Source organism: Pezoporus wallicus, unplaced genomic scaffold (genome assembly GCF_028554395.1).
Source record: "Pezoporus wallicus isolate ANWC-B61680 ecotype Strahan unplaced genomic scaffold, APGP_CSIRO_Pwel_v1 contig_3817, whole genome shotgun sequence".
Taxonomy (NCBI): Eukaryota; Metazoa; Chordata; class Aves; order Psittaciformes; family Psittacidae; genus Pezoporus; species Pezoporus wallicus.
In genome coordinates, this window is record NW_026635157.1 from 9,122,328 (window position 1) to 9,194,416 (window position 72,089).

The 72,089-nt window shown below is 41.0% G+C and overlaps 1 long non-coding RNA gene across 2 annotated transcripts; it reads left to right on the plus strand.

The window, feature by feature from the left end:
* Positions 1-8,507: 8,507 nt before the first annotated feature.
* LOC130597142 (uncharacterized) lies at positions 8,508-42,223 on the plus strand. 2 transcript variants are annotated; one of them, XR_008971684.1, is made up of 4 exons: positions 8,508-8,576; positions 23,400-23,525; positions 41,518-41,648; positions 41,977-42,223. It is a non-coding gene; the product is annotated as an uncharacterized LOC130597142 (long non-coding RNA). The 2 variants fall into 2 exon arrangements; XR_008971683.1 differs by lacking the exon at positions 41,518-41,648.
* Positions 42,224-72,089: the final 29,866 nt, after the last annotated feature.

The following is a 72,089-nucleotide window of genomic DNA, read 5'->3' on the forward strand; positions in this document are numbered from 1 at the left end:
GAGTGCTAAAACTCACTGGAAATATCACAGGCACCCTCAAGTTCTGTGGGGAAACTCTGTGGGATTACTTTAAACACGGCGTTTTGCAGGATCAGGGCCCAATGTGGCCATCCAGTACCTTTGGTATAAAGAGGTCACTCTCTTGACCTGGCTGCAGCCCCCACCTCACTCTGCCAAAATAAGCTTCCCTCCTACTTTTATCTAGCTGTGTGGACAAACCCTGATCCTGTTACATAAATAACACTGGCCCACTGGAAGCCATCCAGCCATTAAACCTCCTGATTCAGAGTTTAAGCCTGAGATCAGGATAAAGTCTAATGCGTGTGGATTGGAGATTATCCCACATCTGCCAACCATGGTATGTCAGCATCTGCTGAGCACCTGGCGGGGGTCGTGGTCATATCCAGCCTACAGATCCGGTACAGCATTTCCTATATTCCCTTCTCTTACTCAAGTGGCAGGGCGTCATCAAATATGTATTTCTAAGACAGATTGACCCCTAATTGTATATCATGCACAGCAGCCCTAGCTGAGGACAATATGTCAGCAAAAGCAACTGTGCCCAGCTCCCACAGCCCACATGCAGGACTGCTGCTGCCGCCAAAGGTATAAAGCCTTGGTTTGAGCTGTGCCACCTGACTATGCATGGCTGGGCAAGTGTGTGTGCATAGAGTATAAACAGCCTTTTGGATTTGCCTGATGTGTAGTCATTACCTCTTGAGAAATGACATGAAAAGTCATCTATAAGAATTGAAACTAGCCAAGGATGTAGGTTAAGATCCAAGGGAAAGACTACGATTGTTTCACCAGATCTCAGACTTTACCTGTACTGCAGCGTTATCTCCATACTGCCTATCTCACTCAAAGATCTGTTAGCCCTTCCTCCTTCAGCTGCACACAGGAGTATGGCAGGAGCCCTATGGCAGAATATTTATTAACACAGAATGGTGTCCTTTGTCTCCCTGTGCACACTGACCATTTCTGTTTCAATTGCACATGCGGTTTTCCAAGGCTTCCTTCTGCAGGTTCAAGCTCACAATAACTAACTCTCCTTCATGTGTACTATAGCAGGCTGCAGCTATTGTAATAAAATAGCTGTGATCTTCAGCAACTGCAATAGAACATTGTCTTGAGATCAATTTCCTTTTACAATAAAGTCTTGGCTTTGCCTCAGCATTTATGAAGTGGTGGGAGGCTGTTATCCATTGAAATTATCTCTTTCATATACTATACCATAAAAATATGGCCCTCTATGTGTAGTGTTATAAAGGTATTTGGCTGACTGACTGACTTTAACCACCCAAGAAGAGTAATAAGTTCAGTAATCCTCCGGAAATGCATAGCCTGGAGTGTGTTATTGCAGCTAGTACACAGTGCACTCTACAAAAGCAAATCACCAAAACAATTAGATTTATGCATTTAAAATCCTTGATTGATACAGCCTTGACATAAATCAGAGTTAGAAAAATACACTGCTGGATTAGCAAACCACATTATAATAGTGTGGCTTGCAATACCATTTTGCTGAGATATTTACAATACAAACAAAATCAATTACAGTCTTTAGCAAATTGCTGTTGTTACAGGGTGCTATGAATAGACTGTGCATCTAAACTTTTAGTGTGCGTAAAACAAATGCAACCATGTTGTATCTTGGGACAGATTGTTGGGCTGTTGTCTGAGAATGGCCAGGCCAGTGAGCTCTTAAACTGCACTTCAAGAAAAAAGCTTCAACAATGTGCATAGGTGAATTCTGGTCCAGTAATGGACAGAGGAGGGACAGGAAAAAACATCATCAAGTGTATAGCCTTGCAGAAATGGTGTAAGATGCAGAGACTGGTGAAAGTTCTACCAGACTTCAGGTATGTAACCAGACTGCTTTGAAGTTTGGCCATGGTCCATATCACTACATGGTCAACTCAGCAACTGGGACACTGTTCACTTCTGGAGGGCATTACTGTTAGTTCTCCCTCCACTGAAGCTCCCATTGCCCATAGTACAGTATCTTTATTGTATCCCTGTATCTCTACAGGAGTGAGCAATCAGCAGGAGTGCAGACTAAAGATTTTTCTGGACCCACAATTAAATATTAAGATGGCAAACTGGAGGGGGGGAATTCTCCTTGAGGCCATGGTTCCTAGAGAACAAACATTAACAAAAATAGACACTGACTGAAAGAGTAGATATCCTCCAAAATAATAATACTACAGTTTATGTCAACCCAAACAGCAGTGTTTCATTTCAGCCATCTCACGGCTGTGAGAAGACAGCAGGAAGAAAGGGCAGCGGATGCACTGTGTGCTGGTTTCAGAGTGCTTTGTAATTACATGAGAACATTTTAAGACACAAGTAGATTAAAAAAATAAACAGTTGACCAAGTCACCAATTATCCAGTAGTCAGAAGGCTAGTGTACCAGGGGGTTGCTACTTTCAACGTCAGCTGTGGGAACAAGGAGGCAAAACCATTGCTGGAAGAAATGACTGGAATAAAAATCACAAGTAGATATTTGGAAGTTGGTGAGTTCATAGAATCATAAATGTTTTGGGTTGGAAGATATCCAGTTCCAACCCCCTGCCTTGGGCAGGGACACCTTCCACTAGACCAGGTTGTTCAAAGCCCCGTCCCACCTGGCCTTGAACACTGCCAGGGGTGGGGCAGCCACAGCTTCTCTGGGTAATGTGTGCCAGAGTGTCACCACCCTCACAGTAAAGAACTTCTTCCTTATATCTAATGTAAATCTATCCTCTTTCAGTTACTTGTGTGAACACTCAGATCACAGTGACAGTCCATCTGAGGCCACATCATCTATTTTACACATAGCCTTAAAAACTGGCAAGATTGTTCCCAATAAGCATCTCCTGAATTTAAGATCAGTCACAGATTTTGATTCCCTGTTCTGAGAGTAAATAAATGGTTGTTTGTGTTGAGAGTGAATCAGACAGGGATTCCGTAAAATGAGATTGGCTGTGTTTCTGCTGTTGTGTACTTGAGCCACAGAAGAAAGGATTATCACTACTAGTACAGCATGGGACTTTGAGCTGGTCAATCATCTGGCACAGCAGAAAATAATCCAAACTCAAAAATGCTAAACAGAGGTAATGTGGCCTGACTTTGACAGTGAGCAGGGATTCGGCTGGAGGTAGCCTTTTCAAGCCTGTTCTCCAATGCTGCTTCTTACAATTTATGTTTCAGCAGCAGGAGAGGAACATTTGAAATTTGACCTGCAGTTTGAGGTAAACAATACGCTTTCCTCCTTTTCTTTTGCTTCTGCCAGAGTGCAGAACCCTGAGGAAGGGGAAAGATTTTACCAGTAATATTTATTACTGAGTCAAATCTCTCTGTATTTGTACACTTTGCGGCCAACCCCACACCCCACATAAATCAACATAGTTCCCTCAGAGTTGCATTGCTTTGCTCCGCTGGTGATGGAGTCCAGAAAGAATAGGAGAGGAATAAAACCAGAGATTCCTGACTGCCAAGAATAGAAGGAAGTTAGAGTAACAAAGGGCTGGGCAAATAGAAAGTGATGCTTACGAAGTCTGTGCATTTTCTCAGTATTTATTTGCTTCTTACAGTAGAAGCCCTGCAGGTCAGGTTTCAATAGCTGAGAAGTTGCAGCATGGGATCAATTAATCTAGTACTGTATTACAAGGAGTAGTTTATCAATGTGTTTCTTTGCAAAACAGCCTGACAACTATTCTATATTCCACCCTTTCCAGTGAATCTGGTAAGAACAGAAATCCTGCAGCTGTCTCTGTTACTTTTAATCCCCTGGCTTCACTACCCTGGTGAGGAAACTGATGTCTGTAATGTGTCAGTGTAATCAAAAGTGAGTACTCAGTTCTTGCTGAAGAAGATATTCTTAATATGATTTGATAGTCTCAACATTGCTGTTTCTGGACAACTTTATTATGTGAAAATAGTCTACCTTGTAATAGGTGTGGTCAGCTGAAGTGCATATGGAGAAGATGCTCTGCATGGCGCTTGAACACCATCACACAGCTGATAGAGAGATGCTCTCTCTCCATCTTCCACACAGAGGTGTGCCTGAGGCTGTTTAAAGAGATCAGTTGAGATAAAGATGGAATACATTCATTTCCCATAATGTCACACAATCATAAAGATCCCTAAAACCAGTTTTTATCTCCCTTTTTTATGGAGGCTTGGCCTGGCTGCTATAGCCAGGTTCCATTTGCGGAGGTCTTTTATCTTAATGACAGTCTCCAGAGTAACTTCAGCTGTCTCAGCAGTATTGCCTCAGGAATGGTGAAACAGCTTCCAACTTCTGTGGAGACTCAGGCCACGAGTCCCTCAGAAACATGGGCTCTAGCAGTTTTCCAAAGAGCTATAAACATAACACATCTCTGGTTGTACAATACATGCTTTTCAGGGCTCTGTGTACAGAGGACTGGATCTCATGATCAGTGACATGATGACCCCTGAGCTGCCCCTGTGTGGGGCAGCAGTGTCTTGGCTGGGGTATTTAGCATCCCATAGACCCAAAGTGTGCTGGAGCATTCTGCATCCTAAAGAGGGTGTGTAAAGGTAAGCAGGAGTGTTTGTGCAGGTTGTGATTGCTGTGATGATCTTCAGAGCCATGGCCCGAGAACTGTGCAAGAAATAAGTTATGAGTGCACATAGTGCTACTAAGTCCTACTTTGTCCATTACTACTATACTGAAATATCTTTTCCTGACCTTTGATGTGCAATATTTCCCATTTTGTTCATCATCTTGAGCCAACTTGAGAATTGTGTTCAGAATGCCTTCAGATGCCTTAGACCAGGTGAGTAAATTCATTTAGTCCTTTCAGAACTTGAAGAGGAACTAATGACAGGCAACTCTACAAATACTTTGCTATGTATATAAATTAATGAGCTACCATTTACCTGTTTCTATAAATGACAGAACTCAGATAATAATGTATTGCAATCAGTTTTTAGGATTTGACTACCAAGAGCTTGTTAAAAAAAAAACAAATATAACAGGAAAAAAAAAGGTAAATAAATGAAACAATTGATCCTGAGGACATAAACTTTCATTGAGGGGCACTACAGTGGCCAGATGTAGGCACTTCACAGGCACTTCACTGCTAGGGGAAGAATAAATTTTAGATAGGCTTTTATTACACATGAGGCAACGGCTTTACTTATTCATTTAACACAAATACGCAAAGCCTGCCTTTGTACCACAATGCTATCACTCTCTTGGCAGCAGAATTAAAGAGGTCCCCTTGTTTTGTTGGATATTAATACCAGGCTGCACTCTGAAATGTGATTTTAAAAATAGAAAGAAAGTTAATTGGTGGTGGGAAATTTTAGTTGAGGCTGATTAAAGGAAGCAACAAAATATATTGACTACTAAACCTCACTTCTTGTTTTAAGTGTGACCTGTAATGGACTCCCCAAAATCATTACGTGATCCCTCTAAGTATTCCAGGTTTTTCATTTGAAATTCATTAAACATTTGTGTGTCTGATTTTTGGGGGGTTTTCTGAAAACTTTTATAGTCACAGCTGCACTAGTTATGGATAGGTTTATAGTGCCTTTGCCCATCAACTTGCCCACATGTCCAGTCCAGTTTGTTTGATACCCTACCTTTCACAAGCATTCAGCAGTTCTGGAGGTGTTCTTATAAAGCTGCCAGTAAATGTACCAGCTGGACTCATTTATGTACATGAGCAGCCTCATTCCGACTGCCTTACAAAGAGCCAGTGGCAGTAAATCTGTGGTCAGTCCATATATGTATTTTAAAGTATTCTTTTACACTTCTGAAAAGAAAATAATAAAACATAGCTAAGCTTTTTAGTAAGTTATATGTGATCTTCAGAAGAACTTGAATACTCCATGGTGAAAAAACAACCTTCTGAGAGTCCCTATTTCTTTGTAGTAAATTCTTTATGCTGTGCAATTAAAGCTGTTAGGAAAGTCTGCTCTCTTAGAAGCACACTGATGGACTGCCTTGTTGTAGAAAATCATGTAAACAAATTGCTCATTATTTCCTTTTGTGACTCTTGCAGGTGCAACAGGAATACAGGACTTCTTGAAGGCTGCAAACACCTTTTTCACATTGCCCAGGGAGATTTGGTGGTAAACAGGGCTGGTTTAAAAGCTTCAAATGGGTGGTAGATTACGAAGGTGCAGACAAGCCACCATGAATGAAACATGCAACAGTAACCTCAACAAAAATTAGCTCAGGTGAAAGGATTTCAGAAGATGGGAGGAAAAAATAAAAAAAAAAAAACAACAAATAAGGAGGAAAAAATTTTTCAGCATCTTCAAATTTATTCTGAGAGAGATTCTCAGCTTAATGAGAGAAGATGTCAAGAAAGGGAACTGCCTGTCCCTGAATGCACGGGCCCACCTGCCAGCACCATGCTGCTCAGAAGAGCCTTCTGGATATACTCACAACTCTCCTTGCTATGTGTGAATGTCTCAGTGCTGACATCAATTAGAGCAAGTTTTTATTAATATTTACCAATAGAGATTGCAGTCAATCCCATCTGAGAGACTTCCTGCTGTGAGGGAATTTGCCTCAGCACTTGCAGTAAGAGCACGGTCCCTGTGATTTCTATTTCTTTCGGTTAACATGAGTATTCAGCTAACCATGTGTGTTATTGCTATAACTCACCAGTGTTTTTTACCAGAGCTAGTTTTCAAATTAATTCCCTGACAGCATGTCTACCGAACATAATTTATAGCTTCAGGGCAACAGTAGACTTTCCTGCCTTGTGTTTTACCACAGGAATACTTATGGCATGTCTTACTATCTCTACTACACCCTACAGACCAGTCTCTGTAGCTTTTCCTATGAGATAAGTAAATGGATTCAAGCTTCAGCAAGGAATATAGCTGACATTTTACCAGGCTGGCTACTGTGGCAATCCTTTTCCAGCCATAGTTCTGTTGCAAGATACTAATACACATTATCGGTATCTGTGCTCTAGTGAAGTCCTAGGACACTTTTCCTCTGTGATGGTGCACCTTGTATTCTTCCTCCCAAGTCTAGAACTTGTTTTCGTTATTACCACCAGCTAAAAATAAAATGGTTACAGCTTCCATATGGTGCACTGCAAAACATAAGCAGTGTTAAGAAATGAAACTCAGCATTTCCTAAAGCAACCTAATACTCACTTTGTTTTGGGGATGTATTTTTTACTTTGTTAAAATGTATTTGCTCCCAGCAGCTATCCCGTGTTCTGGAAGCCCTTTCCAATGCTTCAAATTGCATAGCAATTAACAGTTGCAGGGAGCGGTCAAAATGCAGTGCTGTCAACCAGTACGATCATAAGTCTTTCCTAACCCCACAGCTTGTAAGTCATGGAAATTCATGCTCTAGGAAGCTTGGAGCCAAGCTGACCTGAGGGCATGGAGGCAACTAGCTGTGCTGCCAGTAAAGTGACCTGACTCAGGGGCTATGGCCAAGCCTATGGGCCCTGAAGCATCTGCACTCATGTTCGTGCTTCATGGTTAATCCAGTCATCAGTTGCCTTCTGCTCACCACTTACATGTCCAGGGACAAAGTATTTTTCCACAGCTTTCCAAAAGGAAAGAAATACTTCTCTTTAGCAAATGGGACAATTATTATTCACTTATAACTTTTTAAATAACACCAGTAAATCTGTATCTCTACAAATTCTTGCTATCCGAGAAATTACTTGGCAACTGGTCTTGTCGGGTGGAGAATTCACAGCCTACAGATTGCACTCAGATTGTGCCCTAACAGTTCAAAAACACTTCCAACATTTTTCCTATTGCATGGTTACTTACTACACAAAAAAATCAATAGGTTCTCTTTTTCTCTAAATTTCTTAAAACTTGTTAGTTGATTTTAACACTAACCTCCTTTAATATATTTTTCTGCCAAATTGAAAAGGTTTGACCTCAGGTGTGGAGCTAGACATTTCATATCTTCTTACCAGTGCAATGTTTGGGGATTAATTCTATTACTGCAGAGAAATACAATACAAACTTTATGTGTATGATATTAAGGGGGCAGCGTCTAGACAGAGACTGGGTGCCTCTAGACTTGTGTCTACTACAGGGATTGATAGAAAAATGAAATCTCTTAGTAAAGCTTTCCTAGAAAGCCACATAAGCATTGATGGCTATATTTATGGGGCTAATATTTTAAACATAACATAATTGTGAGTTCAGCCATTTAGAATAGCAAATGAGTCAGGGCCTGATGTATGACTCCAACAAGCAAATGCAATAGATTGTCTTGGTGGTGTTTGGGGGGGTTTGTCTTTTTAAAAGAATACTTCTTAGTCTGCTTATGTCATTAACAGAAAGGTCATCCACTATGTCTAGTACTGATATTTTATCGCTAGTTTAACTGCAAATTTAAAATGCTTATGTGGTGTGCAAATTAGCTGCTGAAGAGCAGCCAGGAATGGCAGGTGACTGTGGCAGGGGATGTCAGAAGAGACTGGATTTTGGAAATGGGATGGCTTTCTTAAAATAGATCAACAACATGAGTCATAAAGAAATTTCAGGCAAACGAACTCCAACTGTTAGACTTGTAGGTAGAAACCTCTCCAGGGTCTCAAAGCTGAATCAAGAAAGCAGCAAAGTTGTGAGTATTGGAAAAAGTCAGTGGAATAAACTGTCAATGGTTTTGTACTTTTCATGTTGCCATGCTTTATTAGAGTATATGAAAATACTCTCATAGATACAGTAGAACATGTTGCATTGATTTACGTGCCTCCTGTTTGGGAGGACAAATTCTGAACAACTGAGGAAACGGTGCTATATTTAAACAGTTTTGGTTTGTGTGGAAGTGTGGACACTGAAGAAAATGGAAATCTGAGAAACCTAAAAATGCCCTTAAGCAGATGTTTATGTTTTCTAAATACCGAAAGAACACAGCAGGGAGCTGCCTGGCCAGAAGCCAGATCTTTTAGAAGAAAACCAAAATCTATTTACAAAAGCCTTATATGGATGACTCCCCAAAAAGCCTAATACAAATAAGATACAAGGGGCAACTTGTTGTGAGGTCATCATGACTTTAACTTAAATGTCAGTGTAGTAAAATATATGGCTTTCCAGAAGGGACGATTGGTTTAGGGTATCTTCAGAGTACTACCTTGGTACCCAAAGTTCAGCATTGAACTTGTGGCATCCCAAACCAGCATCTGCATATGAATCTCATTCTTACTCTTCTTTGACAAAATTCATTGCAATGTAGGGGCTGTTAGACTGCAGTTCTGTTCATCATTATTACTGACTTGTTAACATTTCTCTCATGCAACTTCTGCTGTAGTGGATCTAAGGTTTATTATTATGACATAACCTGGAAAACATTTTAGCTTTTTTAATTCTCTTGGCAAGAAAACACTCCCATTCTGGTATGAAAAGATAACACAAATGAAACCAGACAAGGATCACTACATTTGCTAATCTGAAGTGAGAGATTAACGTTGTACTCTGGACTAGTTCTAAAAATATGCAGGGTTTTACTCCATTTTCAGAACAACACCTGCATCTGCTGAGGTGTGGAGAGAGGGAAGGGATCAACACTGATTTTCCAGTCTCTTTTATGGAATAAAGGTACTGTTGTCATGTTTTACAACTTAGCGACTTAAGGATTTGCATGTCACTACATCTTGTCCACTGTCACTTTGTTAAAATTGGAGTGCAAGAAAGCAAGAGAGGGCTCATTAATTACTTCAGCTTCTTGGTAGTAAGACGTGCTTTTGATTTTAAGTTTTTATTTAAAAATGCAAAGCAAAGTTACTAACTTTCACTAAACTGTAAGGACAAAGGGCTCCTTCTCACTCTGGTGAGCAAGGGAGCAGTGAAATATATTGAGCCAGAGCTCTCTTTTTTTACTTTACTCATTGCTGCTGGGGCTAACTGGTTACTGAGCCCAGTGGCTGGTAAACTGAGTTCAAGGCCAGCCCATGAATGCTTGCTCATGTACTACTTTTCAGCTTTTTCCAGAATATACAATGGGTCTTTCTGATGCAAGGGATTACAATTCAAAGGGACTCTTGGGGGCCAGCATGCTTCCCCACTGTTCTGCTCTTTGTGAAAGATGTGTTGCTTGGTGCTCAGCGTTGTAGATGAGACTCCCAAACCAGAGAATATCTTACGCTTAGAAACAGAGGTACAGAGGTTAAGAGAGAGCAACCCATATTAATAACAAAACTTCAGATCAGGCCCATGGGCACTTCCTGAACCTGCAGTTTCTCAATTGGCTTAAACTGATCGAAGTGTGTTTTGCTGCTGGAAAAGGTGCATTGGGTGCCTCTGCCCACATGTTTCAACAGCCTCTGTGCAAGGCTGTCTTCAGGTTTACCATGTTCTGTCTGAGACTGCATTGAGATATGACATCTCTAACTCCCATTCCTATCTTTGAAGTTTCATAAATCAGATATTTAACCAAAAGGAGTAATTTTAACATTTATTTAACCAAAAGGAGTAATTTTAACATTTCTTCCCATGAATTACCTACTGTCTTCCAGCTAACTTCCAGAAGACTAATATATTGAAGGTATACCTCAGATGAGACATTAACTAGTAAGACTAAACAAAACACAGGGATTACTGTCTACTATTCAACTCAGCTCAAGGTAAACATTTTATTCACTGTGAAAAAAGTGCTCTCCGTTATCTGAATTCCAGCTTTAATGTGTAAATTGCTATACACTGAAAAACATATCTTCAGGTTGGAGGAGACCTCTGCTCATCTCATCTAACCTCCTTCTAAGAGCAGGGTTGTCTTAAAAGTTGGATTGCTCAGGGCTGTGTCCAGCTCTGTTCTGAGTATTTCCAAGAACAAAGACTCCACAGCCTCTCTGGGCACCAGTCCCAGTGCCTGGCCACTCTCGTAGTGATATTTAGTTTTCCTTTCATCTCTTTTATCTTATTTTATTTCCTTTTATCAAGTGAATATCTCTTGATGAAATTTATGCCTTTTGCCTCTTCACCTTGCAAGGTGTTCTTCTGAAGAGTCCACTGTATAGTGCCCTACAGATTGCTGCCCTATAGAGACCTGAGGTTTCTCCAAACTAGACAGGTCTTCACCCTTTCTGCACACATTGTGTGTCACAGCCCCTTAATCACACATTCAAGTGATCAGCAGCACTTTGTGCAACTATGTGAAAAACATCAGGTGGCTTATTTCTGGCTCTTGAATGAGACTTGACACAATAGACAAAGTGTCTTGGATTCAAGTTGAACATTGCAATACAGAAGGACATCTTATAATGCAAAGGGAGTGAGTACTCCAGAATGTTACCTAAGTTCTCTTGTCTTGTGCCAACATGCCCCCTGGGCCCTCTGCCATTGTCACCCCTTCCTACAGCACCTCACAACTGCAAGAACAGATTTTTGCACATGCCTATGGGAGAAACCTTTTTTGAGAAGAATGTGGTGCAGTATGGCAGTTGCCAATGTGAATTTGGGCAGGACAAGCCAGAATAGGTACAGAACTGCTGGCAGTGTAAACTTGCAGTGGACAAGCAGGGATCTCCTGATCTCCTGTCTATAACCTCATATAACCTAACTGGAACATTAAATATTATGGAACTGGAAAATCCTGAACATCACCTAAATGTTTCGCCTTTAACCTGTTGGTGGGCCTGATTTTATTCGCTTTTAAATAAGACCAGGTTTGCTTATATGAGGAGCTAATATGATAACTAAGCCCATTTTCAGCACAAGGGTGCAAATATCTTTTTCATTGTTCCTTCTTCATCTTCCAGAAGGACCACACTGTGCAAGAGGCGTTCAATGTCAGTCTTTTGGGGGGTTCACTGTAACAATCATGACTGTGGATAAAAGACTGGTTGGAAAACGGTACTCTGTCACCCACTGGTGTGTCATATCCAATATCTTACATTAAGGAGGCTTTAGGGGAAATAATAATAATTTTGAGATGGAAAAAAATTAATAAAAGTAGAGGTTTGGCAAAAATAAACGTTTTATCAGGAACAGCCCTTGCCAAGCATAACATTTTCTCAGGAGCCAATCTTGGCAAAATGAATGTTTTATCAGGAGCAGAAGTTTGGAAAAAGTAACATTTTATCAGAAGTGGAGACTTAACAGAAAACACCTTTTTATCAGGAGTGAGGACCATGGCAATTTAAGGAGAAAGGCTTGCTGAAAGTGGAGTTTTATCAGGAGTTTTCCTTGAGGAAAATAGTGTTTCATGAAGGGCAGGAACTTTCCAAAAATAATGTTATTTTTAAGGGGAGGAGATGGATGAAAATAACATTTTATCAAAAAGAAGGGGGGAGGGATGGATTTAGTGAAGGTAGTGTGCTAACAGCTTCTACCTTCCAATATGGGAAGCTTTGTTCCTGGAAAAATATTATTTGCACACCAAGTGCTTGCACTAGCTAAAATGCTGGTTTTGACAAGCTGTGCTGCTGATAAAATGTTATTTTTGGCAAACCCATCTCCCAAAGATATGTTTTTAGAAAAGTCTCTTCAGAGAGATGTGCAAATTGACTATAATACCTGCAGCATAGCCAGGTAGCTCTGTGAGCCAGATTTTCATCTGTTTATTAGCTCTTCATGGCTTCCTTTCTGCCTTTTGCTTTACTGTGATGATGTTGATGCACAGTACTTTGGATCCTGAAACACTGTTCTGCTTCCAAATGTAGGCCTCCTTCATCATTTTGTTTCCCTCAGGTGCTAACTAACCCAGACTGGTTGACTCTTCTCCAAGTGTGTGTTATGCATCCTTTCCCACCCGGGCTCTCTCCCCACACCTGGAAGATTGCTTACACCTTGCTTCTAACTCCCCCGGTCAGAGTTTGACACCAGTGGGCTTGAGATGTCCCTGAATTAAATGAAAGACCCAGCAGCAAAAGCCACATGGAAAGCCATGTGGAAAGATCTTCACTTTCCACTTTCCAAGACTGAATCTCTTGCAAAGTACACGCTCACAAAAAGGAGCAGGAGAGAGTAAGGAAATGACAGCTGAATCACTTATTATGTCTCTATATCTCATCACATCTCAAAGTCATGCTGGACAATATATTCATCTGTTCCCCCTTGGAGTTCTGGGCAAGCACCAGTGTGAGGAGTCTCGCATATGTATTATCTGTTGGTATCACCGCTGGAACTAGGACCATGCATGAATGTAGGACTACAGCCTCTTAACAATTTGTTGCTTGAATATAAAAGTTGAGATGGCATGTACTAAACTGGAACCAGGAGAGCATCAATCACTACGACCGGATGGATGGGATTCTCCATGGACATTGCAGGAATTCGCAGGGCGTCATCAGAACCACTCACTGTTTATTTACAATGTCACTGAGCACCAGCAGGAAACCATGAGAAAGGCTGACTCAATAGCTATTTTTAAGAAAGGTGACAGGTGTGAGCTGGTTACCACAGGCCACTCTGTTGTCCTCCCTTCCAGGTACTGTAAGACACTTGCACCAGGAATGAAATTCCTGGCTATTTTGAGAAGGGAGGGGCTCTGAAGCTGAATTCAACTTGAGCTCTTCGTTTGAGGCTGTAAGAGAAAGAAAGTGTCCTGCAAGAAACTGGTGAATGAAAACAGACAAGCTTATGTGGTTCAGTATATTAACTACTTCAGCTGAAAACAGGTATGGGACATCTGAAACACATGAAAATTCCCATAGATCTGACCAAGAGGACTTAAATTTTCTTAATGTCATAAGAAAGAAAGAATGTCCTCCCGTGTTTCAAAGTTTTCCTAGCCTGAATTGGCTTTTTATCCAGGTTCCACTGAAGCACTTCTACATACAATTACTGTAAGTTAATGTCATTGTATTAGAGTGATTGTGCTTCATTGTAGCAAATTGACTTACTACTTGTACTATATTCATCTGTATATCATTGAGTTAGTGATGATTTGTCACTGTATCCCTAATGAAGTATTTGCTGGTTTACACCTTGGCTCTGTATGTGAAAGAGGAAGGACTGACTCCTAATGGCAAGAGACTCAAGTAAGATTCAGTTTTTCTGTGGGTGAATGGATCTAGGTAGTGAAGGCTTTTACAGGAAACCCTAGATGTTTGAATCCATCTTTTGTGATTACCGACAACAACCTGCAGAGAAGTTACAGAGCAGGGTAAAGTGGGTAATATCTCTCTTGGTACTAAGTAGAAGAACAAACTGGGGGAATGAGGGGTTCTGGGCTGACAAGGGAGGATTCAGGAAAACTACATCTGGGTCTCTGACCATTGCAAGTTCAAATGAACTCATACTCCAAAGAAATTCTTACCTGAACTCATTGACTAAATTTTGTTTTGAACTTGAAACTCTAGGAAGCCACTTTCATGGAAATCTATTTGTATCCAGTTTCCACGAGAAGCAGCAAATTCTTTCCAGTTCGTTGGAGGCTTTGCCTAGATGATGCTTACCCAGATTTACAGCTGTGACTTTTCTGAATGTTTGCTCCTGGTGGAAAGCTTGGCTTACTTTTTCTGGACACCTCATTCATGCCCTACAACTCCCACTGAAGCAGAGCATTCCCCCAAGGACTTGCCTGCAGAGCTAGGCTGTGACCCGCTAGTGTTATATGGGTACAAGTAGCCCCTGAAGTAAATTGTCCTGCCAATTTCAACTTTGGAGCTAGAGTATCCCTAGAGAGCACTCTGTCCCCGTCCCCCCCTCCATGGCTGTGCTCCCTTAAACAGGCAATAGAGCAACAGGTGCAGCAGCAAGAGGGCATCTGTCCTGGAGTTTTCTCCTGTGTTTTTCAGTTGTTATAAGGCACTTACTAATAACATTGGACTGTTGTTGGTTTTTTCACTTGATTTCCAAAAGATGATTTGCAATATGGTGATAGTGATCTAGCCTGTGCACGTATCGAGAGGGATTGGAACTATTTCTTTCAGGTAACACAAATGCTTCGCTTAAGCAGAACCAAAGCAAGGTTTTGGCTTGGCTCCTGAACCAAACAAACCAGCAACAAGAAGAAACAATGCACAAAACCCAAACCAAAACAATAATCTACTTCTATGCATAAGACAAACCCCAATGTCAAGTAGTTTCTGTCAGAAATTGTTCACGGTGCTCTTTCCTTGCATAGGATCTTTTTGTGCATCCCCAGCTGCAGTCTTATCATAGTCTTCCAGGAAACACCGTGACAGAAGGACCCGCAAGACCTTAGACCTCCCCATCAGAAATGGCTCTCAGCCTGATGTCGTGTGTTTATTATAGTAAGCTATGTCATTGACCTCAGGAGGACAAGGGCTTGGCTCCCAGCTATTGAAATTGCCCCTGATCTCTGTCTAAATAGCTGTTTCATTTGCAGCTAAGCAGAAGATTTTAACAGCTGCGGAACAATTGAAGGGAGAATTCATAGTAACATTTAACAAAAACTGTAAATTCTTTTTTGGGAAGAGTAACGGGTTAAAATTGAGCCTTTGCTCATTTTTATGAAAATGGTATCTGAGCTGTTTTCAGGCTTTTCCAGGGTTCAAATAATACTGCATCCTCCCACTCAGACCTTGCATTTCTCAAACTTTTAGTATTGTAATACCCCATAATGCAAACATTATATTCAGTTCTCTTCTGCTCCCTCATCCAGGCCTTTTTGTCTTCCCTAAGAAAATCACAACACAAGTAACATTCAGGTCTTATTTCCTCTACCTATATTTCTGTCTCTGAAGGAAATGATAATGATGCCTTTAAATGGCTTATAGAGGTCTTCAAGTTTGGCCTCCAGTTTTGAAAACTTTCTCACCCCTCTTTTGTAAATGCTACTTTCTTTCCGTTTTCTTTGGGGTTTTTTGTTTGTTTGGTTGGTTTTTTTTTAAAGGAGCTTTAACCACCAAGAAACTCCTTCAAGAAGGGGTCTACCGCCTTCTGAGACAGTTCAAGCAGTTTTCAGGCTTAGAGTATACCAAGACACACAACTGTTGCACAGTATATCTGCAATAACATGCTGCTTAGCAGACAATACAGAATTGAGCAATACATATGTATAAATATATTTTTTGCTGTGGAATGCTAAGCTTATAGGCTGGTCAGTGTTTTCCCTTGAGCCCGCTGCAGGGCTCAGTAGTCCCACTCTTCAGTCCCACATCTCTGTCCCAGGCGGCAGCTCTGCTGCACCCTGTGGTGATCACAGAAAAGATGGCATTTTTCCCTCTTTGAATTCGCCTGGCTTCAGGGCTTTAAGCGAGACCATTAGTGTTATTGAACTTAGCATTTGGCGGTTTATATATGATAAAGGGGATATTACACAGTGATCCCTGTATGTTTAGGTCAGCTGTGGCAATCAATCAAGGGACACTTTGCCTTTGACAGCACATGCTTCCATAAAAAAAATTCTCTGGCAGAGCCCTGTTAGCTAGTAATGACAGAGTAACCTCTGTCAAGTAATATACTTGATAAATTTTGCATGTGCTGTTGACTGACAGAAGCTTTGGCTTCCTGTCTGACCAGCATACATAAGCTTCAAAGAGCACAGAAACCTCTTTCTTCTCCCCCAAAGGAGCACCTGAATTCATGCGGGTAGAATCAGACCTGCCTCTGAGGAGTGAATAAAACAATGCTGCACAAGGGAGAGATGCTTTTATGCTTTTTGCAAAGCTAAACTTGCTCTTTTCCCTTTCCTTGACTTTCCCTGTCACAATTACCTGAGAGTTGCTGGCTTTGCATGCTCGACTGTGCAAAACATTTGCCTGGGCAAGTGGTCTATGGTGAAGGGGGTAAGTGCCCTTCCCGGTCCTGCTGGCCAAAGCTGCCTATCTCTGGGATCTGTGGTGCTGTGGTGGTCGCCCTTTGTTTAGTCTGTGCGCAGGCAGTAATTGTCTGCAGCTGCAGCTCCTGCTCTCTCGCCTGCTTTGCTTGCCTAGCTCTGAAGGTACAGCTGCAGCAGGTCCACAGAAGCATCCCAGGCTTTCCCACCATGCTGATGCTCACGGATGTTTTGGGATAGTCCAGCAGTAGTCAGCAAGCCTGGGCAGCTGGCATCATACCCAACAAGCCCAGCTTGCTGCTGCTTGCAACACAAGTAGTTTAGGTGCACATGGCCATGGAGAAAGCAAATTCACCATACAGACCCCCATCAATATCTGAGACATGTAAACAGGTCTGCTGGGATCTTACCTTGAAAGACTCTGACCATGTACAGGGAGGTACAAGGGAATTTCTACCTATCCACGATCACATCCAGGCCAGAGAGCGCAGCAGGTTTTGACTCTTTCTCTGTCAGCTGCTCCTAATACACCAGTTTGTATTTCACCATAGGTACTGATGGCTGTCCATAGTGGGTTCTGAACAATTACATTCCCAAGTGGCCTAGCAGAGCTCACATGAAGGAGGCTTAAACCTACTTGTTCCCTCACTAACCACGTGTAGCTGTTTGTTTTGGAAAGAAGGAGATTTCATCATTTGCTTCCACAGAGGCACAATCTGATTATGTGGGATCAAGCCTGAAAACTACCCTAATCCTAAATTCAGCAGTACATAGAGGCTGTCAAGAGAAAGTGTAATCTCGGCTCCCGCACTTGGCTGTATAGGGCATACCCATGAGGGAGGAGCTCGCAGCAGCACCCCACTGTCAATTACCACATGTACTAATTAAAGTGTAATTTAAAGGGACTCCAAAGCCCACTTGTCAACAGGTGTTCTTTAGGGTATACTAATCAAAACAATCCTATTTATGGAAAATGTTATTTAAAACTGACATGTAGGCCGCAATAATAAAGTGACACAGTTTCTCTGCAATTGCAACATCACTTGGTGAAAGCTAGCCAGAATGAGAAAATATAAACCTGGACCCCAGTTGAATCTGCACTTGTGTTCACACCATTCCATTTAGAAAAGACAGCGTTTTTTGCCTCTATAAAGTTCCTTTATTTTACGGATCGATATCTGCTAATAGCAGCAGGAGTTCCTCTGGAACTACCAAACCCAAAAGTGTACTGAGTCTAAAAAACTTGTCCTAAATATGAACTTTTTTGTCTGTCTGTATCTTTCATTTGTTATAGCATACTTGATGGTTTCAATCAGCATGCAAAATGATGACACAGGCAGTTAAATAGTACTTGTTATTCATCTGTCATTCATTACTAGTTATTCATCTGTCATTCATTTGGTGAAGGACCACTACAGAACTTATGGTATAATAAATCTTTTAAGTATTTTCCTCCTTTCTTTCTCTCCAACTTAAACTTGGAAATCATATCAGAGAGGTTGCATGGGGAGATTTTAATTTCGAACCAGAAAAACTACCTCTGCAATGAACAACCATAATGAAAAGTGCTAAACTCTGGAAATGTAAACAATCTAGCAATTCAAACCAGCCTTGAAATTTCTGAGACACAGAAGATTCAAAGATGAATATTTTTTCTGGTGGGATATAAAGATCTTGATGAGATCATTTTATATGGTGAAGTATGTGGTTGCACAGAAATAGTGCTTCATTTATTCAAAATGGGAGACATTTTCATTCAGGAAATTTAAAAATTATCATTTCAAAAATAAGTATTTGAGGAGTACATTCATAGGTCAGAAGTAATTTCTGATGGAGATGGATCTTCTGAAAAGGCTCATTTCCATAATTTTCCCTGCTATGTAAAATGTTGATTGTGTACATGTGATGATTAATTAGGCATATTCCATCTAACTATTCATTTTGTGGAGCTTGAAACAGTGAAGGATTGCTGTAGCTGAACTTAAATGTTCCCTTACAATATAGGCTTAGGTATAAAATTTTGTTTCTTCTAAAAAGAGTATAAGCAGCATGAATATTTCATGACTTGTAATTGAAAGTTTTCTGTTGAATATGTGCCTACTCTCTCTCCTGCATTTAACATCTTACAGAAGAAGTTCAATTCACTACCAAGGTATCCTCTGCTCTAAACAGTCCTAAGCAACATTTTGAGGGAGCTATAAACTGTTCTTCCCCATCTTCAGTCTGCAAACGTAGTTGGAATACAATTTTAAGTTGGAATACAATTTTAAGCAGGATGAAGAATTAAACAAACAAAAAATAATGAAAAGTCAAAATATGCACACTGTGCAAAGCATGGTCGAATACATTTTGCCTTGTATAAACTTCACCCAGTCTACGTGGGTTTTAACATATTTCCAAGACTTTAAATAAGAAAACATCTTAAAGTACAGCCCATGGGAAACCCAAGCTTGATTAGTTTTACCTTTTACTACAGCCTGCAGAGTGTAAAACACAGCACATCAGAATTGAATTTGTCATCTCCAGACCTCACAGGAATTTTAGGAACTAAATAGTTAGGAAGCATCCTGGTACTTCTCTTTGCTTTAATCATAATAGAAGTTCCAATTTAAACATTCAGGAAATCTCCCTTATTTAAAGCAATCAACTCATTGCTGACAGGGTCTGGCTTTACTGTGTTTAATTTTTTGGCATCATGCAAAACTTGATTGGTTACAGCCAGTGCGTGAACAGGTCCTCTCCCTCCCCCTCTTCCCCAGAAAATGTAAAATATCCCCAGATCTTAGCTGTATCATTCTTAACCCTAGTGTGTGTGCAAACCAATGGGATATTAATGCAAAACCTCAAATGAAAAATGTATATAATAACTAGTATAGCCAAGAAAAATCTTATTGCCAAATAGCTCTCCTATGTCTTTTGGCTACAAAAGCTTAGCATCGTTTCTTTTGGTCCAGTTGCTTCACTTTCTTGACTCTTATTTTGAGTGTGCCTCTCCTAATCTGGTTAGTTGTAGATTCACAACACATTTTTTAAGACTGCAGCCGACTCTGTATGAAAGAAGAATGCACTAAATTTCTCTGCATCTTTGAGCTTAGTGGTGGTCACATAAATTATGTTGCACTCTCAGTTTTCTGTTTGGAACCTTTGGTAAGAGCTGAGGTTAGCTATGAGATCTAACATTTTAGGATAAGCACTGATAACTGACAACAAAGATGTAACTTGTGATTAAAGACTGTTGGTAGGTTGGGCCATAGATAGATTACAATATGACCCTTCCATGCTTACTTCAGATGATAAAGCAACTACAGATGGATCTTACACAGAAAAAATACCATGTTAGGAGTCTAGAGAGATGATGCTTTGGACCAGCCTCCTCCCACTCTGAATTGAACTTACAAGGCTCAAGTCTATGAGCTTGAGTGAGCACATGCCATAAGAACTCACACTCAGGGTCAGGGAGGGACCCCCTAAACCAGATGATAGGTATGAAGAACACCAGTAAGTAGAACAGGTTTGATCTATCTTCCTGTCATATTTTCACACAGATCAGGGCAAACGATAATGCTACAACACACAGCTGATCCTAAATCTGCAAAGATCAGTGCAGTCTGCACAAAACCTCTGGTCACTGATCAAACAACTTTCAGCAGCCCCTTTCCCATGCTATGCTTTTCAGCCCTCTTTCCTCTGCTGTCCATCTACATACAGCCTACTGACCCACAGGTTCACAAAAGACAGTTAAACAGGGGTTTGTCATGCTTTTCCTCTACCCTGTGCCTATGCCTGCACCTGCACTCACATGGCAGCATATGGTCAAACACTGCTCTTGAACCTTTGTTTTCAGCTGTTTGGAGGGGCAAGTTCAATGCTTGGCACAGGAAACTGCGGAGCTGCAGGCCATCAAACTATGGCAATGCTATTTTTCCTCTTTTCTTCATGATACCTTTACTTTTAACAAGAATAGAGATTTTTTTTTCATTTCAGCCAACATCCAGCTGGCTTTTTGCAGCACAACAAAGTGTTGAATTCCACTGAGATGCAGAGAGTGATAAACATTGGTAACTTACACAAATTATAAGGTTGCAGACTCTGTATCAGGAAATGTTTTCAGCATCTCGACTACTCAGGCTTATTTCTCTGGTACAGAAATTTCTTTCCCAGATTAAAATTTTATTGTCCTTGGCGCTACCCTGAACAGGGAACCTGTGCTCTTCTGATCATGACTAAGAAAGTAATGTGAACTAATAGAACAGCCATTAGGCTTGTGCTGAAGAGCTGACATTTCCTAATGTGAAACTGTGCTGCATTTCTCACCTTGCAGTTGCTTTGTGGATTATTTCTTGAGGCCAAAGCCCATGTTTCAGGCTGTCATGAACACCTTCCCCTTCCACGGGGGAGCAGCAGTTCTCAGCATGCGCCTTGGCACAGAGCAAGGCCAGTCTCTGGAAGCATGAAGATTTGCTGCCCAGTATGTATTTGACATAGATCAGCGAAAAAGAACTGCCTTACAGGGGTGAGGGCAGGGAAGCTCCTGGTGCATCAGAGGGTAATGCAGACTGTGTTGGTGTGAAAAACCAGCTCCCTACAGCCAGCTTTTCTCTGGTTCTCTGGTTGTCTGCATCTACGCTCTTCCATGAAGAACAGAGGTAGCATCTTTCTTCATGATGAGTGGTCCATTATAGCAGTACTTCACAAAACAAAATCTACCCACAGACACTACATTTCAAAGAAGACAAAAGAAAACCAGAACCATTCATGCAATTTCTAAGATAGACTTTCACATGGTTTAAATCAGCAGATCAAATAAATCAGTGATGTAAGACTGATTTACATGAATGAAGTCTAAATCTGACCAACTGCATCTTGGCTGTGGTGGACCCAGATAAGACATCTAACATGTTATGCCTGTCAGTTTCCCTCAAATACGTAGCGCATGCCACTAAAGCAGAAAAAAATGGACATACTAACCAATTATCACTGCATTATTGGCTAGATGTGTATTTTTCTTTCAACAGTCATGAACAGAGGATGAGATGCAGCGACCAACAGTAGATGGCTTTATTTCCTGAGCATACACGGCTGGAGTTACTCAGTGTTTCTAGCTCAAGTTTGTGTACCTTGCTAAAGATCATTTAATTTTCCTTTTAAGACTTTATCCAAAGCTGAATGGAATCATTAGAAATATTTTTTAATTGATTTCAGAAAGTAATGATGAGACTGTTATGATGTATGTTTTGGTAAACACAATAAAGGAGCCCATCCACATCAGACGGTCATCATGGGACTATTGATGAAAAAGACCTGTGCAAAGACAGGCTCATATTTGTCTCTGAAGATAAACTATGTAATAAACAACTTGGCAGAACATATATGAAAATTTTGACCAGAGATAAAATCATATCTATTAAAATGGAATTGGTATTGTGTATCCTAAATCCTCTCACACTTTTGGAGTGGAAATGAATGTCCTGCTTTATGACTCTGCTGACCGGTGTTGCATAGAAAGTCCAAAATCAAGCTCAAGATTAATTTAGGTTCCTGTTTCCAAGAGGCTTAGCCTCAATTTCTGCATTCAAGTACTTGGTAGCTTGCTATTCTTTATTCTGGATCAGCAGTCTTTGACTCTCTATCTTATGTAGATATGTCAAAATCATAGGTGTGAAACTGATAGAATAAAACAAATCTAAGTAGAGTTTATAGGCAGAATATATATAGTACTAGGAATTAAGCCTTTGTGGAATGCAGATTTACAGTGTGGTAGTCCTATGAAGAAATATATCCATATTAAATAACTTGAGCTTTGGAAAAAAAAGAGCTGGAGTTTTAATAAAAGCTAAAAAAACCCTTCACATTGTAAAGATGGAAATCTCTCAATATGAAGGCTTGTGAGGTCAAATTCCAATGTTCTCAATAATTATTATACAAATCTCTGAGATCAGTGTATTTTCTTTATTGGTACAACCAGAGAAAATAATTGGCCTACTGATGTCAATGCATATATATTCAGGCAGTTTCAAGGTAGAAGAAAAGTCTGAGATACTAGACACAATCTCTTATAATCATAGAATCATAGAATCATAGAATCATAGAAACATAGAATCACAGAACCATAGAATCACAGAATCATAGAATCATAGGATGGTTTGGGTTGGAAGTGAGGTTTGTGGGAGCAAGGCTGGAGTGGGCACCACTTTGGTTTAGAGGACAAACCCACAAAGGGCTGTGCCCTGAACCTCTGGGGACAGTAATTCCCCAAAGATTGAACTTCCTCAGAGGCATCTTTCCTGTCACTGCTTTGGCCATGTGACCTGAACTGTATGGCTTACCCTTCATGTTTAACTCAGAAAATAGAGAACTCAAAAGATAGGGGTACCTGAAAAATGTGGGTCATATTCCTGTGAGCACCAACCTTTGCTGAAAAGGTCCATATACTAATAATTCACTTTGTAGTAAGGCAGTCTTTATTAAGGTCAAAATAACACTGGAAAAAAAAAATAACTCAAACTGGAGAATAATGTCAAGTAGGGGAATAAATATAAACTGACACATAAATTACAACCACGGTATATGGATAAAATCAGCAATACAATGTGATTTATGAGAGTGCTGCCTGTGATCCCGTGATTCAAGATACTAGTAGGTCCAACAGTGTATATAATTATAATAAAGCCAACTCTTCCAGAGTGACCTATTTGGAAAATATATTGCTATTATTAGGTTGCTAGTGCACTCACTGGATGTAAATCAATCTCTTCACTGTAGGCGCTGATGCTAGCAGTTCCAGACATGACAAAACTTTATGACATCAAAGTATCAGCAGTCCCACCTGCAGTGTTTATTTATTATTTCTATGTTTTAGGTTTTTGACCAAAACTGCTCCCAAAGATGGTAAGCTTTTGCTATCTTAGTGTGACATTCCCCTTGTTTTTCCTTTTCTTTTACCCCTCACTCAGTATTAATTACCCACTGCTTTGTATGTCATAAAGTTGGCTTCTTCTGTATGAGACAAAATAACAGTCAGGTTCAAAAGATATTTAGTTGGGGTTTTTTTTATTATTTGCTGGAGAGGTTACAGAGTTTTTAGCTGATGTCAAGGCAGTGAAGCAGGTAGCCCTGCTATTCTATTCCAGTGAGACAATGTGTTATGTTTGAGAGCTGCTTTGGTGAAGACCTCTGCCAATGGTCATCTAAGGCAATGATGCAATTTACTGCTAGAAGGCTTCCTTTCACCAGGGCATGAAAACTCATCAATTACTGAAGTTTAGCCCATTCTGACAAGCCAGCTCACTGGGATGAACATCCCTGGCTTGACAGTATTACAAAGCTTAGGCAAGGGTCTATGTAGACATCTCTGTGTTTCATTTTTATAGGTGAGGTCTGCAGGGGGGATGATCAATCCAAATACACATCTGTTGGAGGGCTGAGGCTCGTATACAGTTTAGCTATCAATGGCCTCAATCTCATCTATGCTAAAAAATTTTCTTAAATTGCTCTGAATGTTTGCTTAGTGCTGGCACAAGAAACAACTCTGTGTACATAGCTCAGGGAATCAGTCATGTCGCCAGTATCGCACCAGTGTCAGGCAGAAGGTAAAGGAGATGAGAGTCTGCAGCAACATCCAGACAGGGTGTCTTAATGATTCCCACTCTAACCTAAGAAGTTGGCAGTAGATGCTCTCCCCTCTTGGATTTCCAGATCCTTCTGGGTAGATGAGAGATAACATGGCATGGCTGGGGAAAGACATGCCCGGGGAAAAACATGCCCTGAAATGTATCAATATGCTCATGGTGTCAATTTGCCCCCTTAACAGGACGGAGCTCTTCGGCTTATGCTGGTGATTCCCAATTAGCTCAATGATTCAAACCAGGAAATCAAAAAATTAGAAAGATCATCCAGTATTACCACTTTTTTTATGCTCCTGAGACTCTGGAGTTGTGTTATCACCTTCATGTGCTATGATGAATGGACCCAGTAAATAACTTACACCATGCCCTAATGAGTGCTACCAAAGGATGTCAATTTAATTAAATTGCAAGACAAAGACATAAAGGGGGCACCATCATTCTTTAATTCAGAACATTTATGAATTTGCTAGTAAATTCTAGAATGGTTTACAATACTGTGCTTTCATTTGGATGTTCCCAATAATGTCTACAGTTAAAAATAAAAGCTATTTTATCATCCAAATACATCCTCATCTCATTTTCCAATTGCATGCTAAAAAGAACCCATAATTTCCTCCTCAAAAAACTGAGTTCTTAGGTGCAGAAAACATCCTTCCACTTCCCTGTGTCCCCATAACCCTCTCGCTGCCTGCTGTATGGCTGGTTTCACCGCCCTCTCAGTACTGGTACCAACCAGGCAGGGCAGGGGAAAATGCAACAGCTTGACCTTGGAGGGCTTAATAAGTGACCTGTAGGCTTCATCTGCATTGTTTTACACCCTTTTAATTTTGTTAAAAGCTGTAGTGGATGTCTTTCTTACAGCCAGTATCTTGGAAAAAGGAGTTGCGTTTTTGTTTTTCTTGAAAAATTTCACCGGTGAAATCCATGAAAACAGAGGAGCTGTAGCTAGAGGAAGCTAATAAGGAAAACCCTAATATGGCTTCAAAAAACTTCATTTGCTCCCCCACGCCTTCATTTTTCCTCGTTTCATGAAGAAAAAAAAAAAGTTATTTCATTCTTGTTCTTGTACCTAGTACTTTGGTTTAGAGTGATTTTAACTCTTTTTTTTAAAGGAGAGCTGTTTATCGTGCACTGAAGGTTAAAGTTGGACTTCAGCAGCTTACCCTCCAGGATGAAATGTAAAGTGAGGATTTTTTTCAGCACGGAGACAAGTATTTTATATACTGTGATTTTGGTAGGAGGTTACTTTTTTTTTAAACAGTTCATAAAGTGACTGTGTTATGCCCGGAAATTATTTCTAGAAGTCAACTACTAGCTACTTTCTCCCTCCAGCTCTCATTTATACTTTCTTTATAAGTTTAGTGAAATAAATACTGCTGAAAAAACATCTTTTTGGCTTCGCTAATAGGAACATAAGAACAAATTAACTGAAGGTTAGTGAAGTTTCACTGTGTTACCCATGGCTCTTTCAATCTTTCTAGTCTGGGAATTTTTTAATTTCATTGTGGATATTGTGATTTTCTTTCCCTTACCTTTTCAAACTTTCTTCCAGCAACACAAGCTGAAAGCAAAGGTACAAATCTTTGAATTCCCTGTGAAAAAGGTCATCTTGTTTCCATCTTTCTTTTCCTTTCTAATGATGATGATCTCACTCCTTTTCTGTAGTTGAAAACTACACTTGTGGCTACCAATCAGTTGCAGGCTTTCAGCCAAGCGTCACTCACATCTTCAGCTTCTATGCCGCTAATGATCCCTAAAATCCCTTTGGGGTTACAATATTTACACCTTCACAACTAGATAGCTAAGGAAAAATAAAGTGGGCAAAGCCTGCTGAATTATTTTGGCATTTAAACTACTTTCCTGCACTCGGTGCAGGCATATCACTTCCACTTTAGAAGAAAGTTTGTTGGTAATGAAGACATCAGTGTCTCATGTCAGTACAATGCATTGAGACGTCAGAAGTTGTCTGGTGGCTCTTGCTCCTCTCCACTATCCTTTGTCACTGTTATTTTGAGTCTTCCGACTCCCTTCCACTCTGACAGTCAAGACAATTCAAAATAAAGGCTGTTTCACAGGCTCCAGCTGTGCTACTGAGATGTTCAACATCTGTTATCCCAGGCATTGAACCGGATGAATAAAAACATGATAATACAGCAGACAGAAGCGCAAAACTTGTGGAAGGGTAACAGTTCTTAAGGTTGGAAAGAGTGCATCTGAGAGGGACAAAGCACTTGCATACTGTCCATAATCCTCGTTTAGTCAAAACCTGGTCTAGAGCACATGTAGCCTTCTGTGATATTTTCTAATGCACAAAGGCACAGATGAAACTATCACTATCAACACAGTCTTAAATTTCTCTTTCTTATTTAGAGTTAAGTAAGCCAACACATTTGCACATGACTTCACATAATCTGTGCAGCATTCTAAGGACCTAATCAACGTTAACACAGGAAATTTTGGGAAACAGCCAACAGAAAATAGAGCACCAAGATTAAAAAAATAAAAAAGAGGAGGAAGATTATCTAAAGGAATTTTTGGGGTCATGAAAAGGCAGCAAGACCAATTCCGTTAAGTAATTTTTGACTTAGAGAGTTACAGTGTTTTGAGAGATGGGAAGCAGAAGAAATTACAAAATCATGTGCTTAAAATGATGTAAAAATAAGCAAGCAAGTGTTGAAATGAGAAAGACTCGTTTTCTACCTGCCACATTGAATGTGATTCCCTAGATATTCTCTTCTGAGAAGGAATCAAAATCCACATGGTGACTTACTGTCATAAAAGAATATAATTTGACACAGAGAGATACTTTGCTGTTTCCATTATGTCATTAAATCAATTTAGAGCTGCTGCAACACGCTTTGCCCAAGGAAGGATGTATTTCTCTGCAAGTCTTGTTTCTTAGCTTTATTAAACTGTAAATGCAAGAATCATGCATGACCTGCAAGGGATATAAGGTCAGCTGGGTTACATCACTATTGGTATGCGAACCAGCTGTCAAAAATGCAATAACAATACAGTCTGGGAGATTATGGAGCTGGAGGACTCTAACATATGCAAAGCACACAGAGTGATTTTTCAAAGAGGTGTTCACTGTCAACAATGTTGGAGACCAGAGCAACTAAATTCCTTCAGTGGCTTTTCAAAACATACCTTGTAGCACTAAGGCACAAACAACCTTCTTAATTCAACCTTTTCATTTTAAAAACACTATTTTTGTAGGAAGTTATCAACAGTTTCAAGTCTGTAAGTATTTGAGTCCTGGTACACAAATTCTTGGTGCTTTTCATGTCATGTTAAGCATTATTCAGAAGTCTGTACTACTTCTGCAAGTCCAGTATTATGAAACAGATGACATCTCACTGTTAGTTCACCCAAAATGTATGACAATTTGTGATATATTTGCAAACCAAGTGCTTTGATCAGTCCTACAAAGACTATGTAACTAAACTAAGAAAATTCCTCCATGCTACTAAATAATTCAGTGTAGTAACAATAATAATACCAGAGTGAAGAGTTCTGCAAAAATTAGAAGCCAAAATAGAGAGCAGATGTATTAAGGCGGCGAGAACTGGAAAGGCTTTTGTGATTTTATGTTTAACACTGCACATCATGCAATGTCAGTCATTAGCTTTTGCTGAGGGAAGTACTCAGTCAGTGCTGAAACTCAAATTCTGTATAAGTCTTTACAATATGATTTTGCTACACACGAACCATTGCTTCAAATCAGTGGTGTTACTTCGGCCCTTAATTACCCACTTGAAATGAAGCTTTAATATCTTAATTGCTGATGGACTCTTAATTCAACTTGCAGTTGAATTTCAGCTTTCAACTTTTTGTCATTTTCTTTTCATTTGCAATCTGCCTCATCAAGATGCTGTCTTCTTTTTCTTTGTAAACATAGTAATGGTAAAGACACCGTACAGTATATCTTAAAGTGCTGTCCAACATCTATTGAAATCCTGATTTTTAGGGCAGTGTATTTCCTATACCCACGTATCTCTTTAGCAGCTGTTCCCAAATATATTGAAGTCTCTTATATTCAGGCTTTTCCCACTGCTTTCCCATGCCTTTCTTTTTTTCCTACTGACAACCATGTCACATAAAAATGTTGTCAGATTAGCTTCTAATGGCTTCGAAATGTATAATAAGAGTGGAAAAGAGCATTTCAAGAGGCTAGCTTGTTGCTTACTTTAGTCTGGTACTTTTTGGCAAATAAGTTATGAAAATGAAACAACTGTAAATCTTTGAATTCTTCTTGTATAAGTGACACAAATACAAACCTCTACAAGAACTACACACTTTTTAAAAAAAATATTCCTGATACAAAATGGAGGTAGCATCCTGTGTGTGTACAAAGAACTAAAACTTCTAACAGGAAAAATGCACATCTTTATCAGACACCTCAGTTTAGAAACAGCGTAAAGCAATTAAAAAAAAAACACTTTTGCCACATTAATGATTTTTAGCTACAAAGGTTACAGTAGGAAAATAATTGTCGAGTACATTATCTACAGTAATGTACTAGAAATTTCAGATCTTTTGTTTGAGTAGCAGTGAATGAATGGTAACAAAATGCAAGGCATTAGTTGTACCTAATAGTTTGTAAATGCCATGCAGAATCAATTGCTAGAAAGTCTTTGGTAAATATTATAAACAAAAAACATATTTGTAGAAATTAGGCTGACTTACTGGAATAAAGATGGGTTACATTTGTAGGTATTCTTTGCAAAGAATCATTCAACAAACTGCACCATGCGCATACTCAATATACATTGCTAATGTTTACACAGGAACGAGATGTACTTGGGGAAAAATGAAGTTTTGTAATACATTTGTCATTCAATTCTCTTTGTCAAATTATTAAATGTGAAACACAAGATTAATTTTAGAAACTCAAGTTGGATAGTTCCACCACAGAACACTGGAGACTTTTCTTCCAAGTAATACACCTCAAAGATGATTTCTTCAAAACTGAATGATACTTACCTTATTTTCATCTTATTCTTCCTCATTGTTCCCCCTTCCACCATCATGAAATCCCTAGTTCCTTTACCATTTATCACTTTTCCAGCATTCCAGTGTGCTGTTGTGTTCCCTTGTTAATCATCACCTAGATGTGCTACATACTGCTTTTAGGAGCGTCCAAAGTTTCTCACTGTAGCTTCTTTTCCAACAGCTTCTTTTACCAAGAAAAACACTTCAGGTCTTAACTCTGGACTTGGCTTTCAAAAATCTTGCTTTGTCCCAGCTTTTCAGTAGTGGTAATACCTCTTGTAAATACCACCGTGATTTTTCCTAATGATAAAAAACTGAAGCCTTTAAACAGAGATTTTCAGACTGGACTCTATCCTACATGACTCAGAGAATATTTTTAAGCAGACAATATATTCAGTGAAATATGTCAGAAATTTTTGTATAGTAAGGAGAAGATTAGTATCAAATTATGAGACTGCTTTTGGCCAAATTTGGGGGAAAAATAGAATTTGTTAAAATACTGAAAATATTTCTTCTGCACAGTATTTTTATTTTCAGAATTGTCCCAATATCTAAATGGAACTGCAAGGAAGAAGGAAGAAGATTAAATTATCCTAAAAATGATGCAGCAGGGGAGTGAAGAAAACTAAGGTTTCTGACATGAGTCATGTGAGATAAACAGCTAAAATACATTCCCAAGGTTCCTAATGGAGGCCTAATCTAACTTATATATCTCATACATCTGAATACTTCAGCAGCAGGAATGTATAATCCTCAAAAGTCATTTGAGAACAGGAGTACTGCACTCTGATTTTACAGATGAGATGGTGGGGCAGAGAGGAGACAGTATCTCTTGGTTCACAAATGCTGCCACTGATGGAAAGGCATCAGCCATTCCTTCCTCTCATCCCACACCATCACTGCCCCTTCTTTGTGTGCCAGCAGAAGGATCCGTGCCACCACCAATCAAATTCTAAAATAGAAACCTTCCTGGGTTAAAAAAAAATATTTTCTTCTTTTGTGTAGGGGGAGATGGATGGGGCATTTTCAGCTGTGGGTGCCCTGCCTTGGGGTCACCATGTGGCACTTCTGCTGCTTTTTGGTGGCAGCTCTGGACTTTCTTAGTATGGAAAAAACTACTAAAGCCTGTGTGGACCATGTTCTTGGTGCAAAGATATTTCTTGTAAAGCAAGGAACCTGCAGCTCCTTCTCTCAGTCTCAAGGCACTAACTAATGACTGTATCAGCCTTCCCTTCAGTAGTGAGCTGGGAACCTCCCTAACTTATAAGTTAGTAGAGCTACAGAGCATCCAGCAGTAGCCAGCAAAACTTTATTAAGTGCATAGGTAATATGAGTAATCTTATTAACATCTTTCCAGGAATAACTCTAGCATTACTAAATTTACTGCATGCCAATAATATTTAAACAAAGATCCTTAGATGATCTGTCTTTTATTTTGTTAGTAAAAGCCAAAAAAAAAAAGGACAAAGGGGAAAATGGAGCCTGTTACAGGAACTGCAACTGGAACTGTTTAAAAATAATTGAATGTGTAGCTGTGAGTATAGCCTACAATGTAAAGTAGCAGCAGTTATAACATTTCTAGGGAAGAAAGAAGGGTGGGCTGAAAAGAAGGCAGTATATGCCTGCCAGCATTTTGTTGGCACATACTGATATGTGGATACAGATGCAACTCTTCTATCTTATGTTAAAATTGTGGTCATACAACAGCCCCCTGCAACAGTACATCTGTGTAGAGAGTGGAGGCTTTTTTTACTCTTATTTAAGCTCTGCATTTTACTCCATTCATCATGCCCGCACACAGACTCTGATGTTGTCAGTCTCTGAGGGGTAATGAAATTGAAGATGGAGGTTAAAGGCAGCTTTTCACCTTCATTCAGCCTTCTCATTTCCCAGTCTACTGCTGAAGACCTTGCTCACAGGCACAGAGGCTTTTCAGAAACAGGTAGACCTCTTGAAGGCATCACATTTGTTCCTTGGTTGTGTGTTCCTTGGCTGTTTGCTCCTTGTAGTGACCTTAAGCTAGAGGATCCCTCTCCATGCACATCACCACCTACAGATTCAGATTACTTCATTTGAAGTGATTACAGTTAGGCTACCTAACTCAGCCATTTAAAAGTAAACAGGAGATCCCATCACCCCCTGCCTCCCACTTCACTTCTTGTGCCCAAAAAAGACACCATTCCCCACATAATTAGGTTTGGAATAACTCCACTTACTGAAGGGAGAAAAGATTAGGGGAGAAGCCCTGTGAGAGCCAATAGAAATATCCATGGGAGCACCAAACTAATGAGGATTCATTAGTTTGGCAGCCTGGCTCCTCTCACCTTGTCTTGGCTAAAGCTGGTACTCAAAGCTGAGAGCCAATATACTGCCTGACTCTGCAGTGAAGACATGCTTAATGGGGCTATTACATTTTCCACATAAGGGAAATCTACCGCTATTTATATCCAGCTTAGTACTTCAGATTCAGGCAGAATACTTCTGAAACTACATCCATCCAATATTAATAGCATCTGTCTCACAGATTAACTATCACATTGTGTTTTTATTTAAACATCATCACTGAGCAATCACTCACTAAATTATTTAAAGGAAACAACAAAAAATTGTTTTAAGGTCACAAGAAGGATGTCAGCGGGCCAGTATTACTAAGCATTTTAAAACCTGGAAGATTTCATTTTAAGCAACTGCAATAATGCCTTTCTTTGGCATATGTAATTCTAGATTTTATATTTATGAAGATGGACATTTCTGAAGTGTTTTATGAGCAGCAATATAGTTGCTCAGTTAAAATGCAGAGCCTTATACTATTTTTAATATTATCCAGTAAGTAACTCAGTGCCATATGCTTCTGTAGTTTGACTGCCAAAGAATGCAGCAAGTTGCTTTGGAGGCTGCCTCCAAAGTCCACACCCCAGCCAAAACCACGTCTGTGGTACAGAGCTATTGATGTCCTACCAGCGTGGAACGTAAAAATGGCCCTACAGAGAAGTTACACAGAGGCTCTGCTGACTCCATTGAACGGGATGTGGCTTGGAGCAATGTATGGAATTAGCACAAAGCTTAAATACTAGACATGCTAAACTGGAGAAAAACAGCATCTTGCAAAGACTGAGGTGCTTACTCCTCTTGGTGCCAGATGACCTTTGTTTCTCAAAGCACAAGCCGCATACTAAGCTTTTGTGCACCGTCTTAGGGTGCATTAAATGTTTTGGACTGGGAAACGGCAAGAGAGCCACGCGATTTTTAACTTCTGCCACCTACCTCTCTTCTCAGCAGGTATAGGTGGCTGAGGTAGAAACGGACACATGAAGGTTAAAGAATGGAAAAAAAAGCAAAAGAAATTATCATCAGCAAAAAAGTATGAACAAGAATGGAAAATGAAGATATCTTTTAGCTGTACATGTGCATTTATTCTCTTGTCTTGCTTTGTACTATATAGGTTATTTTATACAACATTTATCAGGTACAGTATCTAAATCTTTAGTCGCTTATCCTACTGTGTCAAGATTGAGCTCCCATTTTGCAGTGACTGACTTCCTTCCATAAACTGTAGCAACTAGCACTTCTATTCCTATCTTATTTTTTTTAACACTATGCAAAATAGATCTGCTGCTCTGTAATCATAAGGAGCCCACAAGTGTTCCAGCATTTTCATTCAGCATCTGGGTACTCATTGATCAGCCTTGCACTATTGGGAGCCCCTGTACAATCTAAAAAACAGACCCAAAAACGTGTACCAGGACCTCCTTAAGGCACAGTTCTCATGATATTGTCACCCTGCAAGGAGTGCGGTGATCAAGAGACTCATTACAATAAGAAATTGCTTCCTTTCTAAAAGAGTTCATTTTGCTGTAGTATTGCTGATTTGATAGTAGAAGTGTGATGTAATGAAGGCTCTGAGCTCAAAACCTTGTCGTGTTTCTCTGGCTGCAATAGCTGATCTATGAAAGACAGAGTCTTTCTACAGGCTTTGCTTTGTTAAATGAAGGCAGATAAAAATCTTTTCTCTCCTGTCAACAAAGCAGTGGAACCTCCTGTGTTTAATATGATAGAAAACAACAATTAAAGTAAAGTTTAGCCTACACATACACCAGTCTTAGCCTATCTGGACATTTTCTATACAATTTAATATTTTTTGCCTAAAAACAATAATGGTTGAGAAGGGACATAAATGGAAACAAAGGAGAAACAAATCTGAAACAGCTGTTAGGAAGCACTCCCAGCACAGGAGAGCTGATGTGCTGAAAAGCTACCTGGGGGCAGGACATTAAAGGATGCTTCTCAAGAAAACCTATGAGGAAGAGCAGAACAACGGAGGAAAGCTTGATTGAGATACCTCCTTGTCCTCCACACCTCTCACTTCACCATCTCAGGGGATTCTGCTTTTCCTACACAATGTGATTCTGTGGCCAATTCAAGCCCACTTTAGAACAGAAGTAAAAAAGTGAGGGAGAAATTTTGAGCAAATTTCAGATTAAAGGAATAAGGAATGAAAGAACTGTTGTGTTCTTTCTTCTCTAACAGAAATAAGCAAATTTAGCCCAGGATGGTTTTCTGAAGCAATAAATCCTACCATCCAGTATCCACACATGCCATTAGTACACTGTTCAGTAAGCAGGTAATATTTACATTCTGGAGCATGCATGGCAAAAGAATCTTTAACCAATGCTGACGACCATGTCAATAGCTACACAATTTACAGTGAACTTTTTAGGATTGTCCCTAAAATGCCAAAATTACTACCTTTTGAATAGGGCACCCACTATGATTAGCCCCATGCAGCCCATTCAGTTATCCTTATGATTAACACTTACAGTACTTTGCAATTATTGATATAATCTTTCAAAATCGGGGAAAAACAAATCTATTAAGGGGGGAAAATGAGTCAGAAGGTAACATGAATTTCTTTGTCAGGGACCTCAGGACTCTCAGTCCTTGATTACCACCTTTGGTGTGCTATGGTTACCTTCTCAAAGAGGGAGTTTGCATGTTTCTGTCTCTTTTTAAAAGGATGTAAACGCACAGGGTAATTTCTCCAGGAAACTCTGTACTGAGTGGTTCAGGGGAGGTTTTTCAGTTCTTCATACTTCTAAATCCTGCAGTTGCTCCTCAGACCCTGTTTGTTAGTACCCACAGGACATGAGTTAAGGACAGCGGTGATGAGGGACCAGGAGGTAAGCTATGCGTTGCTGAGACCAGAGGCAGTCTAAATAATGAAGCTTGAATGACACCATGGCACTTGTGACATGAATAACTAAAAGACATCTCTTACAGCATTTTTCTTCAGCAGCTGCTCCAAAAGGCAAAACTATAATTTCCATTGCAAATATATAAAGTCTGCATTCTTCCTGCCCCAGGAATACTCTTGTCTAAAGTACAAAATTCTGTGCTACAGAAGAGATGCAGCAGAATTCAAAGCCAAAGGAAAAAAATAAAAAAAAACCCAATTTTTGCGAGGAAACCCAGTTATTTTCTTGCTGAGCCAAGCCCACTAAGCAAAACATTTGCATTACTCACAAATCAGCAAGCAGCCAACATGCTTAGAAATGAATGTAGTTGTGTCAAACCCTTCTGCACATCCTTCTTTGTGACTGTCAGTGCAATGAAAATCATTTACAGCTGTCATGTGAGTGGGTGACACAAATGATGCCTGGAGGAGATATACTCTAATTATGAAATGTTAACTTTTTGCGACAGATAACACACATGCAGCCAGTCAAGTAACAAGGGTGTGTTGAAGCAGGCTTTGCATATACACAATATGATTCCCCCTTCAGTAACTACATTCTGGATAACGATGTTAGTCAGCTTCCAGTTTCTAAAAATAAAAGTCTTACTATTAGAGTTTTTTCTAATAATAATGATTATAGAAATAATAATTCTAATTATGAGAATTATTTACAAATAGTGTGTGTGTGCTGCTGGCTTTTTGGTGGTTCATATTCAGACTGACTTTATCCTACTTTCTTTAGACTTCCTTTAGTTCATGCTCCTCCTCTGAAATCTCATGCATGTGCCTATGACTTTAATGTTATTTTTCCTTGTTGTTTTGTCTTTTGAGCCAGCATATGCTGACTAGTGGGACAGTAAGAAGTTATAAGGCCATAGTTCTTTACAGGGATGCTGTGATGGCATGGCCTGTTAATCTCAGGATCATCACACGTTCTGCTCTTTGGAGAGATTATTTTGGTTTGTTGGGATTTGTTTCATGTTTACTGCTGCTTTCATCTGGATGCTTTCTTGTTAAGCCATGCTTTGCTTCCTCTTACTTCCTCTTACTAGTGGAGCAGATGCCGGTTAGGCCACTTGTTATGTCCTCAAACTTTTGGCTTTGCCATGTTTCCCCAGGAGGCTCCTGCTACACTGCCGTTGCATGGCCTTACATGCCCTCACCTGTCCTTAATCTGAGTTACCTGTAGAACCTGAATCAGGCTGAATTTCAGCATGTTCACTATATCTACCTGATGTCTGAGCTGGTTCCTCTTCCTATTAGTCTCTTGGGGTGGGCACTATCTTACCACTCTCCTCCATGGGGAGGACAACATGGAAAAAGTGGCTTGTGAACAAACTGCCCTCTATGCTGAATTTTTTTAAGCAGCCATTATGAGAAACCTTTGGTTTCCTAGCCCCAAGTCTTACTTCTGTGTTTTCCAGTCAGTTTAGCTTCCAGGCACTGAAGTGGTAAGTGGCTATAAATGTGCAGCCTTTCCCCCTGAAAGTGAGCCATGAAGACCTGTGCAGGGCATGTCAATCACTCTTCAAAAGCAGCATGGCGTGGAGGATTTTCTCTAGGATTGAATGATGTGCTTTATGACAATACATACATGTTAGAGCTATCGCTCTAGCACAAAAAGTAGTTCACAAAAAGGTGTTAAAGATGGATAGCTGGATTTTACTGGCATAAAATGTATTCATGCAAGCCAGGTTGAAGGCCAGTTCTTCACTGAAACCAACCATAGAAAGGGCTAACAACATCTGGAATGGAATAAGGGTCCCCAGATCTCCCTTCCTTGCCTGCACAAGCTAACTAAACCATCATAAGAATCCCCAATAATCCTGGCAGGTTGCTGCTCCTTCCTGTAGGGTAGGCAGAGGATTCACAACAGCAGAGGGAAATGATCTGCTGCTCATGCTTACAGATATCCAGCCTCTGTAACTTCAGGAAGCCCTGCCCAGCCCAAGCAAAACACTTGCTCCCTTGTTTTTTAATTTGTATAGGAAAGCTGTGTGCTGTCCTTTCCCCCACAGAATGAAGGCTGCAGTCTAATAAAAATTTAATTACTATTTTCAGTATGTCCCAAATTCTGTCAAGTTGCATGAAAACAGTGAAAATGTGGAGAAGGATGAGGGAGGGAACAAACCCCAGATAAGCAAGCAAATAAGCAAGCCAAAAAAAAAAAAACCAAGTTAATGTGCAGTGCCCTAAATCCACTCTCTAGAGCTGGTTAATCAGGGGTCTTCAGTTTTTCATGTTCAGCGCCACATGGCATATGCGAGCCATGACAAGACTCTAAGGAATCAGGGAAGCTGGATTCTGGCTGGCATATGAAGTCATTCCTGAAGTGCCACTGCCTGGGACATGACGGATGGTTCCAACATCTTTGCTTGCCTTTGGGACTTTTCTGTAACAGGTGCAGGAGATGAACTTCTCTTGCAGCCTTCCTGGAGAGTATGAGAACAACCCGCCACCAGTCCTGGATGCCAGATCACAGATGAAGATGGCTTCTCTCATACTAGCAGGACTCATGGCATTCTTGTGAATGAGCTGCAGGGACCTGCTCTTCTGCAGAAGGAAATGCTGAATGCTCTGATTTACTGTCACCATGGGACTGGGAACATAAAAGGCTTGGCTTTCCCAGCAGTTCTGTCTTGGCACATGTACTCCACGGCATCCTCCACACTGAGAACCACCCTGAAGTGCAAGGCAAAATGCTACAGCTGGGACTGGAAATCTGCTCTGTCTCTAGAGTAGTTTATGTGTCCCAAACCCTGCAGTGACCTGACTAATTAAAACAGTGGGTGAGAATTAGCTCCAGCTCAAAGCACATCTCCCATGGGAAGAGGCACGGACACTGCTGAGGCAGGTTGGTTGGGGTGGTGGGAGTCACAGTGCAGGCTATGGTACTGAGTGGGTAGCAGGAAGCCAGTACAAGCCTGCAGGACCATCACTCCTCACATCCTCCACAGTTACCAACCCCAGAGAGGGGCAGATGTCCTCCTGGTCTTTAGAACCAGCCAAGTCAAGTCAAATGATTGAGAGCAGGCTTAGATAATGGTACACAGAAATGATTCACAGTTCAGCTGTCTAAAAGGTTGAAGTAAAAGGGGCAAGCATGTAGCATTCCAAAGGGCAGATAATAGCACTCCTCAGTAGGTCCTGTGGTTGGTTAAATAAAGAATTTATCTCGTCTTCAGTTTCTGTTAGTTGCTGGTTATGTGACTCACTTAAAAAAAATGATACCCACAAAGCACTGACAACTATTTTGTCACTTGGTGTTTCTTTTTACAATTACCTAGAAATAAGGCTTTTGTTTGGAAAAAGGGGATGGAAGCAAAGATTCATTAGTTTAAGTTTTCCCTTAAAAATATCTTGCACTAGATGCAGGAAAGGAATGAAAACTGCCTAGCCTTCGTAGCTATGAATAATTTCCATAACTACAGAAGAAATCCAGAAACAAGGATATGGGCCTCAGCAGACTAAAACCCACTTACCAATCTTTCATCACAACCTCTGCACATCTTGGATGTGAGAAGCAACATTCATTATTTGAATGTTGTGCAGCATTTTACAGACTTATTTCCCCCTGTCGTTCCTGAGAGCCTTCTGACTTACAATAATGGCTCATTATTTGGGCAGAGAAGCATTCCTGAAAAGTGTTTTATTTGCTTTTGCTCATGGATCACTGATGGAAATGAACAGCTGGCAAATTAAATCACTCTGGTACTCAGGGGCCAGGGGGAGAGGAAGATGCCTTCAACTTCAAGAACTGTTTACATTTCTTTAGAAAAAGAGTGGGTTTTCTCTCTTCTGTTATATACCAACCTTGGTTCAACCTTCATCAACCACATTTTTTCTTCAGGATTCATGTGCATGGAACAAAAGAATGATAGAAAATCCAAATGGCAGGGGGGTTGGAACTAGATGATCTTAAGGTCCTTTCAAACCCTAACTATTCTATGATTCTATGATTTGGTGTCTTGGGTTCAACAATAGCAGTCATTTTTCTCCTTCTTGGTAGCTGGTGCAGTGCTGTGTTTTTTACTTTAGGCCTGGGAACAGCGCTGATTGATAACACCGATGTTTTTAGTTGCTGCTCAGTAATGTTTAGTCTGACCAAGGACTTTCTGAGTTTCATGCTCTGCCAGGCAGGAGGGGAAGCTGGGAGGAAGCAGAGACAGGACACCTGACCCAAACTGACCAAAAAGGTATTCCATACCACAGCATGTCATGCCCACTACATAAGCCGGGGGCAGTTACCCAGAAGGGTTACATCACTGCTCCGTCAGGCTGGGTACCAGTCGGCGGGTGGTGAGCAGTTGTATTGTCTTCCCTTATTATTTCCCTTACCATTATTATTATTGGTGGTATCAGCAGTGGTTTATGTTATACCGTAGTTACTGGAATGTTCTTATCTCAGCCCGTGGGAGTTACATTCTTTCAGTTCTCCTCCCCATCCCTCTGGGAGCAGGGGGGAGGAAAGGGGAGAGAGTGAGAGAGCGGCTGCCTGATTCTGAGTTACCAGCTGGGCTTAAACCATGACATTTGGTTACAATATATTTTTGTCTTCTTAATTGTTTAAACATGGCTCCATACTGTAGCATGGACTAGAGCTAACCTGGTTGTAGCTTTGAGGCTACAATTGGAGGTCTTTGTTACAGTAAAACACTGAACTTACTTAGGCTTTATTTATAGTATGGAGGTAGCAGCTTCATTAACATATATAGGTGTCCTTGTTTAAAAAAAAAACAAAACAGGTTTGATTCATATACCAGATGCTGTGTAATTTTTTGGTGTCACAGGCCTACTGCATGGGCATTCCTTTTGGCTCTGACAGTATTTGATGCTGCTGGCTTATTTTAGCAGTTGTCTGCAGTAGGAGCGAGTTCCTGATGGTCCACAATGTAGCAATAGTGAGACACTGAACTCAGTCTGAAGGTAAAGCTAAATCCGTGCACACCACCTTTTTCAAAACTTCTTTTTCTTTTCCTCAGTACTGCTGAAATTCAATGAACTACTCCTTATTAGCAGATATTAAGAACTGTTACAAAGGATACAATAATCTGATAATACTGACCAGTATCTTGTTGATCTATCAAATAGCTCTGAACTTGGTCTCATTTATAACAGTGCAGATCAGATGCAAACTGGGCAAACTGCTTTGTGAAAAAGGATTTAACTCTTTGAAGTGTCTCTTCTCCCCCTTCCCAAACATGAGCAAGGGATTTGAATAATCCCAAATTCACTGCTGTTAATGACAGATCAGATTTGGAAAAATTATTAAAGTTGGGGTTCTTTTCAGTTTTAACCCTTGCTTTTATAGCAAGTAAATATTTCCCATAGTGAGATTTAGTCCTTCTGCTATAAAGTAAGACATTATGGCAGAGAAAGAGGAAAAGGAAGAAAGAAAGAAAGAAAAAGATTTCCTGAACTCCTTGTAGTATTCCCAGAGGACATCTCAGCATCAACTGGAAAGTTTCACAAGCTGTCTGTGAACATCAGAGAGTAAAGACTCATTTGGGCTGTGGCTTTGGTGAGTCAATCTGCTCACACTTCATCAGGAATGTCAGGGGATCCTGATAAAATGACAATGATGCTGTGCACTGGGTAGAGGAGAACATAAATAAGCTACCTAATTCCATTTCTTTTAGCATTTCTTTATATCCATATGTTCAAATCATATCACACCAGCCAGCCTCTGTACTCAGAGAATTCCTCTGAATTGGATTAGGTAATATATTGAAAGCCATATTTCTTGTAGCGATTTTGAGTTTTGTGTGTGTGCATTATATCCCTATAACTGTGTTTGCGTATGCAGAACACAATTAAAGGCTGATTCTCACAGTCATTTTGCTAGAAATCAAGGTCATCCCCTGCAAGTCATTTGCTATAAAACCTTGTGACAAATAGATGAATTTATATGCAAAAATACATGAGTATTATGGAAGAGTTATTAGTTACCCTTTTATTTTAACACAACAGAGTAAAGAACCGGCAGGCAGAGCACTGCTTTCCCTGATGAGAGATCCATGCTAAATCAAGGATTTAATTAAACTTTGGGATATCTCTCCTTTCCCACTGGAAAAGATGCTACTGACAGCCACCAGGCCCTGTGCTGCTCTGACCTGCTGAGCAGAGGGCGGCATGGGAAGCACAGCATACCTCTGAGCACAGATTAGAACACTGATGAACCTTGCTCCAGTTTCAGATACAGGTATCCTATTTTATTTGACTTGCCTAGATGAAGAATATTAACGGTAAACAAACTAACTAACCTCTAGAACAATATCCCAGGGAAAGAGTGGGTTCTTCGGCACCATAAGCTGTGCACCTCTTAGTCTGCATAGCACAGCAGATGTAGAGACCATACTTGTTACACTGAATATAAGAGCTCTTCATGGAAGGCCTGTTTGTCTGAAATACCTTTAAAATACCTGGTGGTTTTGATGTTCTTCCAGTACACACTGGTCAGTTAATAATAGTCATTTTGAATTCCTTCTCTTTACTGCTGGCCATGAAAATACTTGCATACAGACATGTACAATACTGCGTGCCTAGATGGCCTATACACTAGACAAGCATTTGCAAACCTAATACCCTGCACACCGCTTACTGTTTCCATTTACTTATCACAAGTTTTTGCACATATTATTTCATAAATGTATTTTACACAACTGCCTGCTCCACAGCTTTGGCTCATGCCCTTCCTACATCGTGGTGAGCAGCTTTTTCCTCCCTTGCAGTGCATGCCCAAGCAGGGCAGTCAATGATAGAAAACCAGGGTCAGGCATATTGCCCTTGGTCCATGTACTTGGAGCTGGCACTGACCTTAGAAAAACAGAGGAAATAAATATAAATAAACAGGAAGATTTTTTTGTCACCCCCTCAGGCTGTTTGATAATTGTACAGTTGCTAGATCTGATGCAAAGGGGGAGGTCTGAAAATGCAGTTGGGGGTTCCAGAGAAAATGGGGCCATCCCATTTGGGTAGCAGCCCACTGTTAGATCAAATTATGCTGATCATGAAACCATATCCGTAGACAGGAACCCACAGCTGCAATTGCAGAGAAAGTCCTTGAGCATGCGCGAAGCAACTGGAATATTCTGGAAATGCAACTGGGAAAATTCAGGAGTTCACAGCTGAGCATGTGCAAAGCACAGCAAGTCAAAGGTCTGCAAGTTGGCATCACTTGGGGAGCTTTTTGTGTGGACGCCAAAAGGCAGCACACTGCTGCGACAACAAATCTTATCTCTATCAATTTCAAACCCTTGTTCCAAAGCAGGGGATAATATATTGGTCAAAGAGAAGGCCATGAAGGTATATGTGATTGTGTATTTTGCCTGAATAGCTGGAGAAAAACTGAATTGTTTTTACTACCACTTCCTTGGAACACTCATTCTGATATTAGGTCTTATATGGAAAATTTTATCTGGAACAACAGAAAACTGTATGACTGCAGAGAGAAGTGATGGCTGATCTACCTGCTTTCATGTTTCAGATGCTGTCTGCTCAGGTCTGCAGCAGTTTCTGGTTACCCTTGGTTTTGCACCCACCAACTTGAGCTGCTATTCACCATCAGCTTCCAGAGATGGTCACTTCCGCAATATCCTGTGGGCCAAAAACCTCAGCAGGGGCAGCATGTTTTCCTGGCAAATCATATCCTCCCCCTTCAGGTGATGAACCTGAAGGTCTCACAGTAAGTCAGCTTTTGCCAGGCTTTATGTTTGTAGCAATTAAATTTTTCTTTATCCTTCTCCTGAGTTCATTATGCCATGCTTCTCCATTCCTCATCCTGTAAAGCACTGGTCTAATAGTATTTTATCGTGACCAGGATCGCTGAGTCCAATCGTTACCCAAGCACTGCCAAGTCCACCACTAAACCGTGTTCCTAAGCATCACATCTACACATCTTTTAAATACCTCTAGGGATGGTGACTCCACACTTCCCTGGGAAGCCTGTTCCAATGTCTGACAACCCCTTCAGTGAAGAAATTTTTCCTAATATCTAATCTAAACCCCCCGTGGCACAGCTTGAGGCCATTACCTCTTGTCTTTTTCACATTCCTGTCCTATTCTGATTGCTTGTTACTTGGGACAACAACCCTCACCTCGCTCCATCCTCCTTTCAGGTAGCTGTAGAGAGCTATAAGGTCCCCCCTGAGCCTCCTTTCTTCCAGACTAAACAACCCCAGTTCTCTCAGCCACTCCTCATTAGACTTGTGTTCCAGACCTTTCACCAGCTTTGTTGCACTTGTCTGGACCCACTCCAGAACCTCAATATCTTTCTTGTAGTGAGGGGCCCAGAACTGAACGTGGTATTTGAGGTGCACCCTTACCAGTGCCGAGTACAGGGGGAAAATCACTGCCCTAGTCCTGCTGGCTATGCTATTTCTGATAGAGGCCAGGATGCTGTTGGCCTTTTTGGCTGCCTGGGCACAAGCTGGCTCATGTTCAACCATCAGTCAGCACCCCCAGGTCCTTTTCCACTGGGCAGCTTTCCAGCCACTCTTCCCCAGTCCTGTAGCATTGCATGGAGCTGTTGTGACCAAAGCACAGTACTCAACTTAGCCTTGTTGAACCAAGTACTGCCTTTTAACAAATTAAAATTATCTTAAAGGGAATAAAATGCTCCCCACAGAACTATAAATTGATTTTTTAAAACACAAGGATACTCTGAAAGGATTTACTCATTTTCATTGAAATAGTAATATGGAGCCTACTGCCTTGCTCTCCCTCACAGGATATGATCAGTTTCCCATGAGATTCTTTATCTCATTAATACACTGCAGCTACAGCTGTTCATTTTATGCTCCTCATATACATCCCACAGGCTAAGGCATACAAAATAACTACAGAGGCCTCCCCTTGAGTATGAACAGACTGAAATGGACTCCCTGCTCAGTTGGAGGAAAGAGGAAAGAAGGACAAAGAGTGGACTTTGCCACTTTTCCACAGGAAGTTTAATAGATGTTGTCCACAGCTGACCAAGCAGGCATGGCAGGACCAAAGCAGTGAGAGAGATCCTGATTCCACCTCCTCTCTCCCTCCTTATTATAGTTCTTGCCTCACCTCACACTCCTAGACCCACGTGACTCAAATATTTCAATGTCTAATAGCATAAAGACAGTTCTGATTTGTGGGGTTTTCGTCTTCCAGTCTGAACTGAGCAATGTAAAAGGGAATTCAGGAGAGGAAATCCAGAAACAAGGTGATGAGCCCTCATCAAATGCCTGACTGTCCTGCTCTCACTTAAAGTAGGATCCCTTTACACTATCCTGCATGCAGAGTAAATGCAGTTGTGCAGAGAAAAGACATCTCGTGGAAACCGAATTCATGTGATTGCTTGTTATGTTTTCACTGAAACATGGTTAGATCACATTTTAGCCCAGATTTCTATACGGCTATTCAAATAAGTACTATGAAACAAATATGAGTAGGAGTTTACCCTCTCATGCCTTAACTGGTTCAAGGAAACAAAAAAGCAATGGCATTATTTTAAAAGCCATTGTTTTGCTGTATCAAAATGCTCTGTTGTTGGGTTGTCACAGAACTCTGGGGCAACAGGATGCATGATACAAATCTAGATGAAAAAAATACAGGAGCAGGGGGATAGAGGAATTAAATCCATTGCAAGAACATTGTGGATGACTGCTATTTCTGCAGAGAACATGGCAGGTGAATTTACCTTAATTGTAGAGTAAAAATGGAGTGAGCCAGCATCAACACTTGCAAAGTTCTTAAACACAGAATAAAATTTCTTTTGGAACACAAAACCACCTGAATTTCAGTGTTTATTCTGTTGTTGCAATGATGAAAGACTGTGAAATATAAGCATGCAGACTTCAGGATGTCTGTAGGTACTTCTGTGGTTTGAACACCCTGGTGCTCAGTATATCAAAATCCCCATGGAGGTCTATAATCGTCCTTCTACATACTGCCTGTCTAGTATCTGTAGTACTTGGCAAATTTAGCACTGGTATATCCCTAGCATGCAGCTGAGGTTTCAAATTGCTGATGAGGCCTTTTGCTTCTTTAAACATGGTACTAAGAGTACCTTAGAGTTCTGAGCAATATCACCCTTTTTTTAGATCTGTTCATTCATCATAATACTGTGCCAAGGGTTTGTTAGGTAAACTTGATTGACAGACACCCATCTTTATCCTCTGCATGTCTGGAGGTCAGCACTGGTGGAAAGTAATGCTTTTTTAATTAGCTGCTAAGGTATTAAATTTCCTTTGTGTGGATTGCATGTTGCATTCCTGTGAGTCACTATCTGAAGAGACTGTCTTTGCATTCACTATTCAGTATAACACAGACAAGCGGAGAAGAGTCATAAAAGATTCATATCAAAGATGTTTATGAGAAGTCTTGGATCTAGACAACCTCCAAGTTTTCCAGCAGTAACTGTAAGACAAGAAAAACAACAGCTTTAAAATGACAGACTCCAATTCAAAGATGCACTTTACACTCTGCAGCAGAAATCACAAAGCCAAAATACTGGCTATAAATTGTGGATGTCATCCCAGGTTCTTTATAGATACCGATTCCACAGCTAGAAACACAAGTTTTAGAAAAATTGTGTGCAGAAAGGTACAACAAATCAAGTGTTCAAGAAGACAGTGATCTGCTATTCTACTGAAACTGGATTTTTATTTACCTAATATCACCCAATGCATAAATACGTTGTGGCAGGTATTCTAAAAACTACCAGCAAACCTCTAGCAAGGCAGGGGTATTTGAGGAAAACACAATACATGTGAAAATTTATACAGGTCTGTTTCTGATAAGATTACAGTAGACTAGAGATGAAGAGGAACTGCAGAAGAAATGGAACAGCAGGGCATCCATGTAGATTCCACATAGATGGGCAACATGTTCTCATGTTCTTAAAACTTACAGTCATTTATCATATCAATAAATGACACTACTTGTTTTTTTTTCATTTTTACTTTGTAAAGTAAAAAATAATAAAGTGCTGCTACCAGGACTAAGCTAGCTTTATGATAAAACTTCATTTGAGACTCTGAGACTCCAAAATTCAAGGACTTCCTTAGTAGTAGTCAGCCAACTGCAGCTTAAGGAGCAATAGCAGGGTCACTAGTGGCAGCTAGCACTGAAGATACTCCTCAAAATGGGGTTTACTAGAACCACACATACTTAACATATGAATGTCACAGTGAATTTTTGGAAAAATGTCCCCTTTCTTTTCTGGTTGGGAGTTCCACCTATAAAACGATATCATAATTAAGTACTTGCTCCAGCAACTAATTCAATAAAGCTATAACTTAGGCAGGGACTCATTTACACTTAGATTATCCCTGCTACTCAGAAAAAGTTGAACAAAATGCAGCCATACATTCTGTGCATATAAACAGTGAGATCTGGCCTCAGTCCAGATGGCGTTATATCCCATAGTATGTAGAAGTATGTGCATATGTTATGTGTAAACATTCATAAATATACTTCAGCTTTCCCTTCAATAAGCTGGCTCCGTAAGTATTTTCACTTGAACTGGGGAATTGCTACTTAGAATAACACTTCCTAAGATAATGTCCCAGCGAGACAGAGAGGCATAGGCTCATGATAAATCTTGCTGCAGACAGGACTGGAAAAACTCTAATCTCCAGCTAGCTCCAGGTGGTCTTAGCCAACTCATTAGCTATGGTGCAGAAAACTAAACAAAAATGCGTAATAATGGCTGGGATAATCAAATAACATTGCAAATAGGTTATTTTGAATCAAACCTACAGGCTGCTCAGAGAAGTTTGTAAATGACTCTCTGTTTCCCTAAGCATTTTCTGTGTGAATAATCTCATATGTTATGTGTCATGTGTGAAAACTGTAAAATATTCTAAAGTTTATTTGAAGTTGAATGTTTTGCCTCGTTTTTTCCTTCTTTTCACACATGCACAGAGTCATAATGCTTATTAGTAGAATCTATGTGTAAAAGTCTAAGTAGGTTTAAGAAGTTACTTTTCTTTGCATGTTTCTAAGATGTATAAAATGATGGGAGAAGAATATACAGAAGGGGAAACACTGTTTATTAGAGATAGTTCAATTGGTAAAGCATAGAGATGATAGCTTTCAAAACAAGAATTCTGAAAATATTTATGCAAAAGGAGAAAACCAGACTGAAGCCTCAGCTTCTCTGCTGTTTTTATAGGACATTTAGAATTTTAAATTTCTTTGCAATGGTTTCAGAAGTTCATTTCATTAGTTTTTCTACTACTTGCTTTTCCTAACCTGCCTGCTTTTGGATAGCATGCAACATCTGTCATACCAAACAATTTCTGGAACCTTGGTTATTCTCAGCATGTGTTTACAGTATACAGAATGTGGTGTCTGTGTTTCCAAATACATAATACACTTTCTGTTTAAAGATGAAGATAGACTCTGAGATTGAAGGCAGCATGTCAGTGATAGGGCAGGATATTTGCTGGATTTTTTTACCTGTTCTTTCTGTAGTGATTCTAATTTGGGAAAGGAGAAAAACAAAAGTTGTCTTTTCCATCACATTTAATTGGCCTGTGGAAAACACAGGAGTCTCACTCAAGATTTATAAACAAATACGCCATTATGTTTCTCATTAGGTTGAAGAATACCTGGATAAGTGGTAGCTGTCAGATACAATAAGTGCCCCCCTCCTCTTTTGCTTATATAATAATCCCAGCATTCAAAAGACTAATCACTACACACTGATCTACAAAGCATCTTATTTCCTCATCAAATTTCCCTGCTGGGCTTAGCCATGCTTGTCAACTTCCCAGATCCCCCTTTCAATAACTGGTTTATTCTTAGGATATTGCCAAAATGCATTCCTAGGAGTAAACCATGGAAGAATGAAGTTCTAATTTCTTTATCTCACTCAAGAAGAGGTTTCTACCTGTGTTCCTGAGAAAGGTCACTGATAATTTTGGCTGCAGGCTCCCTTGAAAGAAGCAGGCTCCCTTGAAAGAAGCAGGCTGGTACAGCACATTGGGGCTCTTTGTCTATAAATACAGATGACCACCAAAGATGACAGAGAAGAATTAAAAAGAGCATTAATGTCAACAACAGCTTCTAGGTAGTGTCAAACTGAAGTTCAATGACAGAAACTGCCCTGTCCCCTAACCCTCAGCTGTGCTTTCCTGGGGAAAGCTTAACCTCCCCTGACATCCTGGACAGGGAGCAGAGGTGAATACTGACATGCCCAGCTCACACCCAACATGATGCTGAAGGCCAGGCAGCAGCATATAAATGGTCATGGCTTATCTGTTCTTTGTAGAAAGGTAGTTTGCAGGTTCTAATCCACCAATGAAGCACTGTTCCCCAGATGTGTACTCTTTTGCAAGTTTAAACAAATCTACATTGAGTTGAATAAGTACACCCCTATGGGGCTAGAGGTGAAAATGAACATTTACTGACTTTCTAAACATTCACTAAGTGAATTAGGGATGGATTATTAAATTCACTTAATAAAAGTCTTACTTGTCTTCTCTTGCAAAGACTAAACTTATTGATTTCACATTCTTGCCTAGTCTTTTCTGATGCTTTATTACTAAAATACTCAGTTTATTATATTCACATATATGAAAACAGTACAGCAAACAGAATGAAAAGCTATAGCATTTCAATATTTTTTCAGCTCCTACTGGATGCCTGTTTCACATGGGTTTCACAATATGAGTTCCACATCATCTGAACAACCTGAAGCACAGCACTTGGCAAAGTTAAGTTTCAGGTGCCTTCCTTTCCCATAAATATACTTGTAGCAGTTCCTAAGCCTACACTTTCCAGGCACATTTTAAACACAATGCATGAGTTGCCAACTCCTCATATTCATATATATGAATAATGTTTTAATGATGACAGATGACATCTTCAGCTGACAGTATCTCAAAGATAGAAAATCATAGAATCATAGAATAGTTAGGGTTGGAAAGGACCTTAAGATCATCTAGTTCTAACCCCCCTGCCATGGACAGAGACACTTCACACTAAACCATATCACCCAAGGCCTCGTCCAGCCTGGTCTTGAACACTGCCAGGGATGTCATGAGCAGGTTACCTAGTGGCTGACCTGTGAAAAGCTGTTAGTGAAGGCTGCTTCCCCTCAGCTACATTTGGCATGCAGCTATGAGCGGGAGACAAAATGTGGTACTGTTGATTGATTGTTGGTGATTTTGTTCTCTAATTTTGATTTTTACCTTATGTGTTTGTCCTAAATTCCTAGGCAGGTCCTGTATACTGGTCTACAATATCAGAAACTAAATGACTAATTTTCTCCACCGTCAATAAAAAAAAACATTCTCTGCAACTCCTCTTTAAAACTACCAAAGGAAAAGGAATTCTGTTCATTAAGCTCAATAATCCTTTGGAGTGGAACTTCTCTGTTTTACTGTGCATGAGTCAAAATTATATTCACTATATAACCAATGATCTGCTTAGAAAATGAAGATGACAGTTTTTTTTTATGACCAGGGATTTATGGTTTCCTTTATAAAAATTACTCTCAAATCTTGACATTTTCTTCTTCAACAGGATCAATCTAGCTTAATGGAGAGCGAGGAGAAAAAATCCCAAACAGGTTAATTCAGAGTGTTTAGACTATGCATGTGTGGATAATGCTTCTGACTGCCAATCCGTTTTAAAAGGTGAAGACAAGATACAAAGGCTGCTTCACTATTGTTGAGGTTGAGCAAAAGAGCAGTGCAGAGACAGAACATCTCCATCACAGCTAAAAAGTGTTCTCAATTCTCCCTCTCTCTTGTTCTTATCTCCCTCTCAGGTTACCACATTTTCTGCTCCCCTCATGCCATTGCAGTAGCATTGAGGACAAGTGAGATAATGCTTGGCCTAAGTCCAGGCAATAATTTTTGAGTAATTAGTTTAGGTACTGCACACCCAACCCATACTTTTTTTTTCAGGCAGGTATCAAGTGGCTCATATTACCTGATTACCTGCTTGTGTTTCGACGGCTAGCCCAAAGTTCAGTTAAAACTCATCCCCAGGTAGCCAAGTGAGGGCTTAATCGAATGTTTCAGTTTGTTCGGAGAAATCTGGCTCTGCTGCAATGAGTTATTTCACCTCCTGCTGCTGTATGTGATCTCCCTTTTGCTGTTCTGCTTCTTTAGCACTTCTAACCCAAGAACAAAGTCTATGCTGTGATGACTTCAGAGCTGCTGTTAATTCTGATACTGCTGCTTTGCATATTTACTTATTTATTTATTTGGAGAGGTTGGAAGAGCCATGTGTATTATGAGGGCTAAGCAATTATTCACCCTCAGAAAATATGGGCGCAAGTAGGTAGGTGTGCACTTTTCAGGTGGATGTTAGGATTTTCCAAGGTATAAAAAGTGTGCATCCCCTGCCTTCCAACTGATTACACAGAAATTAGATAGTTGTGTGTTAGAAACACACTCTTCTTGAATTCAGTCCTCACATGACAAATGCTGTGTCGGGACAGAAGCGGACTGCTGCTGACAGCCAATGTATGCAGATAGTTTCTTTACTCTCCTGTGCCACATCCAGTGATTTCTGAGCAATGCTTTGCCACCCTTCTCTATGCATCTTTCTGGCCCGGGATCTTTCTGAGTCAAGCTCCTCTCCTGAGTGCTCAGTAATCAGCAGTGGTGTCTTACCCACACCTCTTCTCCTGTGCACCTCTTCCCTGACCACTGGGGACCCTTCTAACAGCAGGAAGGAACTATGTCTCTACCTTGACCTCACCTTGACTCTCTGATGCAAATGTAAGCAAGGCTGCAGCTTTATGCCAGCTGTGAAAGTGGCCTCTCACTGTGGATATTTTTCCACCAGGAATTGGGCTGAGGCAGCTAACAGCTTCACAAAGACAAGAAAAGAGCTGTTGGATGCTAAAGGCTTTCAGCCATTACTAGCCTGGATCAGATACAGATTGGCAGCCTCGAGATGCATGGCTCCAATTTCCCATTACCAATTCCCCTGAGCTGCCCAGTCTCCCATGGTGAAAGCTCTAATTTAGGAGAGATCCTGTAGGGCTGTGTTGTTCTTGTTCTCTCTGCTTTGTCACTAATTTTTAGAAGCAAGTCCATGAAGTCTTGCAGCCAGATACCCACTGGCTCTTTGGTGAATGTAAGCAGGCATCCTGAGAATAGTTCAGCTCAGAAACTAAAGCTGTGGTTGCTATTTATATTCCTAGAAATCAGAGCAAATAGCAGTATTTCAGTCCCATTTCACCTAGCTGATTAACTTTGCAATCAGTGCGTGAAAGAATTTGAACTCATCAACTACTCAGAACTTTGAATAGCATAACCCAAGCAATGGGAATAAAACAGTGGAAAGACAATTATATTTCTTTATATGACTGATTGCAAAGCAAAAAATCCTCAAATATATTTGCAGTTGGAATTTGATTCAAATTTGGGCTAAGAGGCGCAAGCTATTCTTGCAAGAAAAGGTAACTACGTTAATACAATGCTGGTCAAAAGTGACCTTGGTGATTTCAGCATTACTTGATTTCTTTAGAAGGCCAGATTCTGGACTGGCATAAATAGATTATTTCCTTGAAAGCTGGCAGAACTGCGATGATTGCAACAGCTGAAAATCTTGCTCTGCACTGCCTCAGTGCTACGACAATTACAGTTTTCATCCAGTAAAACTAAGTACATTGACATAGTCACAGCTGACTCCAAGTTTTTCAGCAGTGTAGGAGAAATTGGATGGCACTCTCCTGTGGGTAAGGGTCCAGGGACAGGCTTCTTCTGCCAACAGAAAGGCAGTAGGAGGAGAAAGGCAAGTTTAAGATGGGGAAATGTGGGGAGATGGGCTTCCTGCTGCCCCTGCAGCAACCAGGGGGCTAAAGGCGAAGGGACAAGGCTGTTTCTGAAGTGACTGTCCTGTCCTCATAGCCAGTGGTATTTGTCCCCGCTCCCTCATCCCATGCCAGCCCCAGGCAGTCAGGTCCTGTGGGAGGGTTGTGTGAGTCCAGGCAGCTCCTCCAGGCTATCACCCCCATCGCCTATGGCCCAGCACCATCTAGAACAACACTCTGGGAAAGCATTAACGTCGTGTTTACAGGTGCTTTTATCCCACTGCATAGGAGGTGTGACATGAACCTGCACACTGTGAAGCTCTGGCATCCTGCCTTGCCAGAGGAGACCCCCCATCTTGCCCTCGAAGCTCTGCCTTCTTCACCCTACTGTCTCTCCAAACACCCTTGGGCTGCTCAGAGGCATCCCTGCCAGCACCAAGTGTCCTTACTGTGGTCTTTGTGCAGAGGACAATTACCAACATGGTGCTCCAAAAATTTAGTGGCATGAAAACAGCACAGCATGAAACAGAAATAGGGAACATATGGTCGGCATACAGGATTACCTGATTTGAAAGCACCTCTTCCTTTATTCAGTACCAGTCTTTATATTAAAGATGGGCATAAACTCAAGGTCTACAGCTGCTGGAGGACAGGAGGGTCCTAAGATTAAAATGAAAAAGTTCAGTTTGATACAAGTGGGGTTTTCTGACCTTTCTTTACAAATGAGGCACAATGGTGAAACAGGCTCCTAATACTAAATGCAAGGTCTCAATTTCACTATGTTTTCCTATCAAAATAAATGCTGATATTTTCTCTATTCCTTTCCTTTGTCTCTTCTCTGACTCTTTTCAATTTTTCTAAGAATTCATACAATTTCCTAGTAACTGGTCCTCTTCCGGCAAAATATTGAAAAGGTAAATAATGCAATTACTCATTTCTCAAACAATGGCACTACACCTGAAGTATAACCAAGAAACATTAAGATGAGTTTGCACCAGTCAATGAAAAAATGTGGAAAAGCCCAATGAGATGTGGAGCAGTGGATCAATCACCTCGTCATCTAACCCACTACATGGCATAATGGCAAGTTAAATTATTTTAAAAAGGAAAGACCAGGATTTGTAGTTTAAACAAACAGAATTAGCAGTTGATACTCCGAATTTTGCCAGTGACACTAGGAAAACCATCAATAGGATTATTGTCCTTTCTCACTAAAAATAGTGTCACCCTGCAAGGAAGATACACTTCTTGACAAATAATCTGAATGTGACGAAGACATAATCTAGTCATTATTTTTGACACATAAGACATTAAAATTAGCAGTAGTTCTTCTACTTCCTTTAAGGGCATAGTCTCATAACTGAATTAGGATTTGCAGCAATTTTAACTGTCCAAAATGGCTTACTATACATATTTTACTTTTTGCTAACCTACTATTCAATGGAGAGATTAGAAAAGGATGTAAAAATCATCAGGCAGAAAGTCTGACAAACCATTCACCATTCATCTCAACACCCTTTAAAGATAATTCTCAGCCATCTAAGATGGATATTGAAGAGGTTCTGGCAGATAAACAGACTGGCAATAAAAATCTCTAGGGAAAAATTGATTTCCCATAATTTCTAAAGAAAGAGTGGATTGCAGAAAACAACCAGCTACACAGGTGTACCGTCTTCAGTACACCTTTTCAATCTCTCTGTTTCCCCTGAAAAGAAGTTATTTCACAATAAGGGAAATCATAAACAAGCATAGGTTTGGTCAGGAAAGAGCTAAATACAAATTTTTGTGTTTTAAAACCAGACACAAGAATCCGTTAGCATTTTTCCTGCTGGGTGGAAATGTTCAAAACACATTTGAAAAAGAGAAGAACTGTGAATAGACAGACTTACTCTGAGGCACTATTAATCATTGATACCTTAATTTAATAGTCATGATGGGTTTGACTGCAGCTGCACCATGTACCTGAAGAGGAGACGTATTGTGCAACATTAGGAGCTGTATGGATGGGAAACTGCAACCTTGAGAGCTACAGTTTCTTCTGTGTGTTTTCTTTTTTCTGGAAAAAAGACCTCAACTCAAAGTTACTTGCTTATGGTCCTATTTTGAATATCGGATGGGGAGGGAAGCTCATGTCCTGCCCATTTGCTGTGTTAGAGAGCAGCAGCTTCATAATGCGCTATCTACTGCACTTACTCGTTTGGACCAGGATCACATACAACTTCTGCAGGGACTGTGAAGGGGTTTCCTTTAAGCACAGCTTTTAGCACAAACTCTACCGATATTTAGAAAAGAAAAGAGATCATTTTTTTACCTGTGTATGCACAGTAGGGAGCTTTTGGTCACTTTTCAGCCTCAGTTCAGTTTTAAAAAGTTTGGAATTTATCAGCAAGCCTGGGAAAACCCCAAAACTTAGGATGCTTGTAGTTAACTTAGTCATCACTTTGACAATCAAGCAGTGCCTGCTCTGGCAGCTTCCTACTCCTCCTCTCCTGACTATTTTGCCTACTGCCTTTTCCTCAAACAAGTCATCTCATTTCATCAGCCCAATATAAACACGACTCCTCTCCTCCTCGCTATATCAGAGGGAAGAACTTAACATGCTGAAACTCACCACCAACAGCTACTTTTTTCTTGACAACTGACATTTTGACGGAAGGGAGAAATGGAGGAATCTCATGAATGTTTGGAGCCATTAAATGTAAACCCGAGCACCCTCATAGCTACTATTACCAATTAACAAAATCCTGGCAGAGTATTGAGGAAACATGCAATCCGATTCTGTAAATACTCACCCATGTGAGAAGGGCTGCATAGCTGAGTGGCCTCAGTGAGTTTACTACCAATGCCCATGTGCATGAGAAGTTCCTTATGCGCTTACGCGTTTGCAGGAATACCAATCTTTGCTTCTGCTGTTCTTAAGTGTCTGATATGAAGAACAGTTCCGAGACTTTTCATCACTTGTCATATTTTTGTAAATTATCCTAAACGTTTTAAAGTTTTCATTATTCCAGTAGTTACCATGTTTACACATAGACACACCAGATAGGTCATGGTATTTGACTCTGGACTTCTTTTTTAATTAGTTTTTCTGACCAGGGACCCACTGTTGTTGAAACAGATGTTGCAGCCCAATAATAGCTCTCAGCTGCCAACAGCAAACTGTGGAACTCAGCCCTCACCATGCAGAACAAATGAGTGCAATAAGGGGCCGGTGCTCCAGACAACAGGGACGTTCCACAGCACGTGTGTTTACCAGCTCTGTCTTAAGGCACAGAAAATTTTACACACACTTCTTTTTCTCATCTAAAATATAACAACTGAGCAACTGTTTCTCAAAAGCGTACATAATGCCTCAGAATAAATTCATTCTTTTAATTCCTTTATTCTACATACTTGTTTAACTATGCTATTTTTACTATCAGTCACATGCAGCAGGGATCAGACAGGCACTTCCGGACTAGAAAAGAAGACCTAGTGAAGCTCAACCTGACCCTCCAAGAACTTATATCCTGTTCAGACAGGTACAGAAGGGAACTATAACACTTGCTTTCTAAGGCGGGAATGAATTGACTTCCCTGTGAAAGCTCCTAGGCTCTCCTCTAGAAGGACTAATGTTCTGAGACAAGGTTTCAATCATCCTAAATCAGTATCCTCTCCGGTATGATATATCTTCTAATTCAAGGCTTGAAAGGCATGTATCTATTTTTTCTACCTAAGTATTGCACTTTTTCACATCCACCTATGCCATTAAGTATCTGAGATGCCGATTATGTAAAAACAGACTTCATTTTTTCTGTTTTGTACCTTAAATTATTACGCTCCAGTGTTTCTTTATAACCCTCCTAAGTCTTTTAGGCTGCTTCTTTCACTTTAGAGAGGGTTATTCAGTACTATTATCTCCTCTTATGTATAATTCTTTTTATAACATTAATAAATATATCACATATATCAGGCAGACTGTTGATCTCTGGACATGTTGTTCCTGTTCATCTTTCAACAAAGCCATGAATATCTTACTTAGGTTGAATATTAATTTACTAGCAGACAAATTGATATTGTAGAAATAATGCATTTCTATAAGTATTTCTAACCCATGTGCAAAAGTATTATTATCAGTAGGAATACCTTAAAAACAGGCAAAAGCAGTCTTGAAAAGCAACAATCTCATACCATGCTGGTGGAGAGAAAATTAGGCAGCATTTAAAAATTAAAATTTAAAAAAAAAAGCAAGAACCCCTAATTCACACAGTTACAAACCCACAAAGCCACAAAGTCACATCTACAGTTACTGTAAGGCTCAGCTTCAGAAACTGTTAATTTTTTAATATTTTAATACCACAAAAATGCCAACAACTTATAAAGGATTCAGAAAACAAAGAAACAAAAACAAGCAAACAAAAAAACATTTAAAAGAAAGCAAGAAGGCCAGCTGAGGAATAGAGATATGTTGGGTTGACCTAGCATCAGTGTTGTGGGAGCGGCTACATGATGGGGGGCAAACAGGGGACACAAGTGAAATGTGGGAGAAAGGATGCCATTCTGCAAATAACTTGATTTGCTTAAGCTGCATTTGCTATCCCATCAAGCACTTTTCAAGCACCATCAGTGAGATTTCCAAGTCCCTTCTGTCACTTCAGAGTGCTTCTCATTTTACCCTGGGAACTACCAGTCAGTCTCACCTCTACCTGCCAAAATCTTGGAGCAGATTCTCCTGGAAGGCATGATAAGGCACATGAAAAACAAGGTGCTTGGTGACAGCCAGCATGGTTTCACTAAGAGGAAATCCTGCCTGACCAATTTGGTGGCTTTCTATGATGGGGCTATGGAACTGATGGACAGGGGTAGAGCAGTTGATGTCATCTACCTGGGCTTGTGAAAAGCGTTCAACACTGTCCCACACAGCATCCTTGTCTCTAAATTGGAGAGACATCAATTTGATAGGTGGACCACTCAGTGGATAAAGAACTGCCTGGATGGCCACACGCAAAGAGTTGTGGTCAATGGCTCAGTGTCCAATTGGAGACCAGTAACGAGTGGTGTCCCTCAGGGATCGGTGTTGGGACCGGTCTTGTTCAAGATCTTCGTCGCTGACATGGACAGTGGGATTGAGTGCGCTCTCAGTAACTTTGCTGATGACACCAAGCTGTGTGGTTCGGTTGGTACGCTGGAGGGAAGGAATGCCATCCAGAGGGACCTTGACACACTTGTGAGGTGGGCTGATGCCAAGTGCATGGTCCTACACCTGGGTCATAGCAATCCCAGGCACAGCTACAGGTTGGGTGAAGAGATTCAGAGCAGCCCTGCAGAGAAGGACTTGGGGGTGTTGGTTGATGAGGAAATGAACATGAGCCGGCAGTGTGCGCTTGCAGCCCAGAAAGCCAACCGTATCCTGGGCTGCATCAAAAGGAGCGTGACCAGGAGGTTGAAGGAGGTGATCCTGCCCCTCTACTCTGCTCTTGTGGGACCTCACTTGGAGTTCTGGTGTCCTCAACATAAAAAGGACATGAAACTGCTGGAGCAAGTCCAGAGGAGGGCCACGAGGATGAGCAGGGGACTGGAGCACCTCCTGTATGAAGGCAGGCTGAGAAAGCTGGGGCTATTCAGCCTGGAGAAGAGAAGGCTGCGTGGAGACCTCATAGCAGCCTTCCAGTATCTGAAGGGGGCCTATAGGGATGCTGGGGAGGGACTCTTCATTAGGTACTGTAGTGACAGAACAAGGGGTAATGGCTTAAACCTTAAACAGGGAAATTTAGATTGTATATAAGGAAGAGGTTCTTTACTGTAAGGGTGGTGAGGCACTGGAATGGGTTGCCCAAGGAAGTTGTGAATGCTCCATCCCTGGTGGTGTTCAAGGCCAGGGTGGACAGAGCCTTGGGTGACATGGTTTAGTGTGAGGTGTCCCTGCCCATGGCAACAGGGTTGGAACTAGATGATCTTAAGGTCCTTTCCAACCCTAACTATTCTATGATTCTATGAATGGCACTGTGATTTATCACAAAAACCCTCCTTTGGGGATTTTGGTGTCATTATTTACCACTATCAGAATTATTAATGCTGAAGCAGATTAACATCAGAGTGGAGAAAGGCCACCCAACACCGATCAGGCTGCTGGAAAAGGGGATAAATCAATCTTCCCATCATCTCTCCCCACCTCAGCTCTTGTGCCCATGCAACTACAGCATCAAGCACAGGCAGCTGAAGGAACCAGGCTAAAGGACATCCCTCCCTGCTGGTCTGTCCTTAGCAGTGAGCAGCAACAGGAATGAGTTAATGGAAACTTAACTGAATGAGGAGGCTGCTGTTTCCTCACGTCCTCTGTAGCTGTAAAAAGGTGGTAGTGATATTTGGGTGTCCACTAGATCTATTAGATCCTGATTTAATGGGCGTTTGTGAGCACAGTAAAAATGAAATGAAAAAAGGAAGGCTTTAGAACAAACACTGGCTCAGGAACCTTTCTCTCACACATATACAATACATAAATCTGTCTAGTAAAGTGAGAACCACATAGATTAAAAGGCTTGTTCAGTCCTGGTCTGGACGAAGCACAGTAGACCACGGAAGCCACAGCTTTTCCGCTCTTCCTGACAAACACAGTTTTCCCTGCTCACGGTGATTGAGAATGCCGCTCCAAAGATCATTTCCCAGCCTCACTGTTTTGATCATGTTACAGCTCTCTGTCTTTGCCTCGTCAAACATAAGCTAGCAGGCTTCGTTTTGCAGCTCACTCTTGTCTTGGAGTCAATACCAAAAGAGCTCGACTCCCTCTGAATCCATCTGTGTTGAATTTTTACATTTGTAAGCAACCACATCTGTGTGACTCCTCACTTTGGGAAGAGTGTGTTGTAAACATCCACAAAGTCTGCTGTTTTTCAGGCCTTTTCTTAAAACTCCTTTGCCCTTATGCTCAGGAAAGAAACCAGTAAGAGTTCTGATGGGCTGAGATCTCTGCTTGTCTGGCTGATAAATCCTTGCCTCTGCTTGTATCCCTTCTGTGGTGGCTTTCTCCTGCTGTTCTTAAGACGTCATGCCACCCTTTTCCTTGGTGGCAAAGCCAAACAAGGGTGTTGCTGCTTCTCCCCAGACTTAAGCAGAAATGAGCTCAAGATCAGTCAAATTATTTACTGCATCCAACTTGTAGCTTCCCAGGCAGCAGGTGCCTATGACTCCCTGCAAGCCAGATCTCTTTCAGGTAGCCCTATTTGTAGTTCCCAAAACATAATTCATTCCCTTGGGAGTACAATGGCATTTAAAGGACATTTGAGACACTAATGCAGAAGGAAACTCCACTCAAAACTGTAGAATGAAGAGCTGTACAATAAACTGTAGAATTTGCCACTCATGCAAGACCTTTCCCCACTCTTCAACACCCCGAGAGAGGGAAAAAAAAATGAGAGAGGGGAAGAAAAAGGAAAGAAGAAGAATTGAGAGAGTGAGGGAGGTAAAGAAAGAAAATGAGAAATGAAAGTATCTTGCATGTATCTTAATTACAGGAAAGCGTCTGGCTCTTGTCTATAACAGAGAATAAGGATCATATTCCCAGAGACATATAAATGTCTCCTAAGACAGAAACTATGATTCATTTTGCTATCCTAAAAGGAAAGGTTTCATTTGGCCCCCCTGCCAGCAGAGTGGACAAAATGTATTGCAGACATGTACAAAGCAAAAGAGTTTTCTCCTGTACTTTTATTTTGCTGCCAGTTACCGGAGCACGCATGGAACAGGCTACCTGAGCAGCCTGGCAGCGTGGGTGCAGCAGGTGCCTGGAGTGGGATCAGCATCACACACCAAGAACGAGATTTGGACTGTCATGCAGGGGAGGAACTGTGAACATGTTTAACACTGTAATCTTAGTCCACCGATAACTGTCCTACTGCTGGGGAAGTCTGACACAGGTACCTGCCTCTGCAGGGGCATGTCTCCAGGTTAAAAAGTGGCAAAGGATACCAAATGCAGCATGTTGGAGCAAAATAGGAATGACAATCACTGTAAAATATAAGGGCAATGCACACTTACTCATTCTAGCTTTTCTCTAGTTAATACACAGAGCTGTAGCAGCTTTGAAAGGTATGTAACTTGTTTCTGCATATGCATTCTTTTAATTACAATGTATGTTCTTTATATGCATGCATGAGCAGTTAACTTAAAAAAGTCCTGCATCCTTGTGTCTCTTGTATATAAAAAGTGGTTTAGAAATGAACTAAGCTTTCCTGCTTTCAGTGTAAGACAGTAACTAACTGAAGGCAATCATTAAGAATTCTCCTTTATTGGCAAACTATTCCCTTAATGTCTTCCTTGAGGTTATTGTTTTTCAGAGGGGGTTCTTTTGCCACTTTCTGGAGCATCTGGAGGGGGTCAGCCCTGGCGCCAGATTTCAGCCTGGGGAGTAGCACAAGCCAGGAAGGGAGTCCCTCTGTTCCTCAGATAATTGTACAAACTTTGTCTACATTCTTCTCTGCTACAGCTAGGTGTACAGTCAGGGATTTTTGTCATGCTTCCCTGGCACGGTACCACAGCGCTTTTGCATTTTTGCATTTTGAAATCCATCCTGTTTCTCTGGTGCTGTTCCATTCCCAGTTGCTGGCATCCATGAGCACATGTGATACAACCCAGGAGGTATTTTCAAGGACACTTGGTTCTCTTCCCCAAACTGCACTTTCCGAATTGTAAAACCTTCCTTTTCCCTCCTGGCACTGCAGTGCTTTCATAATACAGAAGGAAAACAGCGATATAAAAGTATCATTTCATTCCAGCATTTTCTCTGCACTGCGTGCTGCGGCCAGCCAGCTCAGAAGCCCAAATGTTGAGTTTTTCCACCAGAAGCAAGCTCCGAGATCACCCTGAACTGCTGCAACAAGGACTGAGCAGGAGAAAATGGAACTGAAATCCCTCAGGTTAGAAGGGCGTTTTCTCAATGAATTTTGGTGAAGGTTATCTTGTAGGCACAATAACTAAGAAATGAAACAGATCACCAAGAAAATTCTTGGGGCTTTTTATCCCCCCCCCCCCCCCCCCCAGTGCCCATCAAGGCAATGTTTTCCTTATAAACCAACTCATTTTTCCTCATTAAAAGTGGTTTGATCTATGGAACATGTAGGCCTGGGGCAATACAGAGTTATGTGAAAGTTGATATTAGAAAGTTAGGGAAAAGAGAGAATTAAAAGCAAGATGAGGGAAGTAGATAGGACGCCTAGGACGCCAACTGCTTATGGGGTGTGCCCAGTGGAAGCCAATGGCTCTTTCAACATGCATCTAAAGCACTTTTGTTGGATTTTAGAATGAAATCAAACAAGTCACATTTTGTTTTCGGGGGAGGCACACTGAACTCACTATCCCCATCATACCAGCAGAACTAATTACAGTTAAAGCTTAAACTAGAGAAAGGGTCTTATATTAATTCTCGAAGAAATGAGTTGCAGTTTTCCCTTCTGAAAAGTGTGGTACCCACATCTGTAGTTACACTTCTGTTGCACAGAAACACAACACAGGAAAGGTGCTTCCTCCTTCCCTCCTGCAGATCTCCCACAGCAGCCTGCCTAACAGATTCATAGCCATCACCCAGAGTTTTTGCCATGCCGTTATGCCCATGCAGAGAGCTGCATTCGGGTATCACCTTCCATAAGCACACCATGCGGAGGGTGATACCATGAATCAATAGTGCTGTCTGGGAAAAGACTTACAATAAAATATGACATGAGGGTGCAGACCTCACCCAAGCAGAGGCTTTACTGCTGGTAGCACTGAGGCACATCGAGGGCCGTCGTCCCTACGGCGGCCTTCCCCGCGGCTGCCCGCCCCGCGGCCGCCCTGTCCCTGTCTCAGCCAGGCCCTCTGTGGCGAGGGTTGCCGCCCAGCACAGGCCAGTCTGTCTGCTGCCCTGGGCTGCCCTCTGAAGGCCGAAGTTAAACCCACAGCGCTGCTCAGCCTCCTGAGCGAACTGGATGGGAGTCCGGAGTTTTGCTGATGGGGAGCACGAGGAATAGAGAGAGCCGCCTCTGTGAAGGTTATCAAAGAGCGGACACCACGAAGGGGGCTGAGGAAGGAGAGGGGGGCAGCTGCTCCCTGTCCGGCATCAACAAAAACCTCACAGCACTTAAGGCAACTGAAACAACAGATACAGCTTGTTCAATACATGTAAAAAAAAAAAAATAAAAGAAAAAAAGAAATGAAAAAAGAAAAAAAAGAAAGTAGGAACTGGGAAAATCAGGAGTACTTTAAGGCAAATATTAGCACTGACTGTATTAAGAAGTCAAGCATTTTGTGTGCTTGAGGTTAAGAACAACTTGACACTTTAAAAAAGAACTATGACCTGTATTGCCCTAACTGCCCTTACATATGACTGCACTGCAGAGAACCATGGACTGTCCACCCTGCGACAGCTACAGGCCTCTTTGTCTTTCTCTGTCTGAACTTGTTCAGATAGATATTGCACAGACTAATCATGCTTAGTCATTCTGCTCATTCATATTTTAATTCATTCACTTTTCTCTTCATTCTCATTTGTAATAATAAAGCATTTCAACAACAGACAGTCTGCCCATTGCAGGGAGGGAAAACAAAAGCACATATGTTTCAGTAGGTATCACACAGATTTATTCCCAGCCCACGTTGCTGGCTAGCAATTCTACACTATTAGAAAAGTGATTGAAACCATTAGCTCAACTTTAATGAACTCCATGTGCCATTTCAATTTTTTCTCCTGGAAAAAAAGGTCTATCATATAATTCTACACACACATAATTGAGATAAATCCCAATATCTGGGACATTTCTCAAATGTTTGGCTTAAAAGAACCCTTTTTAAAAAGACGTTTGTGAAAAATAAACACAATTACATATACATGATTGGTTCTCCTTATTGCTTCCGCTAAGCGTTAGGAAATGTATGTGCACGTATGTTCATTTATACAATGATGCTCACAGCTACGTGAATTATGGCTTCTTATAGCCATGAGCGTACTCTGAACTAAACTGTTTTCTCAGCCTGATTTCATAAGGAACAGGAGATACTCCAGTAACTTCTGAATTCTTTGGCCTATTTCAGCTAAGTTTGATAAAGGTGGTAGAGATCTCAAAGGCAGAGAAGCTCACGCTGGTGTAAGAAAATAGGTGGCAGGCTAAAAAGAAATCCCATTAACGTTCACACCCTGGGTATGCTGCGGCTTGACCTTGCTCTGTATTAGACTTCAGAGAATTCATAAAGGAGCCCAAACACTGGGTTAGACCCATTCCTATAAGAAAACTTGACTTGAGCTTTGTGAATGCTCTGCTTTTGTTTAAAAATGAATGATCAGATACCTTTTTCACTGATGGGCTCTGTAACAGTCATTTCTTCCTCCATTAATGTATCTACCAAAACAAGATTTCTGCTGTTTACCTGTACCTCTTTTGTGCAGTATGTAGGATTAAGCTACTGCTTCTGTTTCTGCACCTTGAAGATGAAACTGAAGCACTGAGAGGTTAAATGAATCCCTCTGAAGCTTCTAGTGTTTGACACAGGAACTGAACCACAGCCCAGCAGTGTCTCTATTCTGCCTAAGTACAAGGCTGTACAAGGACATAGGTGTAAATTCTGCTGTTTTCTGAATCTGACTGGGAGGGGGGAGGAACTTTAGAAAAGCCTTAAAGGTTTCTGGTTTGCAAAAATCTCCTATTAGTGTTTGCCCATGTGGGTTCTGTTTTACTTCCTCTGCAGCTTCTGACAACTCTGTTAGCAACTCACACTATACTAAAACAAACTGAAATAGGTTTTTTCTCTAATTTCAGAGGAATGATCTAGCTGCTCACTGGTTTATACTATTGGTGAGCTAAACCCTCTTGTTTTCACCCTAAAACCACACCCACAGAGATGGACAAGAGCCTATGATGGTCTCTGGGGCTGACAGATCCTTCCCCACCTGGATCCCAAGGCAGGAGATTCTTGTTCAGAGCAACAATATTACAGCTGGCGCTTAGGAAACAGGATCCTCCATGTTGTCTGCCCACTGTTATTTTGTGCACCTGTCTGGAATACTAACATTCCTAGCCCCAAAAGTGTGTCATAAATAACAAGAGTTTAATACAATTACAAGGCATGGAGTCTATATGATGACATGAAGTTAAAAGCAAGACTCTTTCATGGAGTATGGATCTTGATCTGAATGCCTAAATGCAGCAAGCTTGAACTTCTCTTAGTTTTCAGTTGGATATTCTTTTTCTCAGTCTCCATTACAGAGAAGAATAACTATTTGCAAAAAAAAACTATCTGGAGATAGCAGTCTTTACTAACAGCAGAGTGGGGAGAAATACCTCTGTCTCAGTGAGCTACAGGTATCATCTTTACCATGTCAGAGTAAAGATGAGTTCAGCTGCATACAAAGCTTCTCTCTTAGTTAGTGTATGACATTTAGAAAGCAGCACTGTGGCCAAAACTATGCACTTGTCAGCTGGGCATCTTAATTAAAGGACTTCAAAAAATATTTAACCAGCAGAAGAGAATTTGACAGAAAACTGTTATAATTCTGTATTTAACCCATTTTTGAAATTACTAGGTCTTGAATTACAGTAACACCAACAGAGATGGGGCCCAGATGCCAGGCACTATATGAACACCTAGTAAGAAACTGTGGCTGCTCTGAGTCACTTATATCCTGATCTTGCAAATATTTAGGACTGTGTTTAACTTTACTACTGACGGTATTAATGGAGCTGCTCAGAGAGCTAAAGGTAAAAAGATGACACCAACAAGAGCCAGAGTTTTTGAGACTGAAGTGCTCAGATATCTAAGTCCCAGTGGTCTCAAAATGTTAATTTGGATCTGCCCTTATACTACTTACTGACATTTACTCAGCAAATCTTAAACAGACTCAAGACAAGCGCACACTTTCACATCGTTTGCCTTCCAGACCAGTGCACGGAAGTCTGTGACACCCTTCTTGAGTGTCCTCTCATTAACTTACAAGATATTATCTTGATATCTGGGTGCTGTGCTTTTCAGCTTCTCAGGGCACAGTGCAGTAATGCCCCTAGTGCTATTTGCTCAGCCGTCTGTGCCCCGAGACCTGCTGGCTACCCTGAGGAAATCCATTAGTCGCACTGAGGCAGCAGTCAGGGGAGAGGGTCTCCCTTGCTACAGTCACTGGCTAGTGAATAGTATTTTAAAGATCGCTATGGATTAAGAGAGTGGAGAGGTTTCTTTCTCTTCCCATTCCACACTCTGCCTTCTGGTGAGGCTGCAGGCTGAAGTCCCCTTCCCCACCACCTTCTCCCCCTGTTTGCTCCCTCCCTTCTCTCACTTTTTTAAAAATACAGTTTTCTTTCAAGTCCTCTACAGTTACAGTGTTTCGGCCATCAAAGTCTCCTCTCAGCCATTTTCATTTACCTTGTGACTCTGACCCTTTGTAAGGCTGAGGATTTTCAGAGTAAACTGATCCCCAAGGTCCCCAAGGATGTTATTCTCATTTATTCACTCAGCCCTTTGAATGGAGCAGCCTAGGGTTGGCAGCAGTTCAGCAGCCTTGCATTCAGAGAGCACACAATCCTTTTTCTTTCAGGGGCCTTTCAAAATAAGGCCCAAGGTTTGCCGAGGAGCTTGAAGGGCTGTCAGTCATGCAGCAAGTTACATTCCACTCCTGGCCACCACTGAAAGCAATGAGCAGAGGAGGGGTAAGAGCAAGGAGCAGGGTGAACTCCCAGGGCCATGCCTTCTTCACCAGCGTAGCATGCTCTGGGGACATTCATTTCCACCACCACCAAGCTCCCCCCAGTCTTGAAAGGATGCCAGGCCCCAGGACAGGGGTGCAGAGCACAGCTCCTATGGGAACAGCTGTGCAACGGACACCCCCTTTCTTCAAGTCCATAGTGGGCTGAGTGAGCACCTATAGTGCCACCTGTGTGTCCACCAGCAGTCATTACCTCTGACAGCTGGCCCTCCTTTGCAGGAGGGAAAAGGCCCCTCACTTTGCATTTTCATTGCAAAACATTTGGGAACAGTCCCCTGGGACTGATAAGACAGAGACACGTCTGTGAGTGTCCCAGAGGGAGGGAAGGCTGTAGGGAAAGGCTCATGGTTATGTACCACGGTACCTGCCAACTGGTGTGTCACAAAAGGCTAAAATTACCAGCCGGTCAATTATCTGATTAAAGAGATCCTTTCATTTGAGATTAAAGAACGAAAGAAAAAAAAAAGGAAGAAAAAGAAAAAGGAAAGAAAAAGAAAATCCTGGGTGAAAGCAGTACCTCTGCTGGGTTACAAAACTTACCAGACATTGTCTTCTTTACTTTTTACTTTTGGCAGTTAAAAAAAAAGATAAAAAAATGTGCAGAGAATAAACATTTTGCATTAATCACACATTTTTTTACATTTCTTTTCTCTGACACAACATGATCTCATTTATCTCCCTTTTCACAAAAAGGCCATATTTTTTAAAAGTAGGAACTACTGCCCATTTTGCATATTTCCATTTTTGTTCAACTGATTAAATAAGGAACCTTCTCCGGGAAAGCTGTTCAGGTTTCATTAGTTTACAGTTGCCTTGGAATCCCTTTGAATTACAGAGGGCATAAATTATCATTCTGTCAGCTAACATCAGAAATACCTCTTTAAGGCTCCTGGACCCAACAATGGCTGCTAAGATTTGGGAATAAATGTACGATGTGCTGGGGCTTCACTAGTTGGTTAATGACCTGCTGCAGTAGTTATAGGGCCCAAGACGAAGCTGAGGAAGATTAACTAATCTGGCGAGTCACTGGTGTGCTGGCTCTGAGTGCTGAGCAGCGTGGAGTGCGTAATTGTAAACTTTATAGTCTGATCTCTGCTGAATTAGGAGCTGGGGTTTTGAAGGGGTTTAATGTTTTATTAATAACATTTCCAGTGTTTATCCTTTCCTGTTTGAGTAACTGAAAAGGTAATTTCCAAACACAGAAGTCAGCAAAGCTGCATTTCTTTCAAAAAATGCCATGTTCTCTACGCACAAGTCAAACAAACGTGGTTCAAGCTGCAAATTATTCCTGCATTACAACAGACAAAACTGGAGCCAAATGTAGTTCTTCATCCACATCTGTTCCCATGGTCTATCCTTCAGTTGCTAGTTGCTGAGTTACAGATGGAGTCCTCCACAGAGTGTTACTTCTGTAAGCCACTAGCTCCAAAAAACCTCAAAGTTCAACAAATTCTGAAACTTTTCTGGTCTCACCCATCTCTGTTGTGCTTGATTTCCTATCCAGGCAATGTGAAAGAGTAACAGGAAGGGAGAGTGTTCATACAAGATTGGCATGGGTAAGAAAATAAAATAGGCATGTTATTGTAGTTACAGTGCAGCTAAAATGAACTCCCTTTTAACACATCCTAAATCCTTTCACTTTTATGCAACTGTTTACTCTGCTACCCAACCAAGGACATACAGACAGTATCTCCTAAGTATGAAATATTTTTATAATGAAACACTCATCTTCTGGATTTCTTCACATGCAGAGGGAAAAAGTATGTCTGATGTTAAGCATATTTTCCTAGTTGGTTTCTACTTTGGACAGAGGAAAAGAATTGGCAGAAAATATGTTACCTTTCTGGTGTTTTTCAAATTTCTACAAAGCAATTCAGCCAGACTGGATGAGATCAGGAAATCCTGTCTCCTGTTTTTCCCATGGTACTGACCAGTACCAGCTTGGGTGGGCATCTATGGGGTGGCCCACCTAAGGGGGAAATTTCCTCTGGTTCCCCGAGTTTGACTACATAGATGAAACTATTTATAAACCTTCCAAAGCTCTTTCATTGAGATTTTCTCTTTAAAATGGATGCTCTCATTGACTCTAGAAATCTTGTTTCTTTCTTTGAATTCTTCTAAACTCTTTATCTTATGTTAAAAAATTTCAGTCTCCAAGAAATATTAAAGTTAACTAAATTCACAGTGGAGTGAGAGCCTGTAACTCACATTTAGCTGCCTCCTCATACTAGAAGGATGAGGCTCAATTTTTAAACTCTTTGGTGCCTGCACTGCTACTGGCAGACACAAGCTCTGCCCTTTGTCCCTGAAGCCCAATGTCATCTTGATGTTCCCTGCAGCCCAGTTAGCTTATACTATGGCTTAGACAAACTGCAAGGAGATACACCCACTGGTATGTATGTAATGGCTGGACGGCTCTCCTAGCATATAGAGCACCTGGATTCAAATCCAGTCTCCAGAAGCCAAGATCCCATTTGCCTCCACCATGATGTTCTTTTGTGAAAGGGTTGTCCATCTGCTGGCTCTCCATTCTTGCTGTGAGAAAGGAGGTGTTCTGGTGTTAATTACACAAGAAGGTTCCTTTCCGTGAAACTGAGTTGACAAATGTATTTAGATCCCAAGAGCCACTGCTTGTTAGCCTAAGTGATTTTCCACTCCAAATGCAGATCTTGGTGAGGTTTATTCTGTCTCTGTGCTGAGCCTTAAAGTGCACCTTAAGGCTTGCTATTGCCAAGGTGCTTGAATGCTGCTGTGCAGGACAACAGGAACTTGCCGGAATACCATCCTGCAGCTGGATATCCTGAAAATAACTCCAGTACTAGCAGCAGTTTAAAGTAATATTGCTAGCTAGAGAAAACTTGAGAAATTTCAAGGTGTTTTTTTTTTTCCTTAAGCTACCCAGAATATTATATTTGGGGTCAGAAGTGCTCCTATGAATGCAACTAATCCATCTCATCTCTTAACCTAGAAAATGGTACCCTGCCCATCTAATTTTCACAGCTTGCTCTGTGTTAAGAAATTACTGTCAGAGAGATGCCATTTCATATTATGGCGCTCATCATTCATGTTTGCCTTAAAGCATAAGGCTGTCTTGTTATTGAACAGACATAGACATGCTTTTCAAGTTCTTACACCAGAGTTTGGGAGGCATTACCCTGTTGTGTAATGAGGAGAGTGAGTTGCAGGGGGTTAAGATCTTGGGCTGTTTAAGGGGTGTTTACATGGTGGAGAAAAAGGAAAGGAGTGAGAATGTGAGATCACAGCCACACTGGGGAGAGGTGAAACATGTCATTCTCTGCTTCCGCTGGGAAAACAAAAGAAACTCTAGGGGAATGGGAAAGTGTGTGAGCCTTCAGAAGAGCAACCAGAGGGAGCTGCATGCAACAGAGATAGGGAACAGGAGCAAAGAGTTAGCTACATAATCTGACAGGCGGAGATGTGCTATGGGCAAGGGACAGCTCTAGGTTAGATGAAAAGAAAGTGGGGGTTACAACCAAGATAGTGGGTAGCACCAGCATATCCTTCCCCTTCTCACCCCTCACACACACAGCTAGAGAGAGGCAGGGTAACGTCACTTGGGGACTCAGAAAGAGTCACATAATTATCTAACAAGCAGAAAATGGGGCTGAGACAGCAAAAAGACACCCTGCCTTTCCAGGTCATTCCTACATTAAGACCTGCTCCTCCTCTGCCTCATCGTGACTTTTTTTTTTTCCCAGTCTGCCCCTTTAAAACTATTTGTGGAGCCCTGTCTGAAGCTGAACTGGTTGTAGGGAACTGACACAGCCAGCCATAGAGATATTATAAAATCCCCTCAGTGCCAATTTATTAATGCTAATGAGACTTGTGTATGCTCAGAATAGATATATTGCTACAAGGGAGGCCTTCATGTGCCAGAAGCAGTCCTCATGACTCCGCTGAGATGTAATCTACTAGTACAAGCACTGCTTGAGCAAACATTTTTATTATAGGATAGGTTTCCACCCCACCATACAGCAGCGAGAAAGCAGTGTTTTCCATCCAGACACCCAGAGGCAGGCCTCAAAAATCATCAATGATTTGGTAGTATTTAGGGTCGTTGTTTTCTAAAACAAAATCTAGCTTCTCTTGTGATGCAATATACCTGAAGTGTGACATGCAGCATCCCTAGACGTGTTGCTATGCCATCCTGGTGCGTGCCTAGCCACCTCCCGCAGCCTGGCTGTCACGGCACACTGCCTACAGTGCAGGATGTCAGGCACAGGATGAGGGGTCTCACAGCAGGATATAGATTCAGGGCAGTGCTGCAGGCCTCTTGGCTCTTTTCAGCTATGACAGGACCTCTGAAGCAGCCCGGGGTCAAGAGAAAGCAGAGGTGACAGTGAGCTGTGTACATTCCAGCCCTCTCATGGATGCACAGGTGAACAAAGTGTTGGCTCTGGCCCAAAGTGACTCCCCAGGAGCTTTGCTTCATAAATGAAAATTACTTTAAACTTTCCTACTCTAGTCCTACCCATTCCCCAATACATCTTAGAGCCATGAGTTAGTGGCAAAAGCAAACTTAAAGCATGCTGAGTTAAAAAAAAAGTGACCTCAGAGAGTCCGGCCAGCTTATAAGACTTAAGAGTCTAATGCACAGGAGCGTATTGTTAGTTTTTCGAAGATCCCATGAGAAAAAAAAAACAGGGCTTTTTAAATAATTTTTTTTTTTTTTTGCCTCTCCTGAAAATTCTCTCTTGTTTCTACATTGGATTCATTTGGCTGCAGCCTCTCCCCATCAAGATGCTCCAGAGCATCCAGACACATGCTCAGGTGAGCTCAGTGATGTGCTCCTGAGGGTAACCTGGGCTGCTTGAAGGATCGGAAGGTACAGGGGAAGAACTGGTCCACCATGCAAGTAACGTGCAGAGCTATGCCTCCACCAACCATGTGCCTGTTGCTGTGACATTTGCCTGGAAAGACAAGGACTTTCAAGGCATATGGCTTGTAAAAACACTTGTAAGTTCATGTGGTGGCTTACCTCAGTGAAATGTACTGTATTATATATGACTTGACAAAGTAAATATCTTAACAATGTCACTGTCTGCTTGTTCTCAGCCTCATGTGTGCTTGGATGGGTACAGACACACAGGCAAAGTGAGGTTTGTAAGTAGAAATATCTTTTCTTAGGCAAACTACTGTAATTGGAAATGGCTGACAAGTCCCTCTTTGGTCTGAAATAGAAACAGCAAAATTTAAAATCAAATATATGTTGAGAACAGTTATCCTGAGCTCAGCAGGAATTCAGAAGTCTTTATACATGTAGGAAGGCTACCTTTTCATATGTTTTTGTTTGCTTATTTTTAAATAAGGGAAAAATATGAAGCAAAGTAGAATTTTGTTGTGATAGCCCTCTCCAGTAGCCTTGTAAAGCCAAAGACCAGGAAAGCTTCTATCCTCAGTGCTGGCTCTGCAGCTGGGATTTGTCATAACGTCAAACAAAACATAGCCACATGCCTTTCAAATGCATTCCAGGGGGACCTTCAGCTCTCGGTGGCACAGCCACATCCAAACAGGGTGGTTTGCAGGGGAAATAGCTAATGGGCTTCAACTAAGGCGCAATGCTACAGAACTGGTATGCCATCCTGCTACAGGCATCTGTCGTGTAACGTACTAGTGTAGGATTAGAGTTAATACATTTCTTCTCTATGTTTCTGCTAGAGTAGCCTCAGGATTGTGCCCAAAGGAGAGGAGACAACAGAGAAAAGGAGGATCTTGGAGGGCTCGATGGGCAGAAGGGTGGTGGGTTCACCACGGGAAAGGACAGACTTTCAGCACTGCTTTTGAAAATTTTGCCCACAAAAGGCGATGCCGCAAAACCATGTGCTTGTGAGGAGCTTGGCACATGCACATAAATCCACTGAGCTCAGTTATTTTCAGTCATATATATGTTTAAGGTTTGTGTCACGGTAACCAGTACCATAGTAAGGAGGTTGATCACTACAATTTTATCTATCTTATGTAAAGCAAGGTAAAATAAATACCAATAATAAAATATTCACACTAAGAACATATAAACAGCACTTTTGTGGCCTTTTAAGTAGAAAAAGTTGAAGATAAATTAACATACTGACAAAAATAAGAGATTGTTAGCAGCTCTCATTTCCTGATGAAATCAGACGTGAGAAGCTTTAATTTTCTGAGGTTTTTATTTGTTGGTTTGTTTTTTTTTTATTATTATTTTAATAATGTCACCATCTGCCACAATTTATGACTTGCTTAGCAGAAAATCAAGTATGTCTGAAAGCCCTGCCAAATTTCTGTCTGCTGGTCTCACTGTCAGCATGTCATGTTTCATTTAATTCTTATCTGATGCAACTGGTGGAATAGACAAAGGAATCTCTAGCACAGAGGTTCTCTGCTGGGAAGTATGTATCAAACTGCTTTTTTTCAGAAGAGACTAACACAAACTTTTGATAAATGAAAAAGAATTATTTTCATGTTAATTTATCCTAACAGAATCCAGTCAGTTTTCCTCCTAGACAGATCTATTTTGCATGAAGCAGACTAAGGATTTGTCTACAGCAAAACCAGGCTTATGATATTATTGAACCTTCTATGACTCAAGCTGTAGAGAGGGTTTATAATCCAATGTAGCTAGTGTAGCACAAAGCACAGCTGAAAATGGCAAGTGATTCTCTTATCATACAGCAGAGATACAGTGACTCAACCAGCCATGTTAAAACTTGGGACAACAACATGACAAATAACTCTCCCCCTTGATTTTCATCATAGTTTGACATTGTTTTACCCCAGCTCACAGAAGCAATCTTCTGTATGGGTCCACAAAAGTTGCATTAGCAGACCAAGGTAAGACTGATCTGCTGAAGTCTATCATAACTTCTCATTATAGTCTCCAAATGATAATCTTTAAACTTAGCTTGACTGCCAGAGAAGCTTCATGCAAACTTCCCATCTTGTTCACATATGTCTTCTGTGAATTAATACTAGAAATGATGCTGGACTCAAGAGCTGACCTATTTTCACTTTCCTTGATGGTTAGGGAAACTAAAGTCTAAGCTTAGAAGCTGTTTCTTTGAGCCAAAACCACTGAACAATACCCACTTGGGAAGTTTAGATATGGATCAGGACTTTGTGGCTCAGGCTCTTTCCCCCGAGAATGGAGTGC